The sequence below is a fragment of the Dipodomys merriami genome, unplaced genomic scaffold, assembly GCF_024711535.1.
Source record: "Dipodomys merriami isolate MVZ:Mamm:240054 unplaced genomic scaffold, mDipMer1.0.p SCAF_73, whole genome shotgun sequence".
NCBI lineage: Eukaryota > Metazoa > Chordata > Mammalia > Rodentia > Heteromyidae > Dipodomys > Dipodomys merriami.
The window spans coordinates 5,979,564-6,046,039 of record NW_027206324.1 but is presented as its reverse complement, the minus strand read 5'-3'; positions in this window follow the sequence as shown (position 1 = coordinate 6,046,039).

The window sequence follows — 66,476 nt, the reverse complement described above, 5'->3', positions numbered from 1 at the left end:
AGGTTTAGGGTTAGAGTTAGGGTTAGGGGGACAGTTAGCGTGAGGTTTATGTTTAGGGTGAAGGTGAGTTTTAGGGTGAGGTTGATGTTTAGGTTGAGGTTTAGGGATAGTGCTAGGATTAGGATTAGGGTTACGTTGACGGTAAGTGTGAGGGTTATGGTGAGGGTTAGGTTTAGGCTTAGGGTTAGGCCGAGGGTGAGGGTGAGTTTGTGGGTTAGGGTTAGGGTGAGGGATAGGGTGAGGGTGAGTTTTAGGGTTAGTGTTAGGGTGAGGTTTAGCGTTAGGTTTAGGGTTAGGGTTAGGGTGAGATTGAGGTTTAGGGTTAGAGTTAGGGTTAGGGTGAGGCTGAGCGTGAGGGTTAGGGTTAGTGTTAGAGTTAGGGTTAGGGTGAGTGTTAGGGTGTGGGTGAGGGTTAGGCTTAGTGATAGGATTAGGATTGTGGTTATGGTTAGGCTGTGTGTGAGGATTAGGGTTAGCATGAGGTTTAGGTTTAGGGTTAGGTTTAGGGTTAGGTTTAGGGTTAGGGTTAGAATGAGGGTGAGGTTTAGGGTTAGAGTTATGGTTAGTGTTAGGGTTAGGGTTAGTGTGAGGTTTAGGGATAGGGTTAGGGTTAGGGTGAGGGTGAGTCTTAGGTTGAGGTTTAGGGATAGGGCTAGGTTTAGGATTAGGGTTAGGATGAGGGTGAGTGTGAGGGTTAGGGTGAGGGTTAGGCTTAGGCTTAGGGTTCAGCTGAGGATGAGGGTGAGTGTGAGGATTAGGGTTAGGGTGATGGTTAGATTTAGGGTTAGTATTATTGTTAGGGTTAGGGTTAGAGTTATGGTGAGGGTGAGGGTGGGGGTGAGGGTTAGGTTTAGGGTAAGGGTGAGGGTTAGGGTAAGGGTTATGGTGAGGGTGATGTTTTGGGTTAGTTTGAGCTTTAGTGTTAGGTTTTGGGTTAGTGTGTAGTTGAGGATTAGGCTTAGTGTGAGGGTGAGTGTTAGGATGAGGGTTAGGTTTAGGAATAGGTTTAGGGTGAGGGCTAGTTTGAGGGTGAGGTTTAGGGTTAGGTTTAGGGTGAGATATAAGATTAGGGTTAGGGTGAAGGTGAAGTTTAGGGTTAGAGTTAGGGTTTAGCTGAGGCTGAGGGTGAAGGTTAGGTTTAGGGTTAGTTTTAGAGTTAGGGTTAATTTGAGGGTTAGGATGAGGGTGAGGGTTAGTTTTAGTGTTAGGATTAGGATTAGGGTAAAGGTTAGGGTGAGTGTGAGGGTTAGGGTCAGGGTTAGGGTTAGGCTTAGGTTTAGGCTGAGGGTGAGGGTGAGGGTGAGTGTTAGCGTTTGGGTGAGGGTTAGGGTTAGGGAAGGTTAGGATGAGCATTACGGTAAGGATTAGGTTTAGAGTGAGGGCTAGGATGAGGGTGAGATTTAGGGTTAGGCTTAGGGTGAGGTTTAGGGTTAGGGTGAGGCTGAGGGTGAGGGTTAGGGTTAGTGTTAGTGTTAGAGTTAGGGTTAGGGTGAGGGTTAGGGTGAGGTTGAGGTTTAGGCTTAGGTTTAGGATTAGGATTAAGGTAAATGTTAGGTTGAGTGTGAGGGTTAGGGTTAGGGTTAGGGTTATGCTTAGGATTAAGCTGAGGGTGAGGTTGAGGGTGAAGGTTAGGTTTAGGTTGAGGGTAATGTTTAGGGTTACGGTGAGGGTTAGTGTGAGGGTAAGCGTTAGAGTTAGTGTGCAGGTTAGGGTTAGGGTTAGGTTTAGGCTTAGGGTTACACTGAGGGAGAGGGTGAGCAGGAGAGTTAAGGTTATGATGAGGTTTAGCGGTAGAGTTAGGGTTAGGGTGAGGGCTAGGGTGAGGGTTAGGTTTAGCGTGAGGATTAGATTTAGGGGTAGGGTGAGTGTGAGGGCTAGATTGAGGATTAGTGTTAGGGTTATTGTGAGATTCAGGGTGAGGATGAGGGTTAGGTTTAGGTTGAGGGTTAGGTTGAGGGTGAGGGTTAGGGTTAGGGTGAGTGTGAGGATTAGGGTTAGGGTGATGGTTTGTGTTAAGGTTAGAGTTAGTATTAGGGTGAGGATAAGTGGTGGGTGAGGGTGAGGGTTAGGGTGAGGGTTATAGTAAGGTTGAGTGTTAGGGCTAGGGTTAGGTGTTACTGTTAGCGTTAGGGCTACGGTTACGGTGAGGGTGAGGGTGAGGTTTAGGTTTAGGGTTAGGATGAGGTTTAGGTTTAGGGTTAGTGTTAGAGTTAGGGTTAGGATGAGCACTAGGGTGAGGGTTAGGGTGAGGGTTAGGTTCAGGGATAGGGTTAGGTTTAGGATTAGGGTGAGGGTGAGTATGAGGGTTAGGGTTAGGCTTAGGCTTAGGCTTAGGGTTAGGGTGGGGGTTAGGGTTAGTGTTTGGGTTAGGGTGAGGCTGAGGCTGAGGATTAGGGTTAGGGTTTGGGTTAGGTTTAGGGTTAGGGTTAGGGTTACAGTGAGGGTTGGGTTTACAGTGAGGGTTAGGGTTAGGTTTTGGCTTAGGGTTAGGCTGAGGGTGAGCGTTGGGGTGAGGATTAGGGTGAGTTTTACTGTTAGGGATATTGTTAGTGTTATGGTTAGGTTTAAGTTTGCGGTGAAGGTGAGGCTGAGGGTGAGGGTTATGGTTAGGTTTAGGGTTAGGGTTAGGGTTAGTGTTATTGTTATGTTTAGAGTTAGAGTTACTTTGAGGTTTTGGGTGAGGGTGAGGGTTAGGGTTAGGGTTAGGTTTAGGGTGAGTCTTAGGTTTATGGTTAGGGTAAGGGTGAGGTTTAGCGTTAGAGTTAGGGTTAGGGGGATAGTTAGGGTGAGGTTCAGCGTTATGGTTAGTGTTAGGTTTATGGTGAGGGTGAGGTTTAGGTTGAGGTTTAGGGATAGGGTTATGTTTAGGATTAGGGTTAGGTGAGGATGAGTGTGAGTGTTAGGGTGAGGGTTAGGTTTAGGCTTAGGGTTAGGCTGAGGGTGAGGGAGAGGTTGAGGGTTAGGGATAGGGTGAGGGCTACGGTTAAGGTTATGGGGAGGGCTTGCATGAGCTTTAGGGTTAGTATTAGGGTTAGGGTGAAGGCTAGGGTGAGGGTGAGTTTTAGGGTTAGGGTTAGTATGAGGTTTAGCATTAGGTTTAGGTTTAGGGTTAGGGTAAGGTTGAGGTTTATGGTTATATTTAGGGTGAGGGTGAAGGTTAGGGTTAGGGTTAGGGTTAGAGTTAGGGTTAGGGTGAGGGTTAGGGTGTGGATGAGGGTTAGGCTTAGTGAAAGGATTAGGATTAGGGTAAGGGTTAGGATGTGTGTGAAGTTTAGGGTTAAGATGAGGTTTAGGTTTAGGGTTAGGGTTAGAGTTAGTGTTAGGATGAGGATGAGGTTTAGAGTTAGGGTTAGGGTTAGTGTTAGGTTTAGGGTTAGTGTAAGGGTTAGGCTTGGGTTTAGGCTTAAGTGTAGGCTTTGGCTGAGCATGAGTGTGAGGGTTAGGGTTAGGTATAGGATGAGGTTTAGGGTTAGGATTAGGGTTAGGGTGAGGGCTAGGTTGAGGCTGACTGTGAAGGTTGGGGTTAGGGATAGATTTAGGTTTACGATTAGGTTTAGGGTGAGTGTGAGTGTGAGAGTTAAGGTTAGGTTTAGGGTTAGGCTTAGAGTTAGGGTGAGGGTTAGGGTTAGGATTTTGGTTATGGTGAGGGTGAGGCTGAGGATTAGTGTTAGGTTTAGGGTTAGGGTTAGGGTTAGAGTTACAGTGAAGGTTATGGTTATGGTTATGGTTATGGTTAGGTTTAGGGTTAGGGTGGGGGTTAGGGTTAGGGTTTGTGTTAGGGTGAGCGTGAGGCTGAGGATTAGGGTTAGGTTTGGGTTTAGGGTTTGGGTTAGGTTTAGGGTTGCTTTAGGTTTATGGTTATGGTTATGGTGAGGTTTAGAGTTAGGGTTTATCTTAGGGTTAGGCTGAGGTTGAGGGTGGGTGTGAGGATTAGGGTTAGTGTTTGGGTTAGGGTTATTTTTAGTGTTATGGTTAGGGTTAAGTTTGCTGTGAGGGTGAGGTTGATGGTGAGGGTTAGGGTTAGGGTTAGGGTTAGGGTTAGGTTATTGTTAGGTTTAGAGTTAGACTTACTTTGAGGTTTTGGGAGAGAGTGAAGGTTAGGGTTAGTGTGAGGTTTAGGGTGAGGTTTAGGTTTAGGGTTAGGGTTAGGGTGAGGGTGAGGTTTAGGTTTAGAGTTTGGGTTAGGGGGACAGTTAGCGTGAGGTTTAGGGTTAGGGTTAGTGTTAGGTTTAGAGTGAAGGTGAGGTTTAGGTTGAGGTTTAAGGATAGTGCTAGGTTTAGGATTAGGGTTACGTTGAAGGTGAGTGTGAGGGTTAGGGTGAGGGTTAGGTTTATTTGGAGGGTTTGGATGAGAGTTAGGGTTAGGATTAGGGTTAGGGTGAGGGCTAGGGTGAGGGTGAGTTTTAGGGTTAGTGTTAGGGTGAGGTTTAGCGTTAAGTTTACGGTTAGGGTTAGGGTGAGGTTGAGGTTTAGGGTTAGAGTTAGGGTTAGGGTGAGGCTGAGGGTGAGGGTTAGGGTTAGTGTTAGAGTTAGGGTTAGGGTGAGTGTTAGGGTGTGGGTGAGGGTTAGGCTTAATGATAGGATTAGGATTGTGGTAACGGTTAGGCTCTGTGTGAGGATTAGGTTTAAGATGAGGTTTAGGTTTAGGGTTAGGGTTAGAATGAGGGTGAGGTTGAGGGTTAGACTTAGGGTTAGTGTTAGGGTTAGGGTTAGTGTGAGATTTAGGGTTAGGTTTTGGGTTAGGTTGAGGGTGAGTTTTAGGTTGAGGTTTAGGGATAGGGCTAAGTTTAGGATTAGGGTTAGGGTGAGGGTTGGCGTAAGAGTTAGAGGGAGGGTTAGGATGAAGGTTAGGGTTAGGATGAGGGTGAGGGTGAGGGTGAGGATTAGGGTTAGGGTGATGGTTAGGGTTAGGTTTAGGGTGAATTTTAGGATCAGGGTTAGGGTTAGGGTGAGGATTAGGGTGAGTGTGACCGTAAGAGTAAAGGTGAGGGTTAGGCTGAGGGTGAGTGTTCCACTAAGAGTGAGGGTTACATTTAGGGTGAGGGTTAGGGTAAGAGTTAGGGTGAGGGTAGGGTGAGGGTGAGGGTTAGATTGAGGCTTAGGGTTAGTATGAGGTTTAGGGTGAGGATTAAGGTTAGTGTTAGGGCGAATGTTTGGGTTTAGGTTGAGAGTTAGGGTTACTGTGAGGGTTAGTATTAGAGTTAGGGTTAGGGTAAGGTTGAGGGTAAGTGTTAGGGTGAGGGTTAGGGTTAGGGTGAGTGTTATGGTTAGAGTGAGGGTTAGGGTTAGGTTTAGGATTATTGTTAGGTTTAGGTTTAGTGTTACAGTGAGAGTGAGGGTGAGGGTTAGAGTTAGGGTGAGGTTTAGGTTTAGGGTTAAGGTTTGAGTTAGGGTTAGTGTGAGGGTGAGGTTTAGGTTTAGGTTTAGTTTTAGGGTTAGGGCTAGGGTGAGGGTAAGGTTCAGGGTTAGGGTTAGGGTGAAGTTTAGTGTTAGGATTAGGGTGAGTGTCAGGGTGAGTTTGAGGTTTAGGGTTAGATAGGGTTAGGATGAGGGTTAGGGTAAGTGTAAGTGTTAGGATTAGGGTTAGGGTGAGGGTTAGGGTGAGGTTGTGTGTTAGGGTTAGGGTTAGGATTAGGATTAGGGTTAGTGAGACAGTGAATGTGAGGGTTAGGGTTAGGGTTAGGCATTGGGATAGGCTGAGGGTGAGGTTGAGGTTGAGGGTGAGGGTTAGGGTTAGGGTGATAGTTAGGTTTCGGGTTAAGTTTAGGGTTAGGGTAAGATTTAGTTTGAGGGTGTCGGTAAGTTTAAAGGTGAGAGTTATGCTGAGGATGAGGGTTACGGTAATGGTGAGGGTTAGGGTTAGGGTGAGTGTTAGGTTAAGGGCTAGGGTTAGAGTTAGGGTGAGGGTAAGGGTTAGAATGAGGATTAGGGTTAGGGTGAGGGTGAGGTTTAGGGTGAGGATGAGGGTTAGGGTTAGAGGTTTAGGGTTAGATTTAGGTTTAGGGTGAGGGTTAGGGTTAGGGTTAGGGTTTGGGTGAGGGTGAGGGTTAGAATTAGGGTGAGGGTTAGGTTTAGTGTGAGGTATAGTGTTAAGGTTAGTGTTAGGGTGAGGGTAAGTGTTATGGTGAGGGTTAGGTTTAGGGTGAGGTTTAGGGTTAGGTTTACGCTGAGGGTGAGGGTGAGGGTGAGGATTAGGGTTAGGGTTAGGGTGAGATTTTGGGTTAGGGTTAGGGTTAGAGTTAGGGTTAGGGTGAAGTTGAGGTTTAGGTTTAGAGTTAGGGTTAGGGTAAGGGTGAGGGTGTGGTTTAGGGTTAGGGTTAGTGTTAGGGTTAGGGTTAGGGTGAGCTTTAGTGTGAGGGTTAGGGTTGGGTTTAGGATTAGGGTTAGGGTGAGGGTGAGTGTGAGGGTTAGGGTTAGGGCTAGGGCTAGGTTTAGGGTTAGGCTGAGGGAGAGGTTGAGGGTGAGAGTTAGGGTTAGGGTTAGAATTAGCCTTAGGGAGAGGTTTAGGGTTAGGGTTAAGGTTAGGGTTCTGGTAAGGTTGAGGTTTAGAGTTAGCATGATGGTTAGGGTGAGAAGTAGGATTAGGGTTAGGTTGAGGGTTAGGGTGAGGCTTAGGTTGAGGGTTTGGGTTTGGGTTAGGGTTAGGGTGAGCATGAGGTTTAGGTTGAGGTTTAGGTTAGGCTTAGTTTTAGGATTAGGGTGAGGTTAAGCATTAGGGTGTTGATTAGGTTTAAGGTTAGGGTGAGGGTTAAGATGAGGTTTAGGGTTAAAATGAAGGTGAGGGTTAGGGTTAAGGTGAGGGTTCATGTTAGGTTTAGGATTAGAGTGAGGGTGATGTTTAGGATTAATGTTAATGTTATTTTAAGTGTTATGGTTAGGGTTACATTTGCAGTGAGGGTGAGGTTGAGGGTGAAGGTTAGGGTTAGGGTTAGGGTTAGTTTTAGGTTTAGGATTAGTGTTAATGTTAGGGTTAGGTTTAGAGTTATGGTTTGGGTGAGGGTGAGGGTGAGGGTTAGGGTGAGGGTTAGGGTGACGTTTAGGTTTAGGGTTAGGATTAGGGATTGGGTGAGTGTGAGGTTTAGGGTTAGAGTTAGGATGAGGGGGAGGTTGAGGTGTAGGTTTAGGGTTAGCGTTAATGTGAGGTTTAGGGTTAGGGTTAGGGTGAGGGTGAGGGTTAGGTTGAGGGTTAGGGTTTGGGTTAGGGTAGGTTATAGGTTAGGGTGAGGGCTAGGGTTAGGGTTAGGATGAGGGTTAAGATGAGAGTTAGGGTTTCAGTGAGGGTGAGGGTTAAGTTTCGGGTGAGAGTTAGGGTTAGAATTAGGATTCGGGTGAGGGTGATGGTTAGGATTAGGGTTAGGGTTATTGTAAGTGTTATGGTTAGGGTTACATTTGCATATAGAGTGAGGCTGAGGGTGAAGGTTAGGTTTAGGGTTAGTTTTAGGGTTAGCATTAGTGTTAATAATAGGTTTAGGGTTACAGTTGGGGTTTGGGTGAGGGTGAGGGTGTGGGTTAGGGTTAGGTTTAGGTTAAGGGTGAAGGTTAGGGTGAGGGTTAGAGTTAGGGTTAATGTTAGGGTTAGCGTTAGGTTTAGGGTGAGGGTTAGGTTGAGGTTAAGCATTAGGATTAGGGTTAGGGTTAGGATTAGGGTTAGTGTGAGGGTGAGTATAGGGTTAGGGTTAAGATTAGGCTTAGGCTTAGGGTTAGGCTGAGGGTGAGGGTGGGGGTGAGAATTAGGCTTAGGGTGATGGTTAGCCATAGGGTGAGGGTGAGGGTTAGGATGAGGGTTAGGGTTAGGATACGGGTTAGGGTGAGGGCTAGGGTGAGGGTGAGGGATAGGGTTAGGGTTAGGCTTAGGCATAGGCTTTAGGCTGATGGCGATGGTGAGTGTGAGTGTTAGAGTTATGGTGATGGATAGGGTTAGAGTTAGGGTGAGTGTTAGGATGACGGTTCAGGTTAGGGTGAGGGTCAGTATTGAGCATTGGGTTGATAGTAACGTTTAGGCTTAGGTTGAGGGTGAGGGTTAATGTAAGGGTGAGGGTTAGGGTTAGGGTGAATTTTAGGGTAAGGGTTAGGGTTTGGGTTAGATTGAGGATTAGGGTTAGGGTTAGTGTGAGGTTTAGGGTGAGCATGAGGTTTAGGGTGAGGGTTATGGTAAGAATTAGGGTTAGGGTGAGGGCTGGCGTGAGGGTGAGGGTTAGGGTTAGGGTTAAGTTTAGGGTGAGGGTTAGGGTGAGGGGTAGGGTTAGGTTTAGGTTGAGGGTTAGGTTCAGTGTGAGGGTTACGGTTAGGGTAACGGTTTGGGTGAGGGTGAGGTTTAGGGTTAGGAAAAGTGAAAGGGTTAGTGTTACACTGAGGGTGAGGGTGAGTGTGAGGGTGAAGGTTAGGGTTAGGGTGAGGATTAGGGTAAGGGTGAGGGTTAGGGTGAGGGTGATGGTAAGGGTAAAGTTGAGGGTTAGGCTGAGCGTGATTGTTAAGATATGGGTGAGGGTTAGTGTTAGGGTGAGGGTTTGGTTAAGGGTTCGGGTTAGGTTTAGGGTGAGGGTTAGATTGAGGATTATGGTTAGGGTTAGTTTGAGGTTTATGTTGAGGATGAGGGTAAGGGTTAGGTTGATGGTTAGGGTTAGAATGAGGGTTAAGGTGAGGGCTAGGGTGAGGGTGAGGTTTAGGTTTAGGGTTATTGTTAGGGTGAGGTTTAGGGTTATGGTGAGGGCTATGGTTAGTGTGAGGGTTAGTGTTAGAGGTATTGTTAGTGTTAGGCTGTGGGTAAGTGTTAGGGTGAGGGTTAGGGTTAGGGTGAGGGTTAGGGTTAGGGTAGGGTGAGGTTGCGGGTGAGAGTGAGGGTTAGGGTGAGGATTAGGGTGAGTTTTAGGGTTAAGGTGAGGGTTAGGGTTAGGGTTAGGGTGTGGGTGATGGTGAGGGTGAGAGTTAAGTTTAGAGTTATGGTGAGGTTTCGGATAAGTGTGACATTTAGGGTGAGGATGAAGTTAAGGGTTAGGGTGAGGGTTAGGGTGAGGGTGAGGGATAGGGTTAGGGTTTGGGTTAGGGTGACCGTTAAGGTTAGGGTTTTGCTTAGGGTTAGGGATAGGGTGAGTGTGTGGGTGAGAGTGAGGGTTAGCCTGAGGGTTATGGTGAGGGTTAGAGTTAGGGTTAAGGTGAGGGTTAGGGTAAGGGGTAAGGTTACGGTTAGGGTGAGAGTTAGGTTTAGTGTGAGAGTTTGGGTTAGGGTTAGGGTTAGGGGTAGGGTTAGCGTTAGGGTTAGGTTTAGGGTTAGGGTTAGGGAGAGCGTTAGGTTGAGGGACAGTTTCAGGTGTATGGTGAGGGTTAGGTTGAGGGTTAGTGTTTTGGTTAAATTTAGTGTGAAGGTTAGGGTGAGGCTGAGGATAAGGGTAAGGGTGAGGGTGAGGGTGAAGGTTAGGGTGAGGTTTAGGGTTAGTGTTAGGGTGAGGGGCAGGTTTAGTGTGAGGGTCAGGGTTAGGGTGAGGGTTAGGGTGTGGGTGAGTATTAGGGTTAGGGTAAGTGTTAGGGTGAAGGTAAGGGTTAGGGAGAGCATTAGGGTGAGGGACATTTTCAGTGTTAGAGATAGGGGTATGTTGAGGGTTAAGTTGCGTGTTAGGGTTTGGGTTAAAGTTAGGGTGAGGATGAGGTTGAAGGTTAGGGTTAGGATTAGGTTGAGGGTGAGTGTTAGGTGGAGGGTGAGGGTGAGGGTTCGGTTGAGGGTTTGGGTTAGGTTTAGGTTTAGGTTGAGGGTGAGGGTGAGGGTTAGGGTGAGGGCTAGGGTTAGGATTAGGGTTAGGGTGAGGGTGAGGGAGAGGGTTATATTTAGAATTAGGGTTAGGTTGACGATGAGGGTGATCGTTAGGGTTAGGGTTGGGTTAGGTTTTTTGTTATGGTTAGGGTTAGGGTGAGGTTGAGGGTGAGGGTGAGGTTTAAGATTGGGGTTAGGTTTAGTGTGAGGGTGAGGGTGAGCGTTAGGGTTAGGATTAGGGTTAGTGTTAGGGTTAGTCTGAGGGTGAGGGTGAGGTTGAGGATGAGGGGTACGATTAGGTTTAGGGTTAGGTTTAAGATGAGGGTTAGGGTTAGTATGAGGGTTAGGTTTAGGGTTAAGGTGAGGTTAAGGGTTAGGTTGAGGGTTAGGCTGAGTGTTAGGGTGAAGGTAAGGGTTAGGGTGAGGGTTAGTTTTAGGGTTAGGGTTAGAGTCAGGATTAGGGTTAGGGTGGAGGTTAGGGTTAGTGGTAGGGTTAGGTTGAGAGTAAGAGTGAGGGTTAGTGTTAGGATTTGTGTTCGGGTTAGGGTGAGGTGGGGGTGAGGGTGAGGGTGTGGGGTAGTGTGAGGCTTAAGATTAGGGTTAGGGTGAGGGTTAGGGCGAAGGTAAGTGTTAGGGTGAGGGTTAGGGTTAGGGTGAGTTTTAGGGTGAGGTTGAGGGTTAGGGTTAGGTTTAGGGTTACGGTGAGGGCTAGGGTGCGAGTGATAGTTAGGGTTAGCTTTAGGCTTAGGGTGAGGGTTATGGTTAGGGTGAGCGTTAGGTTTAGTGTGAGGATTATTGTTAGGGTTAAGGTGAGTGTTAGGGTGAGCTTAAGGGATAGGGTGAGCGTTAGGGTTAGGGTGAGGGTTAGGGTAGGTTAGGGTTAGTGTCAGGATTAGGGTTAGGGTGGAGGTTAGGGTTAGGTTGAGGGTTAGGGTGAGGGATAGGGTTAGGTGTAGGGTTAGGTTTAGAGTGCAGGTGAGGTTTAGTGTTAGGATTAGAGTTAGGTTTATGCTGAGGGTGTTGGCAAGGGTGAGGGTTAGGGTAAAGGTGAGGGTGAGGCTTAGGGTTAGGGTGATTATTAGGGTTAGGATCATGTTTAGGGTGAGGGTGTGGGTTAGGTGGAGGGTGAGGTTGAGGGTTCGGTTGAGGGCTTGGGTTACGTTTAGGGTGAGAGTGAGGGGGATGGTGAGGGTTAGAGTTAGGGTTAGGGTTAGGCTTAGGGTTAGGGTGAGGGTGAGGGAGAGGGTTACGTTTAGGATTAGGAATAGGGTTAGGGTTAAGCTTAGGGTGAGGATGAGGGTGTGGGTTAGGGTGAGGTTAGGGTTAGGGTTAAGGTTATTGTTAGGGTTAAGTTTAGGGTGAGGTTGAGGATGACGGTGAGGGTGAGGGTTAAGATTAGGGTTAGGTTTAGGGGGAGGGGGAGGGTGACAGTTTAGGTTAGGATTAGGGTTAGGGTTAGGCTGAGGGTGAGGGTGAGGGTGAAGGTTAGGATGAGGGGTACGGTTAGGTTTAGGGTTTGGTTTAGGATGAGGGTTAGGGTTACTGTGAGGGTTAGGTTTAGGGTTAGGGTGAGGGTAAGGGTTATGTTGAGGGTTAGGGTGAGGGTTAGGGTTAGGGTTAGCGTTAGAGTCAGGATTAGGGTTAGGGTGGAGTTTAGGGTTAGGGTGAGTGTTAGCGTTGGGGTAAGGTTAGGTTGAGAGTGAGGGTGAGGGTTAGTGTTAGGTTGAGGGTAAGGGTTAGGGTTAGGGTGAGGGTGAGGTTTAGGTTTACCGTTTGCGTTATAGTGAGGGTTAGGTTGAGGGTTAGGGTTTGGGTTAGTGTTAGGTTGGGGGTGAGGGTTAGGGTGAGGTTTAGGGTTAGGGTTAGTGATAGGGTGAGAGTTAGGGTGACAATAAGGTTTAGCGTGAGTGTTAGGGTTAGGGTGAGGTTGAGGGTGAGGTTGAGGGTTAGGGTTAGGGTGAGGGTTAGGGTGACATTAAGGGTAAGGGTGATGGTGAGGATTAGACTGAGGGTGAGGTTTACTGTAAGGGTGAGGATTGGGTGAGGGTGAGGGTTAGGGTGAGGGTTAAGGTTAGGATTAGGCCGAGGGTGAGGGCAAGGGTTAGGGTGAGGGTGAGGGTGAGGTTTAGCGTTAGGGTTAGTGTTACAGTTAGGGTGAGGGCTAGAGTGAGGCGTAGGGATAGAGTTCGAGTGATGGTTAGGTTTAGTAAGAGCATTAGGGTTACAGTTAGGATTAGGATTAGTGTGAGGGTAAGGGTTAGGGTGATGGTTAGGGTGAGAGTGAGGGTTAGGGTTACCGTGAGTGTTACGGTGAGGGTTAGGGTTAGGGTTAGGGTTAGGGTGAGGGTTAGGGTTAGGGTTAGTGTTAGGGTGAGGGTTCGGGTTACGGTGAGGGTCAGAATGAGCATTGGGGTGATAGTAACGTTTAGGGTTAGGTTGAGGGTGAGGGTTACGGTAAGGGTGAGGGTTAGGGTTAGGGTGAAGTTTAGGGTAAGGGTTAGGGTTAGGGTTAGATTGAGGATTAGGGTTAGGGTTAGTGTGCGGTTTAGGGTGAGCATGAGGGTTAGGGTGAGGGTTAGGGTAAGAATTAGGGTTAGGTTGAGGGCTGGCGTGAGGGTGAGGGTTAGGGTTAGGGTTAAGTTTAGGGTGAGGGTTAGGGTTACAGTGGAGGTTAGGGTTCGGGTGAGAATTAGGGTTAGGGGTAGGTTTAAGTTTAGAGTGAGGGTGAGGTTTAAGGTTAGGATTGGAGTTAGGATTAGGCTGAGGTTTAGGGTGAGGGTGAGGGTTAGGGTTAGGGTGGAGGTTAGGGTTAGGGTGAGGGTAAGAGTTTGGGTTAGAGTATTGGTGAGGGTGAGGGTGAAGGTGAGGTTTAGGGTTAGGGTTAGGGATATTGTGAGGGCTAGGGTGAGGGTTAGGGTTAAGGTGAAGGTGAGGGTGAGGGTTTCGTTTAGGTAAGGGTTATGGTTAAGGTGAGGATTAGGTGAGGGTGAGGGTTAGGGTGAGGGTTACCTTTAGGGTCAGGTTTAGGGTTAGGGTTAGGGTGAGTGTTTGGGTTAGGGTGATGTGTAGGGTGATGTTGAGGGTGAGAGTGTGGAAGAGAGTTAGGGTTAGCGTGCGGGTTAGCCTGACAGTGAGAGTTAGGGTGAGGGTGAGGATTAGGGTTACGTTTAGGGTGAAAGTTAGGTTTAGGGTTAGGGTTAGAGATAGGGTGAGGGGTAGGTTTTGGGTTAGTGTTAGCGTTAGGGTTAGGCTGAGGATAAGGTAAGTGTGAGGGTTAGGGTTAGGGTGAGGGTTAGGGTTAGTGTGAGTGTTGCGGTTAGGGTTAGCGTTAGGGTAAGGGTTAGTATGAGGTTTGAGGTGAGGGTGAGGGTTAGGGTTAGGGTGAGAGTAAGGGTTGGGGTGAGGGTTAGGGTGAGGGTGAGGTTTAGGCTTAGGGTTAGGGTTATGGTGAGGGTTAGTTTGAGGGTTAGGGTTTGGGTTAGGGTTAGGGTGAGTGTGAGGGTTAGGGTGAGGTTTTGGGTTACAGTAAGGGTTAGGGTGAGGGTTAGAGTGAGGGTATGGTTTAGGGTGAGGTTTAGGGTTAGGGTGAGGATTAGGGTTAGGGTTAGGGTGAGGGCTAAGTTGAGGTTGAGTTTTAGGGTGAGGGTTATGGTGAGGGTGAGGGATTGTGTTAGGTAAGGATTACGTATAGGTTTAGGGTTAGGGTGAGGGTTAGGTTTAGGGTGAGGGTTAGCTTGAGGCGTACGGTTTGGGTTAGGGTGAGGATTAGGGTTAGTGTGAGGGTAAGGGTGATGGTGAGGATTAGAGTGAGGGTGAGAGTTACTGTAAGGGTGAGGATTGGGTGAGGGTGAGGGTTAGGGTGAGGGTTAGGGTTAGGATTAGGCCGAGGGTGAGGGCAAGGGTTAGGGTTAGGGTTAGGGTTAGGGTGAGGTTTAGCGTTAGGGTTAGTGTTACAGTTAGGGTGAGGGCTAGAGTGAGGGGTAGCGATAGATTTCTAGTGCTGGTTAGGTTTAGTAAGAGCATTAGGGTTACAGATAGGGTTAGGATTATTGTCAGGGTAAGGGTTAGGGTGAAGTTTAGGGTGAGAGTGAGGGTTAGGGTTACCGTGAGGGTTAGGGTTAGGGTTAGTGTTAGGGTGAGGGTTAAGGTTAGGTTAAAGTTTATGGTGAGGGTTATGGTTAGGGTGAGGTTGAGTGTTAGGGTTAGTGATAGGGTTACGGTGAGGGCTAGGGTGAGAGTTAGAGTTAGGGTTAGGGTGAGGGTTAGGGTTAGGGTGAGATTTAGGTTTTGTGTGAGGGTTAGTGTTAGGGTTAGGGTGAGTGTTAGGGTGAGGGTAAGGATTAGGGTGAGGGTTAGGGTCAGGGTGAGGTTTAGGTTTAGGATTATGGTTAGTGTCAGGGTTAGGGTTACAGTGGAGGTTAGGGTTCGGGTGAGAGTGAGGGTTAGGTGTAGGGTTAGGCTTAGAGTGAGGGTGAGGTTTAAGGTGAGGATTGGAGTTAGGGTTAGGCTGAGGGTGAGGGTGAGGGTGAGGTTTAGGGTTAGGGTGGAGGTTAGGGTTAGGGTGAGGGCTAGAGTTTGGGTTAGAGTATTGGTGAGGGTGAGGGTGAAGGTGAGGTTTAGGGTTAGGGTTAGGGATATTGTGAGGGCTAGGATGAGGGTGAGGGTTAAGGTGAAGGTGAGGGAGAGGGTTTCGTTTTGGTAAGGGTTATGGTTAAGGTTAGGATTAGGTGAGGGTGAGGGTTAGGGTGAGGGTTACCTTTAGGGGGAGGTTTAGGGTTAGGGTTAGGGTGAGTGTTAGGGTTAGGGTGATGTGTAGGGTGATTTTGAGGGTGAGGGTGTGGAAGAGATTTAGGGTTAGCGTGAGGGTTAGCCTGACAGTGAGAGTTACGGTGAGGGTGAGGATTAGGGTTACGTTTATGGTGAAAGTTAGGTTTAGGGTTAGGGTTAGAGATAGGGTGAGGGCTAAGTTGAAGGTGAGTGTTAGGGTGAAGGTTATGGTGAAGGTGAGGGTTTGTGTTAGGTAAGGATTACGGTTAGGTTTAGGGTTAGGTTGAGGGTTAGGTTTAGGATGAGGGTTAGCTTGAGGTTTACAGTTAGGGTTAGGGTGAGAATTAGGGTTAGTGTGAGGGTTAGTGTTGGGTTAGGGTTAGGGTGAGGGTTAGGGTGAGCCTAAGGGTTAGGGTGAGGGTGAGGGTTAGGTTTAGGGTTAGGGTTAGGGTTAGGTTGAGAGTGAGAGTTAGGGTGAGGGTAAGGGTTAGGGTGAGGGTTAGGTTGAGTGTAAGGGTTAGAATTAGCATTAGGGTTACGGAGAGGGTTAGGGTTCAGCTGAGGGTGAGGGTTAGGGTTAGGGTGAGGGTTAAGTTTAAGGCGAGGTTTAGTGTTAGGGTTAGGGTTTGGGTGAGGGTGAGGGTGATGATGAGGGTTAGGGTTAGGGTGAGTGTGAGGGCTAGGGTTAGGGTGAGGGTTAGGGTTAGGCTTAGGGTGAGGTTTAAGGTTAGGTTTAGGGTGAGGGTTAGGGTGAGGGTGAGGGTTTGTGTTAGGTAAGGATTTAGGGTTAGGGTTAGGGTTAGGGTTATGTTTAGGGTTAGGTTGAGGGTTAGGTTTAGGATGTGGGTTAGCTTGAGGGGTACAGTTAGGGTTAGGGTGAGAATTAGGGTTAGTGTGAGGGTTAGTGTTGGGTTAGGGTTAGGGTGAGGGTTAGGGTGAGCCTAAGGTTTAGGGTGAGGGTGAGGGTTAGGATTAGGGTTAGGTTGAGAGTGAGAGTTAGGGTGAGGGTAAGGGTTAGGATGAGGGTTAGGTTGAGTGTAAGGGTTAGAATTAGCATTAGGGTTAGGGAGAGGGTTAGGGTGAGGGTTAGGGTTCAGCTGAGTTTAGGGTGAGGGTTAAGTTTAAGGCGAGGTTTAGTGTTAGGGTTAGGGTTAGGGTGAGGGTGAGGGTGATGGTGAGGGTTAGGGTTACGGTGAGTGTGAGGGCTAGGGTTAGGGTGAGGGTTATGGTTAGGCTCAAGGTGAGGTTTAAGGTTAGGTTTAGGGTGAGGGTTAGGGTGAGAGGTAGGGTTAGGGTTGGGTTAGTGTGAGGGCTAGGGTGAAAGTAAGGGTTAGGGTGTGGGGGAGGGTTAGGGTTACGGTGATGGTTTGGGTTAGGTTTAGGCTGAGTGTTAGGTTGAGGGTTTGTGTTAGGTCTAGGCTTAGGGTGCAGGTTAGGGTTAGGTTTAGGGTTACGGTTCGGTGAGTTGTAGGGTTAGGGTTAGGGTTAGTGTGAGGGTTAATGTGAGGGTGAGTGTAGGGTTAGCATTAGGGTTAGGGTGAGGGTGAGGTTTAGGATTAGGTTTAGGGTGAGAGCTAGGGTGAGGGTGAGGGTTAGGGTTAGGGATAGAGTGAGGATTAAAGGTTAGGGTTAGGGTTAGGGTGAGGGTTAGGGTTAAGGTGAGGGTTATGGTTAGCATTAGGGTTAGGGTTAGTATTAGCCTGAGGGTTAGGGTTAGATTTAGGTTTAGGTTGAGGGTGAGGGTGAGGTTTAACCTTAGAGTTAGGGTGAGGGTTAAGTTTAGGATGAGGGTTAGGGTTATTGTTAGGGTTAGGGTGAGGGTGAGGCTTAGGTTTAGGGTGAGGTTTAGGTTTAGGTTGATGGTTAGGTTAGTGTGAGGGTTAGTGTTGGGGTTAGGGTTAGTGTTAGGTTGAGGGTAAGTGTTAGTGTGCGGTTAAGGATTAGGGTGAGGTTTAGGGTTAGGGTTAAGTTTAGGATTAGGGTGAGGGTGATGTTTAGGGTTAGAGTTAAGGTTAGTTTGAGGGTCAGGGTAAGGTTTAGTGTTAGGATTTGGGTTAGGGTGAGGTTTAGGGTGGAGGTGAGGGTTAGGGTTAGGTTTAGGATTAGGATTACGATTAGGGTTAGGGTGAGGGTGAGTGTGAGGGTTAGGTTTAGGGTTAGGATTAGACTTAGGTTGAGGGTGTGGGTGAGGGTTAGGGTGAGGTTTAGGCTTAGGCTTAGAGATAGAGTATGGGCTAGGGTGAGGGTGAGGGTTTGGGTTAGGGTTAGGGTATGGGTTAGGGTGAGGGTTAGGGTTAGGGTTATTGTTGGGGTTAGGGTTGGGGTTAGGTATAGGCTTAGTGTTAGGTGGATGGTGAGGGTGAGGGTGAGGGTTAGGGTTAGTGTGAGGGTTAGGGTTAGAGTGAGAGTTAGGGTAAGGGTTAGGGTTAGGGTTAGCCTGAGGTTAAGGGTTAGGTTGAGATTTAGTGTGAGGGTGAGGGTTAGGGTTAGGGTTAGGGTGAGGGTGAGGTTAAGGGTTAGGGTGAGATTTAGTGTGAGGCTGAGGTATAGGGTTAGGCTAAGGGTGAGGGCTAGGGTGAGGTTTAGGTTTAGGTTTAGGGTGAGGTTTAGAGTGTGGTTTAGGGTTAGGTTTAGTGTGAGCGTTAGGGTAAGGGTAATTGTTCGGGTGAGGGTTAGGGTGAGGATGAGTGATAGGGTTACTGTTAGGGGTAGGGTGAGGGTTAGAGTTAGGGTTTAGCGTTAGTGTGAGGGTTTTGTTTAGTGTTAGGGTTACGGTTATGGTGAGGTTTAGGGTGGGGGTGAGGGTTAGGGTTAGGATTAGTATTAGGGTTAACGTGAGGGTGAATGTGAGGGTTTGGGTTAGGGTTAATGCTAGGATTAGACTTAGGGTGAGGGTGAGGGTGAGGGCAAGGGTTAGGTTTAGGGTGAGGTTTAGGGTTAGGGTTATGGTGAGGGTTCGGGTGAGGGTGAGTGTGAGGGTGAGGGTGAGGGTTAGGGTGTTGATGATGGTTAGTGTTAGCGTGAGGTTTAAGGTGACGGTGACGGTTTGGGTGAGGGTGATGGTTAGAGTTAGTGTGAGTATTAGGTTTAGGGTTAGGATTAAGGTTATGGTGAGGGTAAGGGTTAGGGTTAGGTTTAGAGTGAGGGTCAGGGTTAGGGTTAGCTTTAGGGTTACGCTGAGGTATAGGGTTTGGGTTAGGGTTAGGGTTAGGGTGAGGTTGAGGGTTAGATTTAGGGTTTAATTGAGGTTTAGGGTTAGGGTGAGGGTTAGGGATAGGGTTAGGGTTAGGGTGAGGGTTATTGTTAGGGTTCGGGTTTGAGTTAGGTTGAGTATGAGGGTGAGGGTTAGTGTTAGGATTATGGTTAGGGTTGGTGTTAGGCAGAGGGTGAGGGTGAGGGTGAGGGTTAGGTTTAGTGTTAGGGTTAGGGTGAGTGGTAGGGTTAGGGATAGGGTGAGGTTTAGGGTTAGGGTGAGTGTTTGGGTTAGTTTGAGTGTTAGGGTGAAGGTGTGTTTGAGTTTGAGGGTTAAGGTTAGTGTGATGGTGACGGTGAGGTTTAGGGTTAGGATTCTGGTTAGGATTTGGTTGAGGGTGAGGGTTGGGGTTAGGGTTAGTGTGAGGGTGAGGGTGGGTGTTAGGGTTAGGGTTAGGTTTAGGATTAGGTTTAGGTTTAGGTTAAGGGTAAGGTTTAGGGTGAGTGTTAGGTTTAGGGTTAGGGTGAGGGTTAGGGTGAGGGTTAGGGTTAGGGTTAGGGTCAGGTGTAGGTTGAGGGTTAGGATTAGGGTAAGGACTAGGTTTAGGCTGAGGGTGAGGGTGAGGTTGATGGTGAGGGTTAGGGTTAGAGTGAGGGTTAGTGTGAGGGTGAGGGGGAAGGGGAGAATTTGGTTTAGGGTTAGAGTTAGGTTGAGGGTGAGGGTTAGGATTAGGGGTAGCAGTAGGTTTAGGCTGAGGGTGAGGGTGAGGTTGAGGGTGAGGGTTAGGGTTAGGGTGAGGCTAAGGGTTAGGGTTAGGGTGAGGGTTAGGGTTAGGGTGATTTTTAGGGTGCCGCTGAGAGTTAGGGTGAGGGTGAGTTTGAGTGTGAGGTTTAGGGTGAGTGTGAGGGTGAGTGTGAGTTTGACGATTAGGATTAGGTTTTGGATGATTGTAAGGGTTATCTTTAGGATTATGGTTAGCGTAAGGCTTAGGCTGAGGGTGAGGGTGAGGGTGAGGGTTAGGGTTAGGGTTAGGTTGAGGGTTAGGGTTAGTGTGAGGGTTAGAGCGAGGGTGAGGTTCACGTTCAGGTAGAGGTTGAGAGTGACATTGAAGGTGAGGGTTAGGGTTAGGGTTATGGTTAGGTTGAGGGTGAGGGTGAGGGTTAGGGTTAGGGTTAGTGTTATTTTTATGGTTAGGGTTAGGGATAGTAATAAGGTGAGAGTGAGGGTGAGGGTTAGCATGAGGGTGATGGTTACGGTTATGGTTATGGTGAGGGTGAGGGTGAGACTTAGGGTTAGGATTAGGGTTAGGGTTAGGGTTAGGATGAGGGTTGGGCTGAGGGTTAGAGTTAGGGTTAGTGTGAGGTTTAGGTTTAGGGTTATGTTTAGGGTGAGGGCAAGGGTTATGGTGAGGGTTAGGTTGAGTTTGAGGGTTAGGGTTAGGGAGACGGTTAGGGTGAGATTTAGGGTTAATGTTAGGGTTAAGGTTAGGGTTAGTCTAATGGTTATAGTGAGAGTTACTGTGAGGGTGAGGGTTTGGGTTAGGGTGAGGGTAAGTGTTAGGGTGAGGGTTAGTGTGAGGGTTTGGGTTCGGGTTAGCATTAGGGTTAGGTTCAGGGTGAAGGTTAGGTTGAGGTTTAGTGTCATTGTTCGGGATAGGGTGAATATTAGGGTTAGTGTGAGGGTGAGGGTCTGGATTAGGGTTAGGTTTAGATTTAGGGTGAGGGTGAGGGTGAGGGTTAGAATTAGTATTAGGGTTAGGGTTAGAGTTAGGTCACATTGACTGTGAGGGTTAGGGTTTGGGTTTGAATTAGGCTGAGGTTGATCGTGAGGGTTAGGGTTAGGATTAGGGTTAGGGTTATGGTTAGGTTTAGGATGAGGGTGAGGGTGAGGCTTATGGTTAGGTTTAGGGTGAAGTTTAGGTTTAGGGTGAGGGCTATGGTGAGGTTGAGTGTTAGGGTGAGTGTGAGGGTGAGGTTGAGGGTTTCTATTAGGTAATGGTTAGGGTTAGGTTTAGGGTGAGAATTAGGTTGAGGGTGAGGTTTAGGTTGAAGGTTAGAGTTAGGGTGAGGATTAGGGTGAGGCTGAGTGTTAGGGTGAGGGTTAGTGTTATGGCGAGGATTAGGATTAGGGTTATGTTGATGCTGAGGGTTAGGTATACAGTAAGGTATAGGGTTACGGTGAGGGTTAGGGTTAGGGTTAGGGTTAGGGTGAGGGTGAGGTTGAGGGTTAGGTTAGGGTGAGGTTTAGGGTTAGGGTTAGGGTTAGTGTAAGGGTTAGAGTTAGGGTGAAGGTTAGGATTAGGGTTAGGGTGAGGTTTATGGTGAGGGTTTTGTTTAGAGTTAGGGTGAGTGTGAGGTTTAAGGTTAGGGTGAGTTTTAGGTTTAGGGTGAGGGCTACAGTGAGGGTGAGGTTTAGGGTGAGTGCAAGGGTGAGGGTTTCAGTTAGGTAATGATTAAGGTTAGGGTTGGGGTGAGGATTAGGGTAGGGTGAGGTTTAGGTTGAGGGTTAGGGTTAAGGTGAGGGTTAGGGTGAGGCTGAGGGTTAAGGTTTGGGTTCGGGTTCGGGTGAGGGTGATGGTGAAGGTGAGGTTGTGGTTTAGGGTTAGGTTTAGGCTGAGGGTTAGGGTGACTTTCAAGGTTAGGGTGAGGGTGAGGGTTAGGATTAGGGTTAGGGTGAGGGTTAGGTTTAGGGTGAGGTTTTGGGTGATGGGTTGGGTTAGGGTTAGGGAGAGGGTTAGGGTTAGGGTGAGAGTTAGGTTTAGTTTGAGGGTTAGGTTGAAGTTGAGTTTGAAGTTGAGGGTTAGGGTGAGGGTGATGGTGACGGTGAGATTTAGGGTTAGGATTCGGGTTAGGGTTAGGGTGAGGTTTAGGGTTAGGGTTTGGGTTAGGTGAGGGTAGGTTGAGGATGAGGGTTAGGGTTAGGGTTAGGATTAGGGTTAGACTTAAGGTAAGGATTAGGGTTAGGGTGAGTGTTAGGTTTGGGGTTAGGTTGAGGGTTAGGGTTTGGTTTAGGTTTAGGGTGAGGGTTAGGGTAAGGATTAGCGTGAGAGTGAGGGTTAGAGTGAGGGTAGGGTTAAGGATAGGGTAAGGGTTAGGGTAAGGTTGAGGGTTAGTTTTAGGTTTAGTGTTAGGGTGAGGGTGATGCTGAGGGTTAGGGTTAGGGTTAGTGTGAGGATAAGGGTTAGGGTGAGGATTAAGTTGAGGGTGAGGGTTAGGGTTAGCATAAGGTTTAGGGTGAGAGATAGGGTTAGGCTTAGGGTTAGGTAAGGGTTAGGGTTAGGGTTAGGTAAGGGTTAGGGTTAGGGTAAGGGTTAGGGTTAGGCTTAGTGTTAGGGTTAGGGTTAGGGTGAGGGTTAGGCTTAGGGTTAGGTTTAGGGTGATGGTTAGGTTTATGGTGATGTTTAGGGTGACAGTGCGGGTTAGAGTGAGGGTGAGGTTGAGCGTGAGGATTATGGTTAGGGTGAGGGTGAGTGGGAGGGTGACGGTGAGGGTTAGGTTTACAGTTAGGTTTAGGGTGAGGGTAAGAGTTAGGGTTAGGGTAAGGGTTAGGCTGAGGGTGAGGGTGACTGTGAGGTTGAGGTTGAGGGTTTCGGTTAGGTAAGGGTTAGGGTTAGGGTTATGGTGAGGGTGAGGTTAAGGGTAAGGTTTATTAGGGTCAGGGTTAGGGTGAGGGTGAGGGTTAGGTTTAGTATTAGGGTTAGGGTTAGGGTAAAGTTGTATGTTAGGTTTAGGGTTAGGGTTAGGATGCACATTAGGGCTAGGGTGAGAGTGAGGGTGAGGGTGAGGGTTATGGTTAGGATTAGGTTTAGATTTAGTTTGAGGCTGAGGGTGAGGCTGAGGGTGAGGGTTAAGATTAGGGTTAAGTTTAGGGTGTGAGCTAGGGTGAGGGTGATATTTTTGGTTAGAAAAGGTTCAGGGTTAGGTTTAGGGTGAGGATTGGAGTGAGGGTGAGGTTTAAGGTGAGGTTTACGGTTAGGGTGAGGGTTAGGGTTAGGGTGACGGTTAAGGTTATGGTGATATTTAGGGTGAGGGTGAAGGTGAGAGTGAGGGTTCGGGTGAGGGTTAGGGTTAGGGTGAGGGTTAGGGTTAGGGTTAGGGTTAGGATTAGGGTGAGGGTGAGGGTGAGGGTAGGGATTAGGATGACAGCTTGAGGGTGAGGTTTATGGTTAGGTTTAGGGGTATGGTGAGGGTCAGGGTGAGGGTTAGTTTTAGGGTTAGGTTGAGGGTTAGGGTGAAGGTTAGGGTTAGGGTTAGTGTTTGGGTTAGTGTTAGGGAGAGGGTGAGGCTGAGGGTTAGGGTAAGAATGAGGGTTAGGGTTAGTGTGAGGGTGAGGGTTAGGTTTAGGGTGAGGATTATGTTTAGGGTGAGGGTGAGCGTTATGTTTAGGACTAGGGTTAGGTTTAGGCTTAAGGTGAGGGTGAGGTTGAGCGTGAGGGTTAGGGTTAGGGCTAGGTTTAGGGTGAGGGTTAGGTTTAGGGTGAGGGTTAGTGTTAGTGTTAGGGATAGGGTTAGGATGAGCGTTAGGCTGAGGGTTAGGTTTAGGGTTAGTGTGAGGGTTAGGGTTAAGTTTAGGTTTAGAGTTAGTGTTTGGTTAGGGTGAAGGTTAGTTATAGGTTTAGGGTTAGGATAAGATTGAGGCTGCGGGTTAGGTTTAGGGTTAGTGTGAGGGTTATGTTTAGCGTTAGGGTTAGGGTGTGGGCTACGGTAAGGGTGAGGGTTAGGTTCAGGGTTGAGTTTAGGTAATGGTTAAGGTTAGGTTAGGGTGAGGATTAGGGTGAGTTTGAGGTTTAAGATGAGTGTTAGGGTTATGGTGACCGTTAAGGTTACGATTAGGGTGAGGGTTAGTGTAAGGGTGATGTTTAGGGTGAGGGTGAGGGTGAAGGTTCGGCTGAGGGGGAGGGTTAAGTTTAGGGTTAGCTTGAGGGTTAGGGTTAGGGTTGGGTTAGGGTTAGAGTTAGGGTGAGCGTGAGGGTTAGGGTGAGGGGTAGGGATAGGTTTAGGGTGAGGGTTTGGGTTAGTGTGAAGGTTAGGGTTAGGTGAAGGTGAGGGTAAGGGTTAGGGTGAGGGTTAGGGTGAGGTTTAGTGTTAGTGTGAGGGTTAGGGTTATTGTTAGGGTTAGGGTGCGGGTGAGGGTGAGGGTGAGGATTAGGGTTAGGGTAGGGTTAGGTTTATGCTGAGGTTGAGGGTGAGGGTGAGGTTGATGGTTAGTGTTAGGGTTAGGGTGAGGGTGAGGGCTTGTGTGAGGGTGAGGGTTAGTGTGAGGTTGAGTGTGAGGGTTTCGTTTATGTCAGGGTTAGGGTTAGGGTGAGGATTAAGGTGAGGTTGATGGTGAGTGTCGTTTACATCAGGGTTAGGGTTAAGCTGAGTTTAGGTTTAGGGTGAGGGTTAGGGTTAGGGTTAGGGTGTGGATTAAGTTTAGGGTGACATTTAGGGTGAGGGTGAGGGTTAGGGTGACAGGGTGAGGTTTAGGGTTAGTGTTAGGATTAGGGTTCAGGTGAGGGTGAGGATTAGGGTTAGAGTTAGAGTTATGGGGAGGCTTAAATTGAGGGTCAGGTTTAGGGTTAGTGTTAAGGTTAGGGTAAGTCTGAGGGTAATGTGGAGTTATAGAGTTAGGGTTAGGGTTAGGGTTAGGATGAGCTTTAGGCTGAGGGTTAGGGTTACAGTTAGTCTGAGGGTTAGGGTTAGGTTAGGGTTAGGGTTAGGTTTTGGTTAGCGTGAAGGTTAGTTTTAGGTTTAGGGTTTGGATAAGGTTTAGGCAGAGGGTTAGGGTTAGGGTTAGTGTTAGGGATAGGTTTAGGGTTAGGATTAGGGTGTGGACTATGGTGAGGGTGAGGATTAGGGTGAAGGTTAGGATTAGGGTTAGGGTTAGTGTCAGGGGTAGGTTGAGGGTTAGGATTAGTTTAAGGACTAGGGTTAGGCTGAGGGGGAGGGGGAGGTTGAGGGTGAGCGTTAGGGTTAGAGTGATGGTTAGAGTGAGGGTGAGGGGGAAGGGGAGAGTTTGGTTTAGGCTTAGAGTTAGGTTGAGGGTGAGGGTTAGGATTAAGGTTAACCCTAAGTTTAGGCTGAGGGTCAGGGTGAGGTTGAAGGTGAGGTTTAGGGTTAGGGTGAGGGTTAGGTTTAGGGTTAGGTTTTAGGTGAGGGTTAGGGTTAGGGTTAGGGTTAGGTTTAGGGTTAAGGTTTGGTTAGGGTGAAGGTTAGTTTTAGGTTTAGGGTTAGGATAAGGTTTAGGCTGAGATTTAGGGTTATGGTTAGTGTGAGGGTTAGGGTTAGGGTTAGTGTTAGGGTTAGCTTTAGGCTGAGGTTGAGGGTGAGGGTGAGGGTGAGATTGAGGGTTAGAGTTACAGTTACGGTGAGGGAGAGGGCTAGGGTGAGGGTGAGGGTTAGTGTGAGGGTGAGGGTATCGTTTACGTCAGGGTTAGGGTTAAGATGAGGTTAGGGTTATTGTAAGGGTTAGAGTTAGGGTTAGGGTGAGGTTTATGGTTAGGGTGATGTTTAGGGTGAGGGTGAAGGTTAGGTGAGGGTGAGGGTTAGGGTAAGGGTGAGGGTGAGGGTTAGGATTGGGAATAGGGTTAGGGTTAGGGTTAGGCTGAAGGTGCGGGTGAGGGTGAGGCTGAGGGTTAGGTTTAAGGTTAGTGTTAGGGTTAGTGTTAGGCTGATGGTTATGGTTAATGTGAGAGTTATGGTTAGGGATAGGGTTAGGGTTAGGGTGAGGGAAAAGGTTAGAGTGAGGTTTAGGGTGAGGTTGAATGTAGGGTTAGGGTTAGGATTAGGTTGAGGGCTAGGGTGAGGGTGAGGGTTAGTGTGAGGGTGAGGGTTAAGATTATTTTTGGGTTAGGTTTAGGATGAGGATTAGGTTGAGGGTGAGGGTTAAGCTGAGGTTAAGGTTAGGGTGAGGGTTTGTGTTCGGTGAGGGTGAGGGTGAGGATGAGGGTTAGTGTGAGTTTAAGGTTGAGGGTTTCTTTTAGCCAAGGGTTAGGCTTACGGGGAGGAATAGGGTGAGATTGAGGATTAGGTTTTGGGTTAGGGTTAGGGTGAGGGTTAGAGCTAGGGTTATGGTGATGGTTAGGGTTTGGGTGATGTTTAGCGTGAGGGTGAGGGTTAAGGTGAGGGTGAGGGTTAGGGTGTGGGTGAGGATTAGGGTTAGGTTGAGTGTTAGTGTTAGGTTAAGGGTGAGTGTGAGGGTGAGGGTTAGGGTTATCGTTAGGGTTAGGTTGAGGGTTTGGATTAGGGTTAGGGTTAGTGTGAGGGTTAGAGTGAAGGGTAGCGTTAGGTTTAGGGTGAGGGTTAGGGTGACGGTGAGGCTTAGGGTGAGGGTGTGTGTGAGGGTAAGGGTTAGGTGTAGGGTTAGGGTGAGTTTAAGTGTGAGGCTTAGGTTTAGGAATAGGGTTAGGTTTAGGGTTAGGGTGAGTTTAAGGGGGTGTATGAGGCTTAGGTTTAGCGTGAGGATTAGGGTTATAGTTAGGTTTATGGTGAGGGTAAAGTTAGGGTGAGTTTCAGTGTGAATGCTAGGGTTAGGGTTAGGGTGAGGGTGAGGTATAGGGTTTGGGTTAGGCTTAGAGTGAGGGTTAGGGATAGGTTTAGGCTTTGGGTGAGGGTGAGGGTGAGGTTTAGGATTAGGTTTAGGGTTAGAGTTAGGGTGAGGGTGAGGGTTAGGGTTAGTATTAGAGTTAGCCTGAGGGTGAGTGGGAGGGTTAGGGATAGGGTGAGTTTTATGGGTAGGGTTACGGTTAGGGTGACGGGTAGGGTTACGGTTAGGGTTAGGATGAGCGTTAGGCTGAGGGTTAGGTTTAGGGTTAGTGTGAGAGTTAGGTTTAGGCTTTGGGTGAGGGTTAGGGTTAGGTTTAGGGATAGGATAAGGGTTAGGTTGAGGGTTAGGTTTAGGGTTAGTTTGAGGGTTAGGTTTAGGGTTAGGGTTAGGGTCAGGGTAAAGGTTAGGGTGAGGGTTAGGGTGAGGGTGAGGGTAAAGGTTAGGGTGAGGGTTAGGGCAAGGGTGAGGGTTAGGGTTAGGGTGAGCGTTAGGTTGCAGGTTAGGCTGAGGTTTAGGGTGAGGGTAAGGGTTTGGGTGATGGTAAGTTTGTGAGTGAGGGATAGGATTATGTTGTGTGTAAGGGTTAGGGTGAGGGTTACGGTGAGGGTTAGGGTTAGGTTGGGGGTTAGGGTTAGAGTTAGGTTGAGGGTTAGGGTTAGGGTGATGTTTATTGTGAGAGTATGGTTTAGGGTGAGGGTGAGTATTCGGCTGAGCGTGAGGGTTAGGATGAGGGTGAGGCTTAGGGTTACAGTTTGGGTTAGGGAGAGGGGTAGTGTGAGCATTAGGGTTAGGATTAGGGTTAGAGCGAGGATGAGGGTGAGGGTTAGGGTGTGGGTAAGTGTTATGGTTAGGGTTAGGGTTAGTGCTAAGGTGAGGATGAGGGTTAGTGTGAGGGTGAGGGTTACATTTACGTTAGGGTTAGGGTTAGGGTGAGGATTAGGTTGAGGGTGAGGGTTAAGCTGAGCTTAGGGTTAGAATGAGGGTTTGTGTTCGGTGAGGGTGTGGGTGAGGGTGAGGGTTAGTGTTAAGGTTAGGTTTAGGTTGAGGGTTATTGTGAGGGTTAGGATTAGGAATAGGTTTAGGGTTACGGTGAGTGTGAGGGTCAGTGTGAGGGTGAAGGTTAGGGTTAGGTTTAGGGTTATGTTTAGGGTGAGGGTTATGGCTAGTGTGAGGGTTATGATTAGGGTTAGGGTTAGGGTGAGGGTGAGGGTAACGGTTAGGGTAAGGGTTAGGGTGAATGTGAGGATTAGGGTTCGGGTTAGGGTTAGTGTTTGGGTGAGGGCTAGGGTCAGGGTGAGGGTTAGTGTGAGGGTTAGGTTGAGGGTTTCTTTTCGGTCAGGGTTAGGGTTATGGTGAGGATTAGCATGAGGGTGAGTGTTAGTGTTAGGGTGATGTTTAGGGTGCGGATGAGGGTGAGGGTGAGGGTGAGGGTGAAGGTTCAGGTGAGGGTGAAGTTTAGGTGTGGTTGAGGATTAGGGTTAAGGTTAGGGATATTGTGAGGGTAAGGTATAGTGTGAGGTTTATTGTGAGGATGAGGGTTATGGTTAGTGTTAGGGTTAGGGTGAAGTTTAGGTTGAGGGTTAGGTTTTGGTTTAGGGTTAGGGTGAGGGTGAGATATAGGGTGAGTTTTAGTGTTAGGGTGAGGGTTAGGTTTAGGGTTAGAGTTAGGGTGAGGGTGAGGGTTAGGATTAGGGTAAGGATTACGGTTAGGCTGAGGGTGAGGGTGACTGTAAGAGTGAGGGTTAGGGTTAGTGTGAGGGTTAGGTTTAGGGTGAGGGCTAGGGTTAGGGTGAGGGTGAGGGTGAGGATTAGGGTGAGGGTGAGGGTGTGGGTAAATGTTAGGGTGAGGGTTAGGACGTGGGTGAGGGTTGGGCTTAGGGTGAGGGTAAGGGTTATAGTGAGGTTAAGGGTAAGGTTGTGGGTTAGGGTGAGGGTTAGGGTTAAGATTAGCATTAGGGTTAGGGTGAGGGTGAGGGTTAGGGTGAGGGTTAGGGTTAAGGTTAAGGATAGTGTGAGGATTATGGTTAGTGTAAGGTTTAGGTTTAATGTGAAGTTTATATTTAGGGTTAGGTTTAGGATTAGTGTTAGGGTGTGGGTTAGGTTTAGGGTGAGGGTTATGGTTAAAGTAAGGTGAGGGTGAGGGTTCGGGTTACGGTTAGATTTAAGGTGAGCGTCAGGGTGAGGCTTAGGTTTAGTTTGAGGTTTAGGTTTAGGGTGAGTGTTAGGGTTCCGGTGAGCATTAGCGTGATGGTGAGGGTTAGGGTGAGGGTGAGGGTTAGGTTTAGATTTAGGGTTAGGGTGAGTGTTAGGGTTAGGGTTAAGGTGAGATTTAGGTTGAGGTGGGGGGATATGGTTAGGTTGAGGGTTAGGATTAGTGTGAAGTTTAGGGTTAGGGTTAGGTTTAGTGTGAGGATACTGTTTAGGGTGAGGGTTAGTTTGAGGGTGAGGGTTAGGGTGAGCGTTAGGGTTAGGTTCAGTGTGAGGATTAGGGTTAAGGTGATGCTTAGGGTGAGGTTGAGGGTTAGTGTTAGGGGGAAGGGGAGTTTGAGGGAGAGGGTTAGGGTGAGGGTGCAGGTGAGGTTAGTTTAGGATTAGGGTTAGAGTTAGGGTTAGGCTGAGTGTGACGGGGGAAGTGAGGGTGAGGGTTAGGGTTAAGGCTAGGGTGAGGGTTAGGGTTAGTGTGAGCGTTAATGTGATGGTGAGGTTCAGCATGAGGGTAATGTTTAGAATGAGGGTGAGGGCGAGGTTGAGGGTTAGGGTTAGGATGAGTTTTAGGGTTAGGGTTAGGGTTAGAGTTATTATTAGGGTTAGAGTAAGCCTGAGAGAGAAGGGGAGGTCGAGGGTGAGGGTGAGGGTTAAGGTTAGGGTTAGGGTGAGGACATGGGTGAGGGTGAGGGTTAGGCTGAGTGTGAGGGTGAGAGTATCTGTTAGGTAAAAGTTACGGTTAGGGTGAGGATTAGGGCGAGGGTGAGGATTAAGCTGAGGTTAGGTTCAGAGTGAGGGTTAGGGTTAGGTTGAAGGTGAGGATTAGGGTTAAGGTGATGTTTAGGGTGAGGGTGAGGGTTAGGTTGAGGGAGAGGGTGAGGGTGATGGTTAGGGTTAGGGTTAGGGTTAGGTTTAGTTTGACGGTGAGTGTTAGGATTAGGAATAGGATTAGGGTGAGGGTCAGGGTGAGGGGGAAGGTTAGGGTCAGTGTTATGGTTAGGGTTAGAGTGAGGGTTACGGTTAGTGTGAGGGTTATGGTTAGGGTTAGGGTAAGGGAAAGGGTTAGGCTGAGGGTTAGGGTGAGTGTGAGCGTTTGGATTAGGGTTTGTGTTAGGGTTAGGGTGAGGGTTAGGGTTTGGGTGATGTTTAGAGTGAGGGTGAGGGTTAGGGTGAGTATGAGGGTTTGGGTTCAGGTGATTGATAGGTTGTGGGTGAGCATTAGGTTTAGGGTGAGGGATAGCGTTAGGGGTAGGTTTACGGTTAGGTTGAGGGTTAGGGTAAGCATTAGGATTAGGGTAAGTGGTAGGGAGAGGGGTAGGTTTAGGTTTAGGGTGAGGTTTAGAGTGAGGGTGAGGGTTAGGTTGAGGGTCTGGGTGAGGGTTAGGGTTAGGTTTTGGGTTAGAGTTAGGGTGAGTTTGAGGGTGAAGGTTAGGTTTAGGATTAGGGTGAGGGTTAAGGTTATGTTGAGGCTTAGGGACAATGTTAGGGTTAGGGTAACTGTGAGGGTGAGTGTTAGGGTTAGGTTTAGGGTTACAGTTATGGTGAGGGTGAGGGTTAGGATTAGGGTGAGGGTTAGGATGAGGGTTAGGCTGAAGGTTAGGATTAGGTTAGGGTGAGGTTTAGGGCTACGTTTAGGGATAGGATAAGGGTTAGGCTGAGGGTTAGGGTTAGGGTTACCGTGAGCGTTAGGTTTAGTGGTAGGCTAAGGGTTAAGGTGAGGGTAAATGTTAGGGTGAGAGTTAGGGTGAGGGTGAGTTTTAGGGTTAGGGTGAGGGTTAGGGTCAAGTTTAAGTTTAGGTTTAGGGTTAGGGTGAGGGTAAGGGTTTGGGTAAGTCTTAGGGTGAAGTTGAGGTTGAGGGTGAGTGTTAGCATCAAGGTTAGGTTTAGGTTTAGGGTTTGGGTGAGGTTTAGGGTTGGGGTAAGTGTTAGGGTGAGGTTTAGGGTCAGGGTGAGGGTTAGGGTTAAGGTGATGTTAAGTGTTAAGGTGAGGTTTAGGGTGAGGCTGAGGGTTAGGGTTAGCATTAGGGTGAGGGTGAGGGTGAGGGTTACGGTGAATTTTGGGTCAAGATTAACGATAGGGTGAGGATTAGGGTTAGGGTTAGTTTGAGAGTGAGGTTTAGGGTGAGGGGTAACATTAGAGTTTGGGTGAGGGTTAGGTTTAGTGTGAGGGTTAGGGTTAGGGTTAGGGTGACAGTAAGGGTTAGGGTGAGGGTTAGGGTGAGTGTGAGGTAGGGTGAGGGTTAGGGTTAGGGATAGGTTTAGGGTTGGGGTGAGGGTTAAGTTTAGGGTTAGGATTAGAGTTAAGTTGAGGGTAAGGCTTAGGGTGAGGTTTAGGGTGAGGTAGAGTGTTAGGGTTAGGGCGAGTGTGAGGGTGAGGGTGAGGGTTAGTGTTAGGATGAGGGTTAGGGTTAGGGTTAGGGTGAGGGTCAGGGTGAGGGTGAGGGTTAGTGTTAGGATGAGGGTTAGGTTTAGGGTGATGGTTAGGGTTAGGGTTAGGGTGAGTGTTAGCTTTAGGGTTATGTTTAGTGTGAGGGTGTGTGTTAGGGTGAGGGTGAGTGTTAGTGTGAGAGTTAGAGTTAGGGTTAGGTTTAGGGATATGTTTAGGGTGAGGGTAAGGTTTAGGGTGAGGGTTAGCATGAGGATGAGGGTTAAGGTTAGCGTGAGGGTTAGGGTTAGGGTTAGGGTTAGGATGAGGTTTAGGTTCAGGGTTAGGGTTAGGTTTAGGGTTAGTGTGAGGTTTCCGGTTAGGGTGAGGGTTGGGGTTAGGTTTAGGTTTAGTATAAAGGATAGGGTGAGGGTTAGGTTTACAGTTAGTGTGAGTGTTAGGTTTAGGGTTCGGTTTTGGGTTATGTTGAGGGTAAAGTTTAGGGTGAGGGTTAGGGTGAGGCTGAGGGTTAGTGTTAGTGTGAAGTTTAGGTTGAGGGTTAGGATTAGATTTACGGTTAGCTAAAGCTGAGGGTGAAGGGGAGGTTGAGGGGGAGGTTTAGGGTTAAGGTGAGGGATAGGTTGAGGATTTGGGTTACGGTTAGATTTAGGGTGAGGGTTAGGCTGAGTGGTAGGGTTAGGTTTAGGTTGAGGCTTAGGTTTAGTGTGAGGTTTAGGGTTAGGGGTAGGGTGAGGGTTAGGTTTAGTGTGTTGGTTAGGTTTAGGGTTAGGGTGAGGTTTAGGTTAATGTGAGGGTTACGGTTAGGGTTAGGGTGAAGGTAAATTTTAGGGTGAGGTTTAGGGTGAGGGTGAGGTTTAGGGTTAGCATTAGGTTTAGGTTTAAGGTTAGGATGAGGGTTAGGGTTAGGGTGAGGGTGAGGGTGAGGGTGAGGCTTAGGTTTAGGATTATTGTTAGGGTTAGGGTTCGGGTTCTGGTTAGGTGTAGTGTGAGGGTTAGGGTCAGGGTAAGTGTTAGGGTGAGGGTTAGTGTTATGGTTAGGTTTAGTGTGATGGTCAGGGTGAGGGTTAGGGTTAGTTTGAGGGTTAGCGTTAGGGTGAAGTTTAGGGTTAGGGGTAGGGTGAGAGTTAGGGTTAGGGTTAGTGTTAGGGTTAGAGTGAGGGTTATGGTCAGGGTTAAGTGGAGGATTACGGTGAGGGTTATGGTTAGGGTAAGTGTTAGGGTTAGGGTTAGGCTGAGGGTGAGGGTGAAAGTGAGTGTGAGGGTTAGGGTTAGGGTTAGGGTGAGGGGTAATGTGAGGGGTAGGGTTAGGGTTAGGTTGAGATTTAGGGTTAGGTTATCGTTAGGGTTAGGGTGAGGGTTATGGTGAGAGTTAGGGTTACGGTTTGGGTTAGGGTTTGGGTTAGGGTGAGACTTAGTGTTAGGGTGAGGGTGATCGTGTGGATTAGCGTTAGAGTTAGGTTTAGCGTGAGGGTGGGATTGAAGGTTAGGGATTGGATTAGAGTTAAGGTTAGTATAATGCTGAGGGGGAAGGGGAGGTTGAGGGTGAGGATTAGGGTGAGGTTTAGGGTCAGGGTGAGGGTGAGGGTTTCGGTTAGGTAAGTGTTAGGGTGAGGATTAGGATGAGGGTGGGGGTTATGCTGAGGTTAGGTTTAGGGTGAGGGTTTGGGTTAGGGTTAGGGTGAGGGTTAGGGTGAGGGTGATGGTTAGGGTGATGGTGAGGGTTAGGATAAGTGTGAGGGTTAGGGTTAGGGTTAGGGTTAGGGTGAGGGTTAGGGTGAGTGGTAGGTTTAGGGTTAGGGTTAGTTTGCGGTTATTCTGAGGATAAGGCTTAGGGTGAGCTTTAGGTTGAGGGTGAGGGTTAGGATTAGGGTAAGGGTAAGGGTTAGGTTGAGGGATAGGGTGAAAGTGAGGGTTAGGGTTAGCATTAGAGTTAGGGTGAGGGTGAGGGTTATGTTGAGGTGTAGTGTGAGGGTTAGGGTTCGGATGAGGGTTAGGGATAGGGTTAGGGTGAGGATGAGGGTGAGTGTTAGGGTTAGGTTTAGGGTAAGTGTGAGTTTGAAAGTTAGGATTAGGAATAGGGTTAGGGTTAGGGTTAGGCTGAGGGTGAGGGTCAGGGTGAGGGTGAAGGTTAGGGTTAGGGTTAGGATGAGGGTAAGTGTTAGGGTGAAGGTTAGGGTTAGAATCAGGGTTAGGGTGAGGGTTAGGATTTGGGTGATGTTTAGGGTGAGGGTGAGGGTTAGGGTGGGGATGAGGGTTTGGATGGGGGTGAGGGTTCGTGTGATGGTTCCAGTTAGGGTGTGGGTGATGATTAGGTTTAGGGTGAGGGTTAGCATTATGTTTAGGGTTAGTTTGACGGTGAGGGTGAGGGGTAGGGTTAAGGTTAGGTTGAGTGTTAGGGTTATGGTTAGGGTTAGGGTGATGGTTAGGGAGCGGGGTAATGTTAGGTTTAGGGTGAGGTTTAGGGTGAGTGTGAGGATTAGGGTTAGGTTGAGGGTTAGGGTTAGGGTTAGGGTTTGGTTGAGGATGAGGTATAGGGTGAGGTTTAGGGTTAGGGTGAGGGTTATGGATAGTGTTAGGTTAGGGTTAGGGTGAGTGTTAGGTTTAGGTTTAGATATAGAGTTAGGGTGAGGGTGACGGTGAGGGTTAGGATTAGGTTTAGGGTTAGGGTTAGTGTGAGGGTTAGGTTTAGGTTTAGGGTTAGTGTGAGGGTTAGGGTTTGGTTGATGTTTAGGGTGAGGGTGAGGTTTAGGGTGAGTATGAGAGTTTGGGTGTGGTTGTGGGTTCAGGTGAGTTTTCGGGTTAGGGTGTGGGTTGAGGATTAGTGTTAGGGTGAGGGCTATCATTAGTTTTAGGTCTAGTGTGAGGGTGAGGGTGAGGGGTAGGGTTAGGTTGAGGGTTAGGTTTAGGTTTAAGCTGAGGTGAAGGTCATCGTGAGGGTGAAGGTTAGGGTTAGGTTTGTAGTTAGGCTGAGGTTTAAGGTTAGTGTGAGGGTTATGGTTATGGTTATGGTTAGGGTTATGGTGATGGTAAGGGTTAGGGTGAGGGGTAGGGTTAGGGTGAGTGGTAAGGTTAGGGTTAGGGTTAGGGTGAGGGTTTGGGTTTGGGTGATGTTTAGGGTGAGGGTGAGGTTTAGTTTGAGGATGAGAGTTTGGGGGTGGGTGTGGGTTCAGGTGAGATTTCGGGTTAGGGTGTGGATGAGGATTAGGGTTAGGGTGAGCTTTAGGGAGAGGGTGAGGGTTAGCGTTACAGTGAGGGTTCGGGTGAGGTTTAGAGGTAGGGTTATATTTAGGGTTAGCGTGAGGTTTATGATGAAGGTTAGGTTTAGGTTTAGGGTTAGGGTTAGGGTTATGGTGTGGATAACTGTCAGAGTGAGGTTTACGGTGAGGGTGAGGGTTAGGAGGAGGAGGAGTGTTAGTGTTAGAATTAGGGTTAGGTTGAGGTTGAGTGTTAGGGTGATGTTAGGGTTAAGTTTAGGGATAGGGTGAGGATTAGTGTTATGATTAGGCATAGGGTGAGGGTTATGCTGAGTGTTAGGGTTAGATTTAGTGTGAGGGTTAGGTTTAGTGTGAGGATTAGGGTTAGGGTTAGGGTTAGGGTGAGGTTTAGGTTTAGTGTGAGGGTTAGGGTTAGTGTTAGGGTGAGGGTGAGGGTTAGGGTGATGTTTAGGGTGAGGGTGAGGTTTAGGATTAGCATTAGGTTTAGGTTTAAGGTTAGGATGAGGGTTAGGGTTAGAGTGAGGGTGAGGCTTAGGTTTAGGATGAGGGTTAGGGATAGGGTGAGGTTCAGGTTAGGTTTAGGGTTAAGGTTAGGGTCAGGGTAAGTGTTAGGGTGAGGGTTAGAGTTATGGTTAGGTTTAGTGTGAGGGTCAGGATGAGGGTTAGGGTTAGGTTGAGGATTAGGGTTAGGGTGAGGTTTAGGTTTAGGGTTAGGGTGAGAGTTAGGGTTAGGGTTAGTGTTAGGGTGAGGGTGAGGGTTATGGTCAGGGTTAGGTGGAGGATTAAGTTTAGGGTTAGGGTTAGGTAAGTGTTAGGGTTAGGGTTAGGCTGAGGGTGAGGGTGAAACTGAGGTTTACGGTTAGGGTTAGGATTAGGGTGAGGGGTAGAGTGAGGGGTAGGGTTAGGGTTAGGGTGAGGTTTAGGGTTAGTGTGACGGGTAGGGTTAGGGTTAGTGTGAGGATAAGGGTTAGGTTGAGGGTTAGGTTGAGGGTGTGGTTTAGGGTTATCGTTAGGTTTAGGGTGAGTGTTAGGGTGAGGGTTAGTGTTCAGGTTAGTGTTAGGATTCAGGTTAGGGTGAGGGTTAGGGTTAGGGTGATGTTTAGGGTGAGGTTGAGGGATAGGGTGAGGTTGAGGATTAGGGTTAGTGTTAAGGTTAGGGTGAGGGTTAGGGTGAGTGTTAAGGTTAGGTTTAGGGTTAGGTTGAGGGTGAGGTATAGGGTGAGGGTTAGGCTTAGGGTGAGGGTTAGGGATAATGTTAGGTTAGGGTGAGGGTGAGGGTCAGTGTTAGGTTTAGGTTTACGTTTAGATTTAGGGTGAGGGTGAGGATGAGGGTTAGGATTAGTGTTAGGGTTAGGGTTAGGATGAGGGTTAGGCTGAGGGTTAGGTTTAGGTTTAGTGTGAGGGTTAGGGTTAGTGTTAGGGATAGATTTAGGCTTATCATAAGGTTTAGGCTGAAGGATAGGGTTAGGGTTAGTTTGAGCATTAGGTTTAGGGATAGGTTAAGTGTTACGGTGAAGGTAAGGTTACGGTGAGGTTTAGGGTGAGGGTGAGGGTTAGGATTAGGGTGAGCGTTGTGGTGAAGTTTTAGGGTGAAGTTTTGGGTTAGGTTCAGGGTGAGGGTGAGGGTGTGGGTAAGTTTTAGGGTGAGGGTTGTGTTGAGGGTGAGTTTTTGGTTAAGGGTGAGGGTAAGGGTTAGCATGAGTGTTAGGGTCAGGGTGAGGGTTAGGGTTAGCATTAGGCTTAGGGTGAGGGTTAGGGTGAGTTTTTGCCTTAAGGTTAATGATAGGGTGAAGATTAGGGTTAGGTTTGTGGTGAGCGTTAGGCTGAGGGGAAGGGTTAGTTAGGTTTAGGGTGAGTGTTAGGTTTATTGTGAGGGTTAGGATTAGGGTTAGCGTGACGGTAAGGGTTAGGGTGAAGGTTACGGTGAGTATGAAGTTTAGGGTTAGCATTAGTTTTAGAGTTAGGGTTAGGATGAGTGTTAGTGTTAGGTTTAGAGTTAGGGTTAAGGTGAGGGTGAGGATTCGGGTGAAGGTGATTTTTTCATTCAGGTAAGGGTTAGGGATAGGGTTAGGGTGAGGTATAGGGTGAGGGTGTGGGTTGTCGTTAGGGTTAGATTTAGGGTGAGGGTGAGGTGAAGGTTAGTGTTAGGATGAAGGTTAGGGTGAGGGTGAGGGTGAGGGTGAGGGTGAGAGTTAGGGTTAGGGTTATGGTGAGGGTTAGGGTTGGGTGATGTTTAGTGTGAGGGTAAAGGTTAGGGTGAGGGTGAGTGTTCTGTTGAGAATTAGGGTTAGGGTTAGGGTTAGGGATTGCGTTAATATGAGGGTAGGGGTTAGGGTGAGGGTTACGGTGAGGGTGAGGTTTATGGTTAGGTTGAGTGTTAGGTTTAGGATTAGGGTTATGGTGAGGGTGAGGGTTAGGGTGAGCAGTAGGTTTAGGGTTAAGTTTAGTTTGCAGGTTAGGTTAAGAGTAAGGGTTAGGGTGAGGTTAAGGGTTGAGGGTGAGTTTTAGGTTTAGGGTGAGGGTAAGGGTTAGGGTGAGGGTTTGGGTTAGGGTTAGGGTTAAGGTGAGGGCTAGGGTGAGGGTGAGGGTTAGGGTTAGTGTTAGGGTGAGTTTTAGGGTTAGGGTTAGGGTTAGGGTGAGGGTTAGGATGAGGGTTAGGGTTATGGTGAGGGTTAGGGTTAGGATTAGGGTGAGGGTTAGGGTTAGGATAAGGGTTAGGGTGAGGGTGAGTGTTAGGGTTAGGGTAGGGTTAGGATTATTGTTAGTGTTATGGTTATGGTTACGTTTGCAGTGAGGGTTAGGGTTAGGGTTAGGGTTAGGGCTAGGGTGAGGATTAGGTTTAGGTTGATTGTTAGGGTGAGGGTGAGGGTGAGAGTTAGGATTAGGAATAGAGTTAGTGTTAGGGTTAGGCTGAGGTGAAGGTCATTGTGAGGGTCGAGGTTAGGGTTAGGGTTAAAGTTAGATTCAGGGTTAAGGTTAGTGCGAGGGTGAGGGTGAGGGTTAGGGTGAGGTTGAGAGTTAGTTTTAGGGTGAGGGTTAGGATTAGGATGAGTGTTATGGTTAGGGTGAGTATGAGGGTTAGGGTTAGGTTGAGGATTAGGGTTAGGGTGAGGTTTAGGGTTAGGGTTAATGTGAGAGTTAGGGTTAGGGTGATGTTTATTGTGAGGGTGAGGGTGAGTGTTCGGTTCAGGATGAGGGTTCTGTTGAGGGTGAGAGTTAGGGTGTGGTTGAGGGTTAGGGTTACGGTGAGAGTTAGGTTGAGGTGTTGGGATAGGGATAGGTTAGGGTTTGTGTGAGGGTAAGGGTTAGGGTGAGAGTGAGGGTGAGGGTGCCAGTGAGGGTGAGGGTGAGAGTGAGGGTTATAGTTAGGGTTATGGTGGGGTTGAGGGTTAGGGTTAGGATGAGGGTTCAGGTTAGTGTGAGGGTTAGTGTGATGTTGAGGTTCAGGGTGAGGGTGAGTGTTAGAATGAGGTTTAGGTGAGGGTTAGGGTTAGGATTAGGATTAGGTTGAGTTTTAGGGTTAGGGTTAGTGTTAGGGTTATGGTTATTGTTATGGTTAGGGTTAGGGAGAGGTTGAGTGTGATGCTGAGGTTTAGCGTTAGGGTTAGGGTTAGGGTTAGGGTGAGCGTGGGATTGAAGGTTAGGGTTAGGATTAGGGTTAGGGTTAGGGTAATGCTGAGGTTGAAGGGGAGGTTGAGGGTGAGGGTTAGGGTTAGGGTTAGGGTTTGGCTGAGGGCTAGGCTGAGGGTGAGGTTGAGGGTGAGGGTTTCGGTTAGGTAAGTGTTAGGGTTAGGGTGAGGATTCGGGTGAGAGTGAGTGTTAAGCTGAGTTTATGTTTAGGTTGAGGGTTAGGGTTAGGGTGACGGTTAGCATTAGGTTTATGGTTAGTTTGAGGGTGAGGGTGAGGGTGAGGGGTAGGATTAGCGTTAGGTTAAGGGTTAGGGTTAGGGTTAGCGTTAGGGTTATGGTTAGGGATAGTGGTAATGTTAGTGTTAGGGTCAGGTTTAGGTATGTGTGCCGGTTAGGGTTAGGTTTAGGGTTAGGTTGAGGGTTAAGGTTTAGGGTTAGGGTTAGGGTGTGGGTTAATGTTAGAGTTAGGGTTAGGGCTAGTTTGAGGGTGAGGGCTAGGTTTAGGAATAGGGTTAAGGTTAGGGTGAGGGTTAGTGTTAGTGTGGGATTAGGGTGATGGTTAGGGAGAGGGGTAATATAAGGTTTAGGGTGAGGTTTAGGTGAGTGTGAGGGTTAGGGTTAGTGTTATGGTTAGGGTGATGGTTAGGTAGAGGGTTAATGTTAGGGTTAACCTTAGGTTTAGGTGAGTTTGAGTGTTAGCGTTAGGGTTAGGGTTAGGTTGAGGGTTAGGGTTAGTGTTATGGTTAGGGTGATGGTTAGGTAGAGGGGTAATGTTAGGGTTAGGGTGAGGTTTAGGTGAGTGTGAGGGTTCGGGTGAGGGTGAGGGTTAGTGAGTGGGTGAGGGTTAGGGTTAGGGTGAGGATTAGGTTTAGGCTTAGGGTTAAGTTTATGGTGAGGGAAAGGGTTAAGGTGAGGTTTAGTGTGAGGATGAGGGTTAGGATTAGTGTTAAGTTTAGGGTGAGGGTTAGAGTGAGGGTTAGGGTTAGGGTTACTATGAGGGTGACATATAGGGTTAGGGTTAGTGTTAGGATGAGGGTTAGGAATAGTGTTAGGTTAAGGTGAGGGTGAGGGTAAGTGTTTTGTTGAGGGTGAGGGTGAGGGTGAGGGTGTGGGTTAGTGTGTGGGTTAGTGTTAGAGTTATGGTGAGGATTAGGTTTAGACTGAGGGTTAAGGTTATGGTCAGGGTAAGGGTTATGCTTTGGTTTAGTGTGAGGGTGAAGGTTAGGGTTAGCGTTAGGGTTAGGGTGAGTGTTAGGGTTAGGGTTAGGGTGAGGGTGAGATATAGGGTGATGGTTAGGGTTAGGGTGATGGTTAGGGTTAGGGTGAGGTTTAGGGATAGTTTTAGGTTAAGGTGAGGATGAGGTTGAGTGTTAGGTTTAGGTTTAGGTTTAGAGTTAGGGTGAGGGTGAGGGTGAAGTTAGGATTAGGGTTAGGTTTAGGGTTAGGATGAGGGTTAGGCTGAGGGTTAGGTTTAGGTTTAGTGTGAGGGTTAGGGTTAGGGCTAGGTTTAGGGGTATGGTGAAGGTTAGGGTTAGATTTAGGGTTAGCATAAGTTTTAGGCTGAGGGTTAGGCTTAGGTTAGTGTGAGGGTTAGGTGTAGGGTAAGGGTAAGGGTTAGGGTGAGGGTAACGGTTAGGGTGAGGGTTAGGGTGAGAGTGAGGGTTAGGGTAAGGGTGAGCGTTAGGGTGAAGTATAGGTTTAGGTTTAGTGTTAGGGTGAGGGTGAGGGTGTGGGCAAGTGTTAGGGTGAGGGTTAGTGTGAGGGTGAGTTTTAGATTTAGGGTTAGGTATAGGGTGAGTGTTAGGCTGAGGGGAAGGTTTAGGGTTAGTGTGAGGGTTAGGGTTAGGGTTAGGGTGACTGTAAGGGATAGGGTTCGGGTTAGGGTGAGTGTGAGGTTTAGGGTTAGCATTAGGTTTAGAGTTAGGGTTAGGATGTGTGTTAGGGTTAGGATTAGGTTTAGGGTTAGGGTGTGGGTGAGGCTTAGGTTTAGGTTTAGGGTGAGGGTTCGTTTTAGGGTGAGGGCTAGGGTGAGGGTGAGGATTAGGGTGAGGGTGAGTGTGAGGGTGAGGTTTTCGGTTAGGTAAGGGTTAGGGTTAGGGTTTGGGTGAGGTTTAGGGTGAGGGTGTGAGTTGGGGTTAGGGTAAGGTTTAGGGTCATGGTGAGGGTTAGGGTGAGGTTGAGGGTTAGGGTTAGGGTTTGGGTGAGTGTTAGGGTTAGGGTGATGTTTAGTGTGAGGGCGAGGTTTAGCGTGAGGGTGAGTGTTCTTTTGAGAATAAGGGTTAGGTTTAGGGTGAGAGATAGGGTTATTGTGAGGGTAAAGGTTAGGGTGAGGATTAGGGTTTTGGTGAGTGTGAAGGTTAGGGTGTGCCGTCGGTTTAGGGTTAGGGTTAGTTTGCGGATTAGGGTGAGGGTAAGGGTTAGGGTGAGATTTAGGGTGAGGGTGATGGTTAGGGTTATGGTGCGGGTAAGGATTACGGTGAGGGTTAGGGTGAGGGTTTGGGTTAGGGTTAGGGATAGGGTAAGGATTAAGGTTAGTGTGAGGGTTATGGTGAGGTTTAGGATTAGGGTAAGTGTTAGGATAAGGGTTAGTGTGAGGGTTTGAGTGATGGTGAGGTGTTGGGTTAGTGTTAGGGATAGGGAGGGCATTAGGGTGAGGGTTAAGTTTAGGGTGAGGGTTAGGGTTAGGTTTAGGGCGAGGGTTATGGTTATGGTGATGTTTTTGGTCAGGGTGAGTGTTAAGGTGAGGGTGAGTGTTAGGTTTAGTGTTAGGGTTAGGGTGATGGTGAAGTTGAGGGTGAGTGTTAGGTTTAGGATTAGGGTTAGGGTTAGCGTTAGGGTCAGTGTTAGGGTGAGGATAAGGGTTCCGGTGAAGGTGAGGATTAGGGTGTGTGCGAGGGTTAGGGTTAGGGTGAGGATTAGGGTTAGGGTTAGGGTTAAGGTTATGGTGAGTTTAAGGGTTAGGGTGAGATTTAGGGTGAAGTTAAGGGTTAGGGTTATCATTAGAGTTAGGATGAGGGTTTCGATTAGGGTTAGGTTTAGGGTGAGGTTGAGGGTGAGGGTGAGGGTTAGGATTTGTGTTAGTGTGAGGGTTAGGGTTAGTGTGAGGGTGAGGGTGAGGGTGAGGTTTAGGGATATGGTAAGTGTTAGGATGAGGTCTAGGGTTAGTTTTAGCATTAGGGTTAGGGTTAGGGTGAGGATAACAGTGAGGGTTAGGGTTAGGTTCAGGGTTATAGTTAGGGTAAGGGCTAGCGTTAGCATGATGTTGATTGTGAGGGTGAGGTTTAGGGTGAGGGTGAGTGTTAGGGTGAGGGTGAGGGTTCGGTTGAGGGGGAGGATTAGGGTGGGGTTGAGGGTTAGGGTTAGAGTGAGGGTTAGGGTGACTGTGATGGTTAGGGTGAGGGTTAGTGTTAGTGTTAGGGTTAGTGTGATAGTGAGGGTGAGGGTAAGGGTGAGGGTTAGGTTGAGGGTGAGTGTGAGGTTTAGGGTAAGGATTAGGGTTAGTGTGAGTTTTAGGGTTAGGGTTAGGTTGAGGGAGAAGGTTAGGGTTAGGGTTAGAGTTATTTTTAGGGTAAGAGTTAAGGTTAGGGTGAGTGTGAGAGTGAGGTTTAGCGTTAGGGATAGTGTTATGGTTCGGGTGAGGTTGGGGATGAGGGTTAGGGTTAGGATTAGTGTTACGTTTCGGGTTCGGTTGAATGGAGGCAGAAATTTAGGGTGAGGGTTTGGGATAGGGATAGGGTGAGGCTTAGGCTGAGGGTGAGTGTTAGGGTTATCTTAGTGATAGGGTGAGGGTTAGGGTGAGGGTAAGGGTTTTGGCGAGGTTTAGGGTGAGGGTTAGGGTTAGGGCGAGGTTTAGGGTGAGGTTGAAGGTTAATGTTAGCATTAGGCTTAGGGTGAGCATGAGCTTTCGCGTGAGGGTTAGGGTTTGTGTTAGGGATAGGTGATTATTAGGGTTAGGGTTAGGGTGAGGGTGAGGTTTAGGATGTGGGATAGGGTTAGGGTTAGGGTTAGGGTGAGGGTGAGGGTTAGGCTGAGCGTTAGGGTGAGGGTAAGGATTTCAGTTAGGAAAGGCTTAGAGTTACGGTTAGGGTGAGGATTAGGTTGAGGGTGAGGTTTAAGGGGAGGATTAGGGTTAGGTTGAGGATTAGTGTTAGGATTAGGGTGAGGGTGAGGATTAAGGTTAGGGTTAGGGTTAGGGTTATGTGAGGGAAAGGGTTAGGGTGAGGTTTACGGTGAGGGTGAGGGTTAGGGTTAGTGTTAGGGTTAGGGTGAGGGTTAGGGCGAGGGTTTGTGTTAGGGGGAGGGTTACGGTTAGGGTTAGGCTTGGGGTGAGGGTAAGGGTTAGGGTTAGGCTTGGGGTGAAAGTTAGGGTTAGGGTGAGGGTTAGGGTGAGAGTGAGGATTAGGATTAGTGTTAGGGTGAGGGTGAGGATGAAGGTGAGGGTTTCCGTTAGGAAAGCCTTAGGGTTAGGGTTAGTCTGAGGGTGAGGATTAGGGTGAGGGTGAGGTTTAAGGTGAGATTTAGGGTTAGGGTGAGGATTACAGTTAGGTTTAGGGTGAGGGTTAGGATTAGGGTGATGTTTAGGGTGAGGGTGAGGGTTAGGGTGAGGGTGACGGTGAGGGTGAGGGTGTAGGTGAGTATTAGGGTTAGGGTGAGGGTTAGGGTGACAGTGACATTGAGGGTTAGTGGGAATGTGAGGGTTACGGATAGGGCTAGGGTGAGGGTTAGTGTTAGGGTTAATGTGAGGGGTAGGGTGAGGGGTAGCATTAGGGTTAGTGTGAGTGTTAGGGTTAATGTGAGGATTAGGTTTAGGGTTAGGGTTAGTGTGAGGATAAGGGTTAGGATGAGGGTTAGGGTGAGAGTGAGAGTTAGGGTTAGCTTTAGGGTTAGCATGAGGGTTAGGGTGAGGTTTAAGGTGAGGGTTTGGGTTAGTATGAGGGTTAGGTTTAGAGTTAGGTTTAGGGTGAGGATTAGGATTCGGGTGAGGTTTAGGGTAGGGTTAGGGTGATGGTTCGGGTTAGGGAGAGGGTGAGTTTTAGGGTGAGAGTGACGGTTAGGGTTAGGGTGAGGGTTAAGGTGACGGTGAGGGTTAGGGTGAGTTTCAGGGTTAGGGATATGGTGAGGATTAGTGTTAGGGATAGGGTGAGGGTAAGTTTTAGGGTGAGGGTTAGGGTGAGGTTTAGGTTTAGATTTAGGAATAGGGTGAGGGTTAGGGTGAGGTTTAGTGTTAGTGTTAGGGTTAGGGTTAGGGTGAGTGTTATGGTTAGGGTAAGGGTTAGAGTGAGGTTTAGGGTGATGGTGAGGGTTACGGATAGTATTAGGGTTAAGGTTAGGTTTAGGGTGAGGGTTAGGATTAGGTTTACTGTGACGGTGAGTGTTAGGGTTAGCATTAGGGTTAGGGTTAACCTGAGGGGGAGGATTAGGGTTAGTGTTAGGGTGAGGGCTAGGGTTAGGGTTAGGGTAAGGTTTAGGTTTAGGGTGAGGGTGAGGGTGAGGTTTAGGTGTAGGATTAGGCTTAGGTGTAGGTTTACACTTGGGGTGAGGGTGAGGGTGAGTGTCAGAGTTAGGTTTAGGGTGAGGGTTAGGGTTATGGTTAGGATTAGGGTGAGGGTGAGTGTTAGGGTGAGGGTGATGGTAAGGGTGAGGGTGAGGCTGAGGTTGAGGGTGAAAGTGAGGTTTTGGGTGAGGATTAGGGTTAGGGTTAAGGTTAGGGTGAGGGTTAGGGTTAGGATGAGGATTAGTTTTAGGATTAGGTTTAGGGTTAGCATGAGGGTTAGGGATAGGGTTAGGTTTAGGTTGAGGGTTTTGGTTAGGTTTAGAGTTAGGGTGAGGGTGAGGGTGAGGGTTACGGTTTGGATTAGGGTTAGGGTTAGGGTTATACTGAGGGCGAGGTTGAGTGTGAGTGTGAGGGTTAGGGTTAATATGAGGGTTACCTTTATTGTTAGCGTTAAGGTTAGAGTGAGGGGTAGGGTTAGGGCTAGGGTTAGGATGAGGGTTAGGCTGAGTGTTAGTGTTCGTGTGAGGGTAAGGGTTAGGGTGATTGTTAGCGTGAGAGTGAGGTTTAGGGTTAGGCTTAGGGTTAGGGTGAGGGTTAGGGTGAGGGTAAGTGTTAGGGTGAGGTTTAGGGTGAGTGTGAGTGTGAGGGTTAGGGTTAGGGTTAGGCTTAGACTTAGGGTTAGGCTGAGGGTGAGGGTGGGGGTGAGGATTAGGGTTAGGGTGATGATTAGGTTTAGGGTTAGTGTTATTGTTAGGGTAAGGTTAGATTTTCGTTGATGGTGAGGGTTAGGGTTAGGGTTAGGGTGAGGTTTAGGGTTAGGGTTAGAGTTAGGGTGAGGTTTAGGGTGAGATTTAGGTTTAGGGTTAGGGTTAGTGTTAGGGTTAGATTTAGGGTTAGGCTGAGGTTGAGGGTGGGGTTGAGAATTAGGGTTAGGTTTAGGGTTAGGGTTAAAGTTAGGGTTAGGGTTAGGGTTATTGTTAGTGTTATGGTTAGGGTTTAGTTTCTGATGAGGGTGAGTTTTATGGTTAGGGTTAGGTTTAGGGTTAGGGTTAGAGTTAGTGTTTTTGTTAGGGTTAGGGTTAGAGTTAAGTTGAGGGTGAGGGTGAGGGTTAGGTTTAGGGTGAGATTTATGGTGAGGTTTAGGGTTAAGTTGAGGGTGAGGTTTAGGTTTAGAGTTAGGTTTAGGGAGAGGGTTAGGTGAGGGTTAGGTTTAGGTTGAGGTTTAGGGATAGGCTTAGGGTTAGGATTAGGGTTAGGCTAAGCATGAGTGTGAGGTTTAGGTTTAGGGTTAGGCTTAGGCTTAGGGTTAGGCTGAGGGTGAAGGTAGGTGTGAGGGTTAGGGCTATGGTTAGGGTGAGGATTAGTGTTAGGGTGAATTTAGAATTTGGATTAGGCTTAAGGTGAAGGTGAGGGTTAGGTTTATGGTGAGGGTTAGGGTTAGGATTAGGGTTAGGGTGAGTGTGAGGTTTAGGATTAGGTTTAGGGTTAGGGTTATTGTTAGTGTTATGGTTAAGGTTACCTTTGCTGTGAGGGTAACGCTGAGGGTGAGGTTTAGGTTTAGGATTAGCGTTAGGGTTAGGGTTAGGTTTAGAGTTAGGATTAGTGTTATTGTTAAGTTTAGGCTTAGAGCTATGGTGAGGGTGAGGGTGAGGGTGAGGGTTAGGTTTAGGGTTAGGGTGAGGGTTTGGATGAGGGTCAGGGTTAGGATTAGGGTTAGGGTGAGGGCTAGGGTGAGGGTTAGGGTTAGGGTTAGGGTTAGGGTTACGGTTAGCTTTAAGGTTAGCATGAGGTTTAGAGATAGGGTGAGGGTTAGGGTGAGCGTGGTATAAGGGTAAAGTTGAGGGTTAGGCTGAGAGTGAGGGTTAAGATAAGGGTGAGGGTTAGGGTTAGGGTGAAGGTTACGGTAAGGTTGAGGGTTAGGGGTTAAGGTGAGGGTGAGGGTTAGATTGAGGATTAGGGTTATTTTGAGGGATATGGTTAGAGTGAGGGTAAGTTTATGGTTAGGGTTATTGTTAGGGTTAATGTTAGGGTTAAGGTTACGGTGAGGGTGAGGGTGAGTGTTAGGGTTAGGGTGAGGTAAAGGTTTAGGGTTAGGTTTAGAGTTAGGCTTAGGTTGAGGGTGAGGTTTAGGGTTAGAGTTAGTGTTCGTTTTAGGGTTAGGGTTAGGGTGAGGCATAGGGTGATGGTTAGAGTTCGGGTTAGGCCTATTCTTAGGCTTAGGCTTAGGCCGAGCTTGAGGGTGAGGGTTAGGGTTAGGGTTAGGGTGAGGTTTAGGGTTAGGTTTAGGGTGAGGGTTAGGATGAGGTTTAGTGTTAGGGTTATGTTTAGGTTTAGAGTTAGGTTTAGGATTAGGGTTGGGGTTAGGGTGAGGGATAAGGATAGGGTTTGGGTTAGGGTGAGGGTGAGGGTGAGGATTATAGATAGGGATAGTGTTAGGGTTAGGGTTAGGTTTAGGGTTTCGATTAGGGTTTGGGTTAGCGTTACAGTGAGGGTTGGGTTAGGGTTAGGGTTATTGTTAGTGTTATGGTTAGGGTTAAGTTTGCGGTGAGGGTGAGGCTTACGGTTAGTGTTAGGGTTAGGGTTAGGGTAAGGGTTAGCGTTATTGTTAGGTTTAGGGTTAGAGTTACAGTGACGGTGAGAGTGAGGTTGAGGGTGTGGGTTAAGGTGAGGTTTAGGGTTAGGGTTAGAGTTAGGGTTAGGGTGAGGGTGAGATTTAAGTGTACGGTTAGGGTTAGTGTTAGGGTAGGCTTAGGCTTAGGCGGAGGTTGAGGGTGGGGGTATGAATTAGGGTTAGGCTTAGGGTTAAAATTAGGGTTACGGTTAGGGTTATTGTTAGTGTTATGGTTACAGTTAAGTTTGCGTTGAGGCTGAGGTTTATGGTTAGGGTTAGGTTTAGAGTTAGGGTTAGGGTTAGTGTTATTGTTAGGGTTAGGTTTAGAGTTAAGTTGAGGGTGAGGGTGAGGGTGAGGGTTAGGGTTAGGGTGAGGTTTATGGTGAGGTTTAGGGTTAGGGTTTGTTTGAGTGTGAGTTTTAGGTTTAGAGTTAGGTTTAGGGGGAGGTTTAGGATGAGGGTTAGGGTTAGGTTGAGGTTTAGGGATAGGCTTAGGTTTTGGATTAGGGTTAGGGTAAGGGTGAGTGTGAGGGTTAGCGTTAGGGATAGGTTTAGGCTTAGGTTTAGGCTGAGGGTGAAGGTAGGTGTGAGGGTTAGGGTTATGGTGAGGATGAGGATTAGTGTTAGGGTGAGTTTTAGAATTTGGATTAGGCTTAAGGTGAGGGTGAGGGTTAGGGTTAGAGTGAGGGTTAGGGTTAGGATTAGGGTTAGGGTGAGGGTGAGGGTTAGGATTGGGTTTAGGGTTAGGGTTATTGTTAGTGTTATGGTTAAGATTCCCTTTGCTGTGAGGGTGAGGCTGAGGGTGAGGGTTAGGTTTAGGATTAGCTTTAGGGTTAGGTTTAGAGATAGGATTAGTGTTATTGTTAAGGTTAGGATTAGAGTTATGGTGAGAGTGAGGGTGAGGGTGAGGGTGAGGGTGAGAGTTAGGGTTAGGGTGAGGGTTTGGATGAGGGTTAGGGTTAGGGTTAGGGTGAGGGCTAGGGTGAGGGTGGGGGTTAGGGTTAGGGTTAGTTTTAGGCTTAGGCTAAAGGTGAGGTTGAGGGTGAGGTTTAGGGTTAGGGTGATGTTTAAGGTTACGGTTAGGTTGAAGGTTAGCATGAGGTTTAGGGATAGGGTGAGAGTTAGGGTGAGTGTGATGGTAAGGGTAAAGTTGAGGGTTAGGCTGAAGGTGAGGGTTAAGTTAAGTTTGAGGTTTAGGGTTAGGGTGAGGGTTAGGGTAAGGTTGAAGGTTAGGGGTTAAGGAGAGGGTGAGGGTTAGATTGAGGATTAGGGTTAGGTTTAGTGTGAAGTTTAGGGTGAGGATGAGGGTTAGGCTTAGGGTTAGGGTTAGGGTTAGGGATTGGTTTAATGTGAGGGTGATGGTCAGGATTAGGGTTAGGGTTAGGGTTAGTGATAGGATTACGTTTAGGGTTATACTGAGGGTTAGGGTTAGGCTTAGGCTTAGGTGTAGTGTTAGCCTGAAGTTGAGGGTGGTGTGAGGATTAGGTTTAGGGTGATGGTTAGGTTTAGGGTTAGGGTTAGATTTATGGTGAGGGTGAGGGTGCGGTTGAGGGTTAGGGTTAGGGTGAGGTTTAGGGTTTGGGTTAGTGTTAGAGTTAGGTTTAGGGTGAGGTTGAGTTTTAGGGTTAGATTTATGGTTAGTTTTAGGGTTAGGCTTAGGGTTAGGGTTAGGGTTATTGTTAGTATTATGGTTAGGGTTTAGTTTGCAGTGAGGGTGAGGTTTATGGTTAGGGTTAGATTTAGGGTTAGGGTTAGTGTTAGTGTTATTGTTAGGGTTAGGGTTAGAGTTATTGTGAGGGTGAGGTTGTGGGTGAGGATTAGGGTGAGGGTGAGGTTTAGGGTGAGGTTTAGTGTTAGGGTTAGGTTGAGGGTGAGGTTTAGGGTTAGTGTTAGTCTTAGGCTGAGTGTGAGGTTTTGGTTTCGGTTTAGGGATAGGGTTAGGGTTAGGATTATTTAAGGTGAGGGTGAGTGTCAGGGTTAGGGTTAGGGTTATCCTTAGGCTTAGGGTTAGGCTGAGGGTGAGGGTGGGGATGAGGGTTAGTGTTACAGTCAGGGTGAGATTTAGGGTTAGAGTGAGGGTTTGGATGAGGTTCAGGGTTAGGGTTAGGGTTTGGTTTAGGGTGAGAGTGATTGTGAGGATTAGGGTTATGGTTATCCTTAGGTTACGGTTAGGTTTATGGTGAGGTTTAGGGGTAGGGTTAGGCTTAGGCTTAGGCTTAGGGTTAGGCTGATGCTGAGTGTGGGGATGAGGCTTATGTTTAGAGTGTTGGTTAGGGTTACGTTTACGTTGAGGGTTAGGATGAGGGTAATGGTTTGGATTAGGGTTACAGTGAGGGCTAAGGTGAGGGTGAGGGTTAGGGTTTGGCTTAGGATTAAGTTTAGGCTGAGGCTGAGGGTGAGGGTGAGGGTGAGGGTTAGGGTGATGGTTAGGGTTACGGTTAGGGTGAGGGTTAGGATGAGGGTTAGGGTTAGGGTGAGGGTTAGGGTGAGTGTGAGGGTTAGTGTGAGCGTGAGGGTGAGGTTGAGGGTGAGGGTGAAAGTTAGGGTTTAGGTGAGGGTAAGGTTTATGGTTAGGGTTAATGTTAGGGTGAATGTTAGGGTTAGGGTTAGGATGAGGGTTAGACTGATAATTTAGGGTTAGGGTGAGGGAAAGATTTAGAGTGATGTTAAGTGTTAAGGTGAGGATTAATTTTTGGATTAGGGTTATGGTTAGGGTGAAGGTTAGGGATAGGTTTACGATTTCGGTGAGGTTTTTGGTTAGCATTAGGTTTAGCGTTAGGGTGAGGGGTAGGGTTAGTTTTGGATTAGGGTTAGGGTTAGGTTTATGTTGAGGGTGAGGTTGAACGTGACAGATAGGGTTAGGGTTAATGTGAAGGTTAGGGTTAGGGTTAGGGTTAGGATGAGGGTTAGCCTGAGGGTTAGGTTTAGCGTGAGGGTTAGGGTTAGGGTTAATGTGAGGGTTAGGGTTAGGATTAGCATTAAGCTTAGAGCGAGGGTTAGGGGTAGGGGTAGGTTTAGGATGAGGGTTAGGCTGAGGGTTAGGTTTAGGGTTCGGGTGAGGGTAAGGGTTAGGGTGAGGTTTAGGGTGAAGTTGAGGGTTAGGTTTAGGCTTATGTTTACGGTGAGGTTTAGGGTGAGAGTTAGGGTGAGGGTTAGGAACAGGGTTAGGGTTAGGTGAGGGTTAGGGATAGGGTTGTGTTTAGGGTGAAGTTCAGGGTTAGGTTTAGGGTTAGAGTTACGGTGAGGGTGAGGGTGAGGGTTAGGGTTAAGGTTAGGCTTAGACTTATGTTTACGCTGAGGCTGTGGGTGAAGGTGAGGTTTAAGGTTAGGGTTAGGGTAATGGTTGGGGTTACTGTTAGGGTGAGGGTTAGGATGAGGATTAGGGTTTGGGTGAGGGTGACGGTAATCATAAAGGTGAGTTTTCGGCTTAGGGTGAGGGTTATGGTAAGGGTGATGGTTAGGATTAGGGTGAAGGTGAGGGTTAGATTGAGGATTAGTGTTAGGGTTAGTGTGAAATTTAGGGTGAGGATGAGGGTTAGGGGTAGGTTGCGGCCTAGGTTGAGGGTGAGGGTTAGGATTATGGTGAGATTTAGGGTTAGGGTGATGGTTAGGGTTAGTGTGAGGGTTAGTGTTAGGGATAGGGTTAGTGTTAGGGTGAGGGTAAGTGTTAAGGTGAGGGTTAAGGTTAGGGTGAAGGTTATGGTTAGGATGGTTAGGGTTAGGGTTGGGGTTATTGTTATGGTTATGGTTAGGGTTACGTTTACAGTGAGGTTGAGGGTGAGGCTGAGGGTTAGGGTTAGGATGAGGTTTAGGTTTAGGGTAAGGGTTAGAGTTAGGGTTAGGGTGAGGGTGAGGTATAGGATTAGAATTAGGGTTAGCGTTAGTGTTAGGGTTAGGGTGAGGGTTAGGGTTAGGGTTAGGCTTAGGCTTTGGCTTAGGCCGAGCATGAGTGTGAGGGTTAGGGTTAGGGTTACAGTGGAGTTTAGAGTTAGGCTTAAGGTGAAAGTGAGGGTGAGGATGAGGGTTAGATATAGGGTTAGGGGAAGGTTTAGGTTGAGGGTTAGGGTTAGGGTTAGTGTTATGGTTAGGGTGAAGGTGAGCATTAGGGTGAGGGTTTGGGTTAGGGTGAATGTTATGGTTAGGGTGAGGGTTAGGAGTAGGGTTAGGGTTAGGGTTAGGGTCAGGGTTAGTGTTAGGTTAGGGTGAAGGTGAGGGTTAGGTTTAGGGTTACAGTTACTGTGAGGGTGCAGATGAAGTTTAGGTTTAGGTTTAGGGTGAGGTTTAGGGTTTTGTTTAGGGTTAGACTTAGGGTTAGGGTCAGGGTGAGGTTTAGGGTTAGAGTTATTGTTAAGGTGAGGTTTGATGTGAGGGTTATTGTTAGGGTTAGTGTTTGGGTTAGGGTTAGGGTGAGGGTAAGGGTGAGGGTTAGGGTTAGGGATAGGGTTAGGTTGAGGATTAGGGTTTGGGTGAGGGTGAGTGTGAGGGTTAGGGTTAGGGTTAGCGTTAGGCTTAGGGTTAGGATGAGAGTGAGGGTGAGGGTTAGGGTTAGGGTGAGGGTTAGGGTTAGGGTTAGGGTGAGAGTTAGGATGAGGTTTAGGGTTAGGATTAGGGTTAGGGAGAGGGCTAGGGTGAGGGTGAGGGTTAGGGTTAGGTTTAGGCTTAGGCTTAGGGTTAGGCTGAGACTGAGGGTGAGGGTGAGGGTTAGGGTTAGGGTGATGGTTGGGGTTACCCTTATAGTCAGGGTTAAGATGAGGATTAGTGTTAGGGTGAGGGTTAGGGTGAGGGTGACTGTAAGGGTAAAGTTGAGGTTTTAGCTGAGTGTGAGGGTTATGGTAAGGGTGAGGGTTAGGGTAAGGTTGAGGGTGCTGGTAAGATTGAGAATTAGTGTTAGGGCGAGTTTGAGGTTTAGGGAGAGGATGAGGGTTAGGGTTAAGTTGAGGGTAGGTTGACGGTGAGGGTTAGGGTTAGGGTGAGGTTTAGAGTTAGAGTGATGGTTAGGGTTAGTGTGAGGGTTAATATTAGGGTAAGGGTTAGTGTTAGGGTGAGGGTAAGTGTTAGGGTGAGGGTTAGGGATAGGGTGAAGGATTTGGTTGGGATGAGGGTTAGGGTTAGGTTTAGAGTTTTTTTAGTGCTGGGGTTAGGGTTAGGGTGAGTTTTAGGGTTAAGGTTAGGGTGAGGGTGAGGTTGAGGGTTTGGGTTAGGGTTAGGGTTACAGTGAGGGTGAGGTTTAGGGTTAGGGTTAGGATTAGTGTTATTGTTAGGGTTAGGATTAGTGTTATGGTGAGTGTGAGGGTGAGGTTTATGGTTAGGGTGAGGTTTGGGTTAGGGTTAGGGTTAGGGTGAGGTTGAGGGTGAGGTTTAGTTTTAGTGTTAGTGTTAGTGTGAGGGTTAGGGTGAGGGTTAGGGTTGGGTTTAGTGTTAGGTTTAGTGTGTGGGTTAGGATGAGGGTGAGGGTTAGGCTTAGGGTTAGGATTAGGATTAGGGTTAGTGTTAGGGTGAGGGTTTAGGTTAGGCTTAGGATTAGGTTTAGGCTAATTGTTAATCTGAGGGTGAGGATAAGGGTGAGGTTTAGGGTTAGGGTGAGGGTTAGGTTTAGGGTTAGGGTGAGGGTTAGGATGAGGGATAAGGTTACGATTAGTGTTAGGGTGAGGTTTAGGGTAAGGGTTAGGGTTAGGGTGAGGGATAGGGTGAGGTTTAGGGTTAGGTTTAGTGTTAGGGTTATTGTTAGGGTCAGCATTAGGGTTAGGATGAGGGTTAAGTTTAGGGTTAGGATTAGGATTAGGGTCAGTTTGAGGGTGAGTGTGAGGGTTAGGGTTAGGGTTTTGCTTAGGGATAGCCTGAGGGTGAGGGTGAGGGTGAGGGTTAGGTTTAGGGTGAGGGTGAGGTTTAGGGTTATTATTAGCGTTAGGGTGAGGGTTATTGTGAGGGTTAGTGTTAGGTTTAGGGTTAGTGTGAGGGTTAGGGTTAGGGTTAGTGTTAGGGTTAGGGTTAGGGTGAGGGTTAGGGTTAGGGTTAGGGTGAGGGTTTGGATGAGGGTTAGGTTTAGGTTAGGGTTAGGGTGAGGGCTAGCATGAGGGTGAGGTTTCGGGTTAGGTTTAGGGTGAGGTTTAGGGTTAGGGTTAGGTTTAGGGATAGGGTGATGTTTCGGCTTAGGGTTATGGTGAGGGTGAGGGTTAGGGTTAGGTTGAGAGTTAGGATTACGGCTAGGTTTAGGGCGAGGTTTAGTGTTAGGGTTAGGGTGAGTGTTTACATGAGAGTTCGGGTTAGGATTAAGTTTAGGATGAGGGATAGGGTTAGGATGAGGGTTAGGGTTAGGGTGAGGTTTAAGGTTCAGATTAGGTTTAGGTTAGGGTGCGGGTTATTGTTAGGGTTACAGTGAGGGTCAGGGTTAGGGTTATGTTGAGGGTTAGAATTAGGTGTAGGGTTAGGTTGACGGTTAGGGTTAGGGTTAGGGTGAGTGTTTGGATGAGGGTTAAGGTTGCAAATAATGTTAGGGTGAGGGCAATGGTGAGGGTGAGGCTTAGGGTTAGGGTTAGGGTGAGGTTTAGTTTTAGGGTTAGGGTGAGGGTTAGGGTGAGGCCTATTGTGAGGGTGAGTGTTAGGGTTAGGTTTAGGGTGAGGGTTAGGTTGAAGTTTAGGTTTAGGGTTAGTTTTAGGATTAAATTTAGGGTGAGGGTGACTGTGAGCGTTAGGGTTAGGGTTAAGCTTAGGCTTTGGGTTAGGCTGAGGGTGAGTGTGGGGATGAGGATTAGGTTTAGAATAATGGTTCAGGATATGGTTAGCTTGAGGGTTAGTCTGAGGGTTAGGGTTAGGATTAGGTTTAGGGTGAGGGCTAGGGTGAGTGTGAGGTTTAGGGTTAGGTTTAGGCTTAGGCTTAGGGTTAGGCTGAGGCTGAAGGTGACGGTGAGGTTTAGGGTTAGGGTGATGGTAAGGGTTATAGTTAGGGTGAGGGTTAGGATGAGGGTTAGGTTTAGGGTGAGGGTTAGGATGTGGGTGACAGTAAGAGAAAAGGTGAGGGTTAGGCTGAGGGTTCGGGTTAGATTGAGGATTAGTGTTAGTGTAACGGTGAGGTTTAGGGTTAGGATGAGGGTTAGAGATAGGGTGAGGGCTAGGGTGAAGTTGAGGGTTAGGGTTAGGGTTACGGTGAGGTTTAGGTTTGGGGTGAGGTTTAGGATTAGTTTTAGGGTTACGGATAGTGTGAGGGTGAGGTTTAGGTTTAGAGTTAGGTTTAGGGTGAGGGTTAGGGTTAGAGTTAGTGTTCTGGTGATGTTTACTTTGGGGGTGAGGGTTGGTGTTAGGGTTAGGATTAGGATTAACGTTAAGGTGAGGGTGAGTGTTAGGGTTAGGGTTAGGATTAGAGTTAGGGTGAGGGTGAGGGTGAGGGTTAAGGTTAGGGTGAGTGTTGGGGTTAGGGTTAGAGTGAGGGTTATGGTGAGGGTTAGGCTTAAGCTTATGGTTTGGGTTTGGGCTAGGGTGAGGGTGAGGGTTAGGGTTAGGGTTTGGGTGAGTGTTAGGGTGAGGGTTAGGTTTAGTGTTAGGGTTAGGGTTAGGGTTAGAGTTAGGCTTAATGGTAAGCTGAGGCTGAGGGTGAGGGTGAGGGTTAGGGTTAGGGTGATGGTTGGGATTAGCGTTAAGGTGAGTGTTCAGATGAGGTTTATGTTTAGGATTAGGGTTAGGGTAGAGTGAGTGTGAAGTTTAGGGTTAGGGTTAGCCTTAGGCTTAGGGTTAGGGTGAGGTTTCGGGTTAGGGTTTGGTTTAGGGTGAGGGTGAAGCTGAGGATTAGGTTTAGGGTTAGGGTTAGGTTTAGGTTTAGGGTTAGGTATAGGGTTAGGGTTAGGGTTTCGGTGAGGGTTAGTCTTAGGGTTAGGGTTAGGCTTAGAGTTAGGATGAGGATGAGGGTGGGGCTGAGGATTAGTGTTAGTGTTAGGGTTAGGGTTATTGTTAGTGTTATGGTTAGGGTTAAGTTTGCAGTGAGGGTGAGGCTGAGGGTGGGGTGAGGAATAGGTTTAGGGTGATGGTTAGGGTTAGGGTTAGTGTTATTGTTAGGGTTAGGGTTAGAGTTACTGTGAGGTTGAGATTGCAGGTGATTGTTAGGGTTAGAGTTAGGGTGGGGTTTAGGTTAGGTTTAGGGTTAGGGTGAGGGTGAGGTTTACGGTTAGATATAGGGTTAGGGGGAGGCTGAGGGTGAGGGTTAGGGTTAGTGTTAGAATGAGGGTTAGGATTTGGGTTAGGTTTGGATTCGGATTAGGGTGAGGGCTAGGGTGAGTGTGAGGTTTAGGTTTAGGGTTAGGCTGAGGTTTAGAGTTAGGGTTAGGGTTAGGGTTAGAGGGAGGGGGAGGTTTAGGCTTAGAGTTAGGGTTAGGGGGTAGCTGAGGGTGAGGGTTAGGGTTAGGGTTAGTGTTAGCGTTAGGGTTAGGGTGAGGGTAAGTGTTAGGGTGAGGGTTAGGGTTAGGGTGAAGGATATGTTTAAGATGAGGGATAGGGTTAGGGTTAGTGTTATTGTAAGGGTTAGGTTAGGGTTATGGTTACAGTGAGGGTGAGGGTGAGAGTTAGGATTAGGGTTAGAGTCAGTTTTAGTTTTAGGGTTAGGGTTTAAGTTAGGGTTAGGTTTAGGTTTAGGGTTAGGGTGAGGGTTAGGGTTATTGTTAGTGTTATGGTTTGGGTTAAGTTTGCGGTGAGGGTGAGGCTGACGGTGAGGGTTATGATTATGGTTAGGGTTAGGTTTAGTGTTAGGGTTAGGGTTAGGGTGAGGTTGAGGTTTAGGTTTAGGGTTAGGGTTAGGGTTAGGGTTAGGGTTAGGATTAGTGTTAGGGTGAGGGTTAGTGTTAGGGTGAGGGATAGGGTGAGTGTGAGGTTTAGGTTTAGGGTTAGGCTTAGGATTGGGGTTAGGCCGAGGCTAAAGCTGAGGATGAGGGTTAGGGTTGGGGTGATGTTTAGGGTTACGGTTAGGGTGAGGGTTAGGATGAGTGTTAGCTTTACGGTGAGGGTTTGAATGAGGGTGACACTAAGAGTAAAAGTGAGGTTTACGCTGAGGGTGAGGGTTTCGGTAAGGGTGAGGGTTCACATTAGTGTTAGGGTGAGGGTGAGTGTTAGATTAAGGATTAGTGTTAGGATTAGTGTGAGGTTTTGGGTGAGGATGATTAGGGTTAGTGTGATGGTTACGGTGAAGTTGATGGTTAGGATTAGGGTTATGGGGAGGTTTAGGGTTAGGGTTAGGTTTAGGATTAGGGTGAGGGTTAGGGTTAGGTTTAGGGTGAGTGTGAGGGTTAGATTAGAGTTAGGGTTAGGGTTATTGTTAGTGTTATGGTTAGGGTTAAGTTTACAGTGAGGGTGGGGCTGAGGTTGAGAGTCAGGGTTAGGGTAAGGGTGAATTTTAGGGTTAGGGTTAGTGTTAGGGTTAGGGTGAGGGTTTGGGTTAAGGTTAGGTTTACGATGAGGGTGGGGGTTAGGGTTAGGGTTAGGATTAGTGTTATTGTTAGGGTTAGGATTAGAGTTATGTTGAGGGTGAGGGTGAGGTTGTGCATTAGGGTTAGGGTGAGGTTTAGGGTTAGGGTTAGGGTTAGGGTTAGGGTGAGGTTGAGGGTGAAGTTTAGGGTTAGAGTTAGGTTTAGGGTGAGGTTTAGGGTGAGGGTTAGGGTGAGGGTTAGGGTTAGTGTTAGGGTTAGGGTGAGGTTTAGGATGAGGGTGAGGGTTAGGGTTAGGATTAGGATTAGCATTAGGGTTAGTGTTAGGGTTAGTGGGTTAGGCTTAGGGTTAGGGTTAGGCTAAGGGTTAATCTGAGGGTGAGTGTAAGGGTAAAGGTTAGGTTTAGTTTTTGGGTTATGGGTAGTGTTAAGGTGAGAGTTAAGGTTCAGGTTAAGTTTAGGGTTTGGGTGAGGTTTACGGTTCAGGTTACAGTGAGGGTGCGGGTTAGGGTTATTTTGAGGGTTAGGACTAGGGTGAGGGTTAGGGTTTGGGTTAGGCTGAGTGTTAGGATGAGGATTAGGTTTAGGATTAGCTTTAGGGTGTGGGCTATGGTGAGGGTGAGCATTAGGTTTATTGTTAGGGTGAGGTTTAGGTTTAGGGTTAGGGTTAGGGTGAGGGTTAGGATGAGGTTTAGGGTTATTGTTAGTGTTATGGTTATGGTTATGTTTGCAGTGAGGGTGAGGCTGAGGGTGAGGGTTGGATATAGAATTAGGGTTAGGGTTAGGATTAGGGTTAGGATTTGTGTTATTGTTAGGGTTAGGGTTAGAGTTACATTGAGGGTGAGGGTGAGGTTAAGGGTGAGGGTTAGGGTTAGGGTGCGGTTAAGGTTTAGGTTTAGGATTAGGGTTAGGTTGAGTGTGAGGTTTAGGGTTAGAGTTAGGCTTAGGGGGAGGGTTAGGGTTAGTGTTAGGTTAGGGTTAGGGGGAGGTTTAGGTTGAGGTTTAGGGTTAGGGTTAGGGTTAGGATTAGGGTTAGTTTTATTGTTAGGGTTATGGTTAGAGTTAAATTTAGGTGGAGGGTGAGGCTGAGGGTGAGTTTGGGTGTGAGGATTAGGTTTCGGGAGATGGTTAGGGTTAGGGTTAGGTTGAGGGTTAGGATGAGGGTTTGGATAAGGATAAGTGTTAGGGTGAGGGCTAGGGTGAGGTTGAGGGTTAGAGTTAGATTTATGCTTAGGCTTAGAGTTAGTCTGATTGTCAGGTTGGGGGTGAGTGTTAGGGTTAGGGTGATGGTTAGGGTTACGGTTAGGGTGAGGGTTAGGATGAGGGTTAGGGTTAGGGTGAGGGTTAGGGTGAGGGTGATGGTACCGTAAAGGTGAGGGTTAGTCTGAGCGTGAGAATTATGATAAGGGTAAGGGCTGGGGTTAAGGCGAGGGTTAGGGTAAGGGTTAAAGTTAGGGTTAGGGTGAGGGTGAGGGTTAAATTGAGAATTAGGGTTAGGGTTTGTTTGAGGTTTAGGGTGAGGGCTAGCCTGAGGTTGTGGGTTAGGGTTAGGTTTAGGGTGAAGTTTAGGGTTAGGTTAAGGGTTAAGATTAGTGTGAGGGTTAGTGTTAGGGTTAGGGTTAGTGTAAGGGTTAGGGTAAGTGTTAGGGTGAGGGTTAGAGTTAGGGTTAGGGTTATTGTTAGGCTTAGGGTTACCCTTACAGTGAGGGTGAGGGTTAGGGTTAGGTTTAGGGTGAGGTTTAGGGTTAGGGTTATGGTGAGAGTTTGGGTTAGGTTTAGGATTAGGGTTAGGGTGAAGGCTAGGGTGAGGGTTAGGGTTGGGGTTAGGGTTAGGATTAGAGTTAGGGTGAGGGTGAGTGTGTGGGTTAGGGTTAGGTTTAGGGTTAGCCTTAGGGTTAGTCTAAGTATGAGGTTGAGTGTGAGGGTTAGGGTTAGGGTGAGGGTTAGGGTTAGGGGATAGGGTGAGGTTGAGTGTGTTGGTTAGTGTTAGGTTTAGGATTAGGCTTAGGCTTCGGCTAAGGATGAGGTTAAGGGTGAGGGTTAGGGTTAGGGTGAAGGTTAGGTTTAGGGTTAGGGTGAGGTTTAGGATGAGTGTTAAGGTTTGGATTAGGGTTAGGGTGAGGGCTAGGGTGAGGATGAGGTTTAGGGTTAGGTTCAGTGTTAGGGTGGGGGTGAGGTTCAGGGTTAGAGTTAGGGTTAGGTGGAGGGATAAGGTGAGGTTTAGGGTTAGGGTTAGTGTTAGTGTTAGGGTTAGGGTGAGGGTTAGATTTAGGATGAGGGTTAGGTTTAGGTTTAGGATTAGGTTTAGGGTGAGGGTGAGTCTGAGGGTTAGGGTTAGGGCTAGGCTTAGGGAAAGGCTGAGGGTGAGGGTGAGTGTCAGGTTTAGGGTTAGGGTGAGGGTGAGTTTTAGGGTTAGAGTTAGCGTTAGGGTGACGGTTAGTGTGACGGTTAGAATTAGGGTTAGTGTTAGGGTTAGGGTTAGGGTGAGGTTTAGGGTGAGGGTTAGGGTTAGTGATATGGTTAGGTTTAGGATTAGCATTTGGGTAAGGGTGCGTGTGAGGGTTAGGGTTAGGGTTAGGGTGAGGTTTAGTGTTAGGGTTAGGGTTAGGGATAGGATGAGGTTTCACTTTAGGTTTATGGTGAGTGTGAGGTTTAGGTTTAGGTTGAGGGTTAGGGTTAGGTTGAGGGTAAGGGTTAGAATGACGATTAGTGTTCGGGTTAGTGTGAGGTTTATGGTGAGGATGATGGTTACGGTTAGGTTGCGGTCTAGTTTGAGGGTGAGGGTTAGGGTTAGGGTGAGGTTTAGGGTTAGGGTTCGAGTAAGGTTTAGTATTAGTGTGAGGGTTAGGGTTAGGGTTATGGTAAGGTTCAGGATTACAGTTAGGTTGAGGGTTAGAATTAGGTTTAGTGTTAGGTTAAGGGTTAGGATTAGCGTTAGGGTGAGTGCTTGGATGAGTTTTAGGGTTGCAATTAGGGTTAGGGTGAGGGCAAGTGTGAGGGTGAGGGTTAGTGTTAGGCCTAGGGTTAGGTTTAGGTTTAGGGTTAGGGGTAGAGTTAGGGTGAGTGATAGGGTTCGGGTTCCGGTGAGGGTTCTGGTTAAGTTTGAGGTGGGGTTAGGGTGAGCCCTAAGGTGAAGGTGAGGGTTAGGTTTAGGGTTAGGGTGAGCATTAGGTTGAGGTTTAGTTTTAGGGTTAGGGTTAGGATTAAGGTTAGGGTGAGTGTGAGTGTGAGGGTTAGGGTTAGGGTTAGGCTTCGGCATTGGGTTAGGCTGAGGGTGAGTGTGGGGATGAGGATTAGGTTTAGAGTGATGGTTCATGTTATGGTTAGCTTGAGGGTTAGGATGATGGTTAGGGTTAGGATTAGGGTTAGTGTGAGGGCTAGGGTAAGTGTGAGGTTTAGGGTTACGTTTAGGCTTAGGCTTAGGGTTAGGCTGAGGCTGAAGGTGAGGGTGAGGTTAGGGTTAAGTTGATGGTTAGGGTTAAGGTTAGAGTGATTGTTAGGATGAGGGTTACGTTTAGGGTTACGTTGAGGGTTAGGATTAGGGTTATGGATAGGGTTACACTTAGGATGAGGGTTTGGCTGAGGATTAGGTTTAGGGTGAGGGTTAGGATGAGTGTGACAGTAAGAGAAATCGGAGGGTTATGCTGAGGGTGAGGGTTATGGTAAGGGTGAGTGTTCGGGTTAGGGTTAGGGTGAGGTTGAGGGTTAGAATGAGGATTAATGTTAGCGTTAGTGAGAGGTTAAGGGTTAGGATGAGGGTTAGAGTTAGGGTGAGGCTTAGGGTGACATTGAGTGTTAGGGTTAGGGTTAGGATGAGGTTTTGGTTTACGGTGATGGTTAGCGTTAGTGTGAAGGTTAATGTTAGGGTTAGTGTTAGTATTAAGGTGAGGGTAAGTGTTAGGGTAAGGTTTAGGTTTAGGCTGAGGTTTAGGATTAGGGTTAGGGTTACGGTTAGGGTGAGGGTGAGGTTTAGGGTTAGAGTTAGGTTTAGGGTGAGGGTTAGGGTTAGGGTTAGGTTTAGTGTTAGGGTTAGGGTTAGGATTAGAGTTAAGATGAGGGTGAGGTTGAGGGTTACCGTTAGGGTCAGTGTTGGGGTTAGGTTTAGAGTGAGGGTTAGGGTGAGGGTTAGGCATAGGGTTAGGGTTTGGGTATGGGCTAGGGTGAGGGTGAGAGTTAGGGTCAGAGTTAGGGTGAGCGTTAGGGTGATGGTTAGGGTTATTGTGAGGGTTAGTGTAAAGGTTAGGGTTAGTGATAGGGTGAGGGTAAGTGTTAGGGCAAGGGTTAGGGTTAAGGTGAAGGTTATCTTTAGGATGAGGGTTAGGGTTAGGTTTAGGGTTATTGTTAGGGTTATGGTTACGGTGAGCGTGAGGTTGAGGGTGAGGGTTAGGGCTAGGATGAGGTTTAGGTTTCTGGTTAGGATTAGAGTTAGGGTTAGGGTGGGTGTGAGGTTTAGGGTTGGAGTTAGGGTTAGTGTTAGTGTTGGGGTTAAGGTGAGGATTAGAGTTAGTGTTAGGCTTAGGCTTAGGCTTAGGCTTAGGACGAGCATGACAGTGAGGGTTAGGGTTATGGTTAGGGTGGGGTTTAGGGTTAGGGTTAGGTTGAGGGTGAGGGTGAAGTTGAGGGTTAGTTATAGAGTTAGAGGGAGGGTTAGGGGGAGGGTTACGATTAGGGTTAGAATTAGGGTTATGGTGAGGTTGAGGGTTAGGTTGAGGTCTAGGGTTAGGGTTAGTGTTAGCGTTAGTGTGAGGGTTAGGCTTAGGGTTAGGTTTAGTGTTAGGGTGAGGGTAAGTGTTAGGGTGATGGTTTGGGTTAGAGTGAGGGTTATGGTTAAGGTGAGGGTTGGTAATAGGGTTAGGGTTATTGTTAGCGTTAGGTTTAGTGTTACCGTTACTGTGAGGGTGAGCATGAGGGTTAGGGTTAGTGTTAGGGTGAGGTTTAGGGTTTGGCTTAGGGTTAGAGTTAGGGTTAGGGTGAGGGTTAGCTTGAGGGTTAGGGTTGGTGTTCGTGTTAAGTTTAGGGTTAGGGGGAGAGTTAGGGGGAGGGTTAGGTTTAGGGTTAGGATTAGTGTTAGGGTGAGGCTGAGTGTGTGTGTTAGGGATAGGTTCAGGGTTAGGCTTAGGGTTAGGCTAAATGTGAGGGTGAGGGTGAGGGTTAGGGTTAGGATGAGGGTTAGAGTTAGAGTTAGGGTGAGGTTTAGTGTTAGGGTTAGGGTTAGAGTTAGGGTTAGGCTGAGGGTGAGGTTTAGGTTTAGAGTTAAGGTTAGGGTGAGGGTTAGGGATAGGATTAGGGTTAGGGTGAGGATGAGGGTGGGGGTGAGGATTAGGATTAGGGTTTGGGTTAGGGTTATTGTTAGTGGTATGGTTAGGGTTAAGTTTGAGGTGAGGGTGAGGCTCAGGGTGGGGTGAGGATTAGGGTTATGGTGATTGTTAGGGTTAGGGTTAGTGTTATTGTTAGGGTTAGGGTTAGAGTTACGGTGAGGTTGAGGGTGCGGGTGAGGGTTAGGGTTAGGATTAGGGTGAGGTTTATGGTTAGATATAGGGTTGGGGGAGGGGGAGGGGGAGGTTTAGGGTTAGGGTTAGTGTTAATGTTAAGGTGAGGGTGAGGTTAAGGTTGAGGTTTAGGGTTAGGGTTCGGTTTAATGTGAGGGTTAATTTTAGGGTTAGTGTTAGTGTTAGTGTGAGGGTAAGTGTTAGGGTGAGGGTTAAGGTTAGTGTGAAGGATATGGTATGGATGAGGCATAGGGTTAGGGTTAAGGTTATTGTAAGGGTTAAGGTTAGTGTTATGGTTACTGTGAGGGTATGGGTGAGGGTTAGTATTAGGGTTATGGTTAGGTTTAGATTTAGGGTTAGGGTTAGGTTTAGGGTTAGGGTTAGGGTTAGGGTGAGGGTTTGAGTTATTGTTAGTATTATGGTTTGGGTTAAGTTTGCGGTGAGGGTGAGGCTGAGGGTGAGGGTTATGGTTAGGGTTAGGGTTAGGGTGAGGTTTAGGGTGAGGGTGAGGGTGAGGGTTAAATCTAGGATTAGTTCTAGGGTTAAGGTGAGGGTGAGTGTGAGGGTTACAGTTAGGGTTAGGGTTAGGATTAGAGTTAGAATGAGGGTGATGTAGAAGGTTAGGGTTAGGGTGAGGGTTGGGGTTAGGGTTATAGTGAGAGTTAGGGTGAGGGTTATACTTAGGCTTAGGTTTAGGGTGTGGGCTAGGGTGAGGTTGAGGGTTAGGGTGAGGGTTGGGGTGAGGTTTAGCATTAGGGTTAGTGTTATGGTTAGGGTTGGAGTTAGAGTTAGGCTTAGTGTTAAGCGGAGGGTGAGGGTGAGGTTGAGGGTTAGGGTTAGGTGCGGGTGAGGTTTAGGGTTAAATTTAGCATTAGGTTGAGGGCTAGTGTAATGGTTAGCCTTTTAGGTTTGGGGTGAGGGTTAGGATGAGGTTTAGGGTTATAATTAGGGTTAGGGTGAAGGCTAGAGTGAGGGTGAGGCTTATTGTTAGCGTTAGGGTGAGGTTTAGGGTTAAGGTTAGTGTTAGAATTATGGTGAGTGCAAGGGTTAGGGTTAGGTTTAGGGTTAGGGTTATTGTTAGGGTTAGGGTTAGAGTTAAGTTGAGGGTAAGGGTGAGGGTGAGGATTAGGCTTAGGGTTAGGGTGAAGTTTAGGTTTAGGGTTAGGGTTAGTGTGAAGGTTAAGGTTAGGGTCAGGGTGAGGTTTAGGATGAGGTTTAGGGTTAGGATTTGGGTTAGGTTGAGGGCTAGGGTGAGGGTTTGGGTTGGGGATAGGGTTATGTTTACGATTAGGGTTAGGGTGAGGGTGAGTGTGAGGGTTAGGGTTAGGGTTAGTCTTAGGGTTACGGTGAGGGTTAGGGTTATTGTTTGGGTTAAGGTGATGGTGAGGGTGAGGTTTAGGGTTAGGGTTAGTGTTAGGTTTGGGGTTAGGGTTAGGGTTTCGGTTAGGGTTAGGGTTATGGTTAGGGTTTGGGATACGGTGAGGGTTAGGGTTAGGGTTATTCTTAGGGTTAGGCTGAGGGTGAGGTTGGGAGTGAGGATAAGGCAAGGTTTAGGGTTCGAGTTAGGTTTAGAGTTATGGTTAGGGTTATTGTTAGTGTTATGGTTAGGGTTAATTTTGCGGTGAGGGTGAGGCTGAGGGTGAGGTTTATGGTTAGGATTAAGGTTAGGGTTAGGATTAGGGTTAATCTTATTGTTAGGTTTTGGGTTAGAGTTACAGTGAGGTTGAGGGTGATGTTGTGGGTGAGGGTTAGGGTGAAGTTTATGGTGAGGGTTAGGGTTAGTGTGAGGGTAAGTTTTAGGGTTAGAATTAGGTATAGGTGGACGTTTAGGGTGAGGGTTAGGGTTAGCTTTATTGTTAGGGTTAGGGTGAGGCTGAGGTTTATGTTGATATTTTGGGATATGGTTAGAGTAGAATTAGGGTTAGCGTGAGGGTGAGTTTGAGGGTTAGGTTTAGGGTAAGGCTTAGGCTAAGGGTAAGGCTGTGGGTGAGTTTGGGGGTTAGGATAAGGGGTTATGGTGATGGTTAGGGTTAGGGTTAGTGTTATTCTTAGGGTTAGGGTTAGAGTTACGGTGAGGGTGAGGGTGCGGGTGAGGGTTAGGGTAAGGTTGAGGTTTAGGGTTCGGGTTAGGGTTGGGGTTAGGGTGAGGGTGAGGGTGAGGTTTAGGATTAGTGTTAGGGCTAGGGTTATGGTGAGGTTTAGGGTTAGGGTTAGGGTTATTGTTAGGGTAAGGTTTATGTTTACGGTTACATTGAGTGTGTGGGTTAGGGTTAGGGTTACGGTGAGGATTAGGGTTTGGGTTAGGGTTAGAGTTAGGGTTAGTGTGAGGGTGAGGTTTAGGGTTAGAGTCAGGGTTAGGATGAGGGTTAGGATGAGGTTTAGGGTTAGTGTTAGTGTTAGGGTTAGGGTTAGGGTGAGAGTTAGGGGTAGGGATAGTGTTAGGGATAGGGTTAGGATTAGGGTTAGGGTGAGGGTGACTGTGTGGGTTAGGGTTAGGTTTAGGGTTAGGGTTAGGGTTAAGGTTAGGGTGAGTGTGAGTTTTAGGGTTAGGGTTAGGCTTTGGCTTAAGATTAGGCTGAGGGTGAGGGTGAGGGTGAGGGTTAGGTTTAGGGTGAGGTTTAGGGTGAGAGTTAGGTTTCAGGTTAAGTTTAGTTTTAGGGTGAGGTTTAGGGTAAGGGTTACTCTGAGGATGAGGGTTAGTGTCAGGGTTAGGCTTAGGCCTAGGTTGGGGATGAGTATTAGGTTTAGAGTGATGGTTCTGTTTATGTTTAGGTTGAGGGTTAGGATGTGGGTTAGGGTTAGGATTAGGGTTCGGGTGAGTTCTAGGGTGAGTGTGAGGTTTAGGTTGAGTTTAGGCTTAGGTTTAGGATTAGCCTGAGGCTGAAGGTGAGGGTGAGGGTTAGGGTTAGGGTGATGTTAAGGGTTACGGTTAGGGTGAGGGTTAGGATGAGGGTTAGGTTTAGGGTGAGGGTTAGGATGAGGGTGATAGTAAGAGTAAAGGTAAGGGTTAGAGAGAGTGTGAGCGTTAGGGTTACGATTAGGGTTAGATTTAAGGTTAGAGTGAGTGTGAGGGTTAGGGTTAGGCTTAGGCTTAGGTTTAGGCTGAGGGTGAGGGTGAGGGTGTGGGTTAGGTTTAGGGAGAGGGTTAGGGTTAGGTTTAGGGTGAGAGTTAGGTTTTGGGTTAAGTTTAGGGTTAGGGTTAGGGTTAGGGTGAGGGTTAGGTTGAGGTTTAGGTTTAGGGTTAAGGTTAGGATTAGAATTAGGGTTCTGGTGAGGGTGAGTGTGAGGGTTAGGGTTAGTGTTCGGCTTAGGTTTAGGATTAGGCTGAGGGTGAGTGTGGGGATGAGGATTAGGTTTAGAGTTATGGTTCATATTATGGTTAGGTTGAGGTTTAGGATGAGGGTTAGGGTTAGGATTAGGGTTAGGGTGAGGGCTAGGGTGAGTGTGAGGTTTAGGGTTAGGATTAGGCTTAGGCTTAGGGCTAGGCTGAGGCTGAAGGTGAGGGTGAGGGTTAGGGGTAGGGTGATGTTTAGGGTTACGGTTAGGGTGAGGGTTAGGATGAGGGTGAGTGTTAGGATGAGGGTGACAGTAAGAGTAAAGGTGAGAGTTATGCTGAGGGTGAGGGTTATGGTAAGGGTGAGGGTTCGGGTTTGGTTTAGAGTGAGGGTGAGGGTTAGATTGAGGATTAGTGTTAGGGTTAGTGGGAGGTTTAGGGTGAGAATGATTAGGGTTAGGGTGAGAGCTAGGGTGAGGGTTAGGGTTTGGGTTAGGGTGAGATTTAGGGTTAGGGTTAGGTTTAGGGTTAGGGTGAGGTTTAGTGTTAGGGTTACAATGAGGGTGATTTAAGTTTACGGTGAAGGTGAGGCTGAGGGTGATGTTTAGGGTTAGGGTTAGGGTGAGGATTAGGGTGAGCGTTAGCTTTAGGGTTAGGGTTTGGATTAGTATTATTGTTAGGGTTAGGATTAGAGTTATGCTGAGGGTGAGGGTGAAGGTGAGGTTTAGGGTTAGGGTGAGATTTAGGTTTAGAGTTAAGTTTAGGGTGAGGGTGAGGGTGAGGTTTAGGGTTAGAGTTAGGGTTAGGGTGAGGGTCAGGGTGAGGGTTAGGGTTAGGATTAGTGTTAGGGTTAGGGTGAGGGTTAAGATGAGGGTGAGGGTTAGGGTTAGGGTTAGGATTAGTATTAGGTTTAGTTTTAAGGTGAGTGTTTGTGTTAGTCTTAGGTTTAGGGTTAGGCTAAGGGTTAAGCTGAGGGTGAGAGTAAGGGTGAGGGTTAGGGTTCGGGTTAGGGTTAGCGTTAGGGTGAGAATTAGCGTTCGGGTTAATTTTAGTTTTTGGGTGAGGTTTATAATTCAGGTTACAGTGAGGGTGGGGGTTAGGGTTAGTTTGACGGTTAGGGTGAGGATTAGGGTTAGGGTGATGGTTAGAGTGAGGGTTAGGGTGAGTGTTAAGATGAGGATTAGGGTTAGTATTAGGGTTAGGGTGAGGGGTAGGGTGAGGGTGAGGGTTAGGGTTAGTTTTAGGGTGAGTTTAGGGTTAGGGTTAGGGTTAAGGTGAGGGATAGGATGAGGGTTAGGATTATGGTGAAGGTTAGGATTAGGGTGAGGGTTAGGGTTAGGATAAGGGTTAGGGTGCGGGTGAGTGTTAGGGTTAGGTTTAGGGTTACGATTATTTTTAGTGTTATGATTATGGTTACGTTTGCAGTGAGGGTGAGGCTGAGGGTGAGGGTTAGATATATGATTAGGTTTATTGTTAGGTTTAGGGTTAGGATTAGTGTTATTGTTAGGGTTAGTGTTAGAGTTACGGTGAGGGTGAGGGTGAGGGTTAGGGTGAGGTTGGGTGTGAGGATTTCGGTTGGAGTGATGGTTAGTGTTAGGGTTAGGGTGAGGGTTAGGAGGAGGGTTAGGTTTAGGATTAGGGTTAGGGTGAGGGCTAGGGTGTGGTTGAGGGTTAGGGTTAGGTTTTGGCTTAGGGTTAGTCCGAGGGTGAGGTTGAGGGTAAGGGTTCGGGTTAGGATGATGGTTAGGGTTACGGTTAGTGTGAGGGTTAGGATGAGGGTTAGGGTCAGGGTGAGGGTTAGGGTCAGGGTGACGGTACCATAAAGGTGAGGGTTAGGCTGAGGGTGAGGGTTAAGGTAAGGATAAGGGTTAGGGTTAGGGTTAGGGTTACACTTAGGGTTAGGGTGAGGGTGAGGGTTAGATTAAGAATTAGGGTTAGGGTTAGTGTGAGGTTTATGGTGAGGGTTAGGATTAGGGTGAGGGTTAGGGTGACAATTAGGGTTATGGTGAGGGTGTGGGTTAGGTTTAGGGTTAGGGTGAGTTTTCGGGTTAGGTTAAGTTTTAAGATTATTGTGAGGGTTAGTGTTAGGGTTAGGCTTAGTGTAAGGGAGAGGGTAAGTGTTAGGGTGAGTGTTAGGGTTAGGGTGAGTGTTATGGTTAGGGTGAGGGTTAGAGTTAGGGTTAGGGTTATTGTTAGGGTTAGGGTTAGGGTTACCCTTACAGTGAGCGTGAGGGTTAGGGTTAGGTTTAGGGTGAGATTTAGGGTTAGGCTTATGGTTAGTGTTTGGTTTAGGGTTAGGATTAGGGTTAGGGTGAAGGCTAGGGTGAGGGTGAGGGTTAGGGATGGGGTTAGTGTTGGGAATAGTGTTAGGTTGAGGGTGAGTGTGTGGTTTATGTTAGGGTTGGAGTTAGGGTTAGGCTTAGTGTTAGGCGGAGGGTGAGGGTGAGGGTGAGGGTTAGTGTTAAGTGAGGGTGAGGTTTAGGGTTATATTTAGGCTTTTAGGGTTAGAGTGAAGGTTAGGATGAGGTTTACGGTTAGGATTAGTGTTAGGTTGAGGGCTAGAGTGAGGGTGAAGTTTATGGTTAGCATTAGGATGAGGTTTAGTGTTACGGTTAGGGTTAGAGTACGGTGAGTGTGAGGATTAGGGTTAGGTTTAGGGTTAGGGTTATTGTTAGGCTTAGGGTTAGAGTTAAGTTGGGGGTAAGGGTGAGGGTGAGGATTAGGTTTAGGGTTAGGGTGAGGTTTAGGATGAGGTTTAGGGTTAGGATTAGGGTTTGTTTGAGGGCTAGGGTGAGGATTAGGGTGAGGGTTAGGGACAGTGTTAGGTTTAGGATTGGGGTTAGGGTGAGGTTTAGGGTTTGGGTTAGGGTTAGAGTTAGGATTAGGGTGAGGGTGAGGTTTAGGGTTAGAGTCAGGGTTAGGGTGAGGGTTAGGTTGAGATTTAGGTTAGGAATAGTGTTAGGGTTAGGGTAAGGGTGAGAGTTAGGGGGAGAGATAGTGTAAGGGTTAGGGTTAGGATTAGGGTTAGGGTGAGGGTAAGTGTGTGGGTTAACGTTAGTTTTAGGTTCAGGCTTAAGGTTAGGCTGAGGGTGAGTGTTTGTGTTAGCGTCAGGTTTAGGGTTAGGCTTAGGGTTAGGCTGAGGGTGAGGTTGAGGGTGAGAAAGTTAGCCTTAGGGTGAGGGTTAGTCATAGGGTTAGGAGGAGGGTTAGGTTGAGTTTTAGGGTTAGGATTAGGGTTTGGGTGAGCGCTAGGGTGAGGGTGAACGTTAGGGTTAGGGTGAGCGTGAGGTTTAGGGTTAGGGTTAGGGTGAGGCTGAGGGTGTGCGTTAGGGCTAGGGTTAATGTTAGTGTTAGGGTTAAGGTGAGGGTTAGGGTGAGCATGAGGGTTAGGGTTAGGTTTAGGGTTAGGATTAGGGCAAACGTGAGGGTGAGTATGTGTGTTAGGGTTAGGTTTAGGGTTAGGCTTAGGGTTAGGCTGAGGGTGAGGTTGAGGGTGAGGGTTAGCATTAGGGTGAGGGTTAGGTTTAGGGTTAGGG